The sequence below is a fragment of the Lathyrus oleraceus genome, chromosome 4 (assembly GCF_024323335.1).
Source record: "Lathyrus oleraceus cultivar Zhongwan6 chromosome 4, CAAS_Psat_ZW6_1.0, whole genome shotgun sequence".
In the NCBI taxonomy this organism is placed as follows: Eukaryota; Viridiplantae; Streptophyta; class Magnoliopsida; order Fabales; family Fabaceae; genus Lathyrus; species Lathyrus oleraceus.
In genome coordinates, this window is record NC_066582.1 from 122,100,812 (window position 1) to 122,172,900 (window position 72,089).

The following is a 72,089-nucleotide window of genomic DNA, read 5'->3' on the forward strand; positions in this document are numbered from 1 at the left end:
AATATGAGAAAAAAGTCACATAAAAACAAACAATGGTTTTGAAATGACAATATTATCCATGTTTTCTAAAATATTATATATAAATATATTGGTTGTTAGAACAAATAACCACAAGTTAGTAATATATATATATATATATATATATATATATATATATATATATAATATATATATATATATATATATATATATATATAATATATATATATATATATATATATATAATATATATATATATATATATATATATATATATATAATATATATATATATATTATATATATATATATATAATATATATATATATCGATATAGATATATATATATCTATATATATATATATTATATATATATCTATATAATATATATAGAGATAGAGAGAGAGGAGAGAGAGAGAGAGAGAGAGAGGAGAGAGAGAGAGAGAGAGAGAGAGAGAGAAGAGAGAGAGAGAGAGAGAGAGAGAAGAGAGAAGAGAGAGAAGAGAGAGAGAGAGAGAGAGAGAGAGAGAGAGAGAGAGAGAGAGAGAGAGAGAGAGAGAGAGAGGAGAGAGAGAGAGAGAGAGCGAGAGAGAGAGAGAGAGAGAGAGAGAGAGCGAGAGAGAGAGAGAGAGAGCGAGAGCAAGAGAGAGAGAGGAGAGAGAGAGAGAGCGAGAGAGAGTACTTGCATACACCAGGGTGCACTCAAAACACTTATATACATGTTATAAAATAATCAGAATGCAATTTAACCAAGTACAGTAGCTGAAAAGTCAAAAACTCGGACTTGTAACCGATTTCACCAAAACGTGTAACCGATTACACCTGACACTAAATGTAAAACAAATTAATTCAACTTCAGTGGTAATCGGTTACCCCTTCGAAAACTTCAATTTTCTACTACTAGAAAGCATATCAGCATCAGCTGTAACTAATTACACACCCGTGGTAACCGGTTACATCACTTGAGTTACTTCACAAACTTCAACACACCATCTTAGTTCAAGTGTTGCAAGTCTACCATGCTCATGCTCATCTTCAACCTCTTGAATACATCATTTGTGATCCCTGAGTCAGTAAATCAGCAACTTGCTCCTCACTCCTGCAATATCGTAACCTTTCATCACTAACAAGTACCCTAAAATAATGGAATCTTATCTCAATGTGCTTGCTCCTCCCATGTGCAATTCGGTTCTTTGCAAGATTAATCGTGGAAACATTGTCAACTAAGAGTGTGACAACCTCACCCTCACTATTGCCCAACTTCTCCAATAGATTCATAAGCCATACGATTTGGCATGCGCATAACAAAGCGATAATGTACTCAGCCTCACAAGATGAGAGTGTAACAACCATTTCCTTCTTTACACACCAATAGATTGGTGTGGCAAAGAACATAAAGATGTATCCAGCTGTAGACTTTTGATCATCTTTATCTTTGCACCAGTTAGAATCGGTAAAACCGAGCAAATCGCATTTTCTGTCCGTATCAGCTACGAGAAAGAGCATTCTGCAGCCAACAGACCCTTTGACATAGCGTGAGATCCTTTTGACTGCTGCCTATGCGACACCTTCAGTCTCTCCATCAATTTACTCATAATACCAACACTAAACGCTAAGTCTGGTCACGTATTCCACAAGTAACGCAAAGATCCAATCAACCTCCTATATTGAGTTGGATCAACATCACTTCATCCTCATTCTTAGACAATTGCAACCTTAGTTCAACTGGAGAAATGGAAACATTGCAATTCTCCATTTCACACTTTTTCAATATCTCAAGAGCATATCTCCTTTGACGCATGAGCAGTCCCATTTTCGACTGGTGGAACTGAATGCCAAGAAAATAAGTAATGAGACCAAGGTACATGATCTCAAATTCATGCATAATTTCACTCTTGAACTTTGAAATGAACTCACCATTGCTGCTCGTGATCAATAAATCATTCACATATTGACAAAGGATGATTACTCATTCACTAGCATCCGTCTTCACATATACTCCATGCTCTGGTACACATTCTTGAAGCCAATGTGAAAATTCTGGTACGCAAATATCATATGTGGTATGCGATGTCACAACACTAATATCAGGACTTCATACAACAATAATAGTAAGCAGATAATAGATATCGTATACAATGTCACGACACCAGGATCAAGACATGTCACACTAGAAATAATTATATAGATAATAGATGTTGTATACGATATCACGATACCGGGTTCAGGACATGTCACACCAGAAACAACTATGCGGATAACAGATGTTGTATACGATGTCACGACACCAGGTTCAAGACATGTCACACCAGAAACAATAACAGAGTAAAAAGCAAGAAAAAAGTAACACATGTCAATTGTTAACCTAGTTCGGTGCAACGTCACCTACATCTGGAGGCATCCAAGCCACGAAGAAAATCCACTATAACAATATTAGTTTGAATTTCTAAACAACCTCTGGTTTTACAAACTTCTCACCTAATCACTACCCGTGGAATTTTTATCTAAGACTCTCCTAGATATGAGACTTTTCTCACTTCCCTTCAATCACACAAAAATGATAATAACTGAAACACAATCAAAGAACAGAAGACACACTTCCAATGAAACATAATGAACTCTTGCTTAAAAGCTCATGAGCGATTCACAATTACAACTCAATAAACTCAGTCCAATTCAAGTATCAAAGAGATACTAGAATGGCTCACAAATAACAATGACAACTAAACCCTAACAATAACAATTTCCAGCACATCTCTCTCTTCTGTACATTAGGTTTAGTAACGTTCTCTTTAAATAGCCTATGGTAAGCATGAGCTTAGCATAAAAAATAAACAGATCCAAAACAAAACAAATCAAATCAAATCTGATCAAATCAAATATGATATCTCCTTAAATGTTTTGACATCTGTCTACAGAATCAATTCAAATGTTTCCTTAAATGTTTTGACATCCATTCTGCATAATCAAATAAAATTTGATCTAATGTTTCCTTAAGATGTCTCAACATCCCTTTTTATGAAACAATTATGCAGCTGTAAACGAAACAAGTGTTCCTGAAATAAACCTTCTTGGACAATCAGATATGATAGCTGAATATTCAGAGAATCTTCAGATATCTCATAATAAAATAAGTCTTCCAAGAAACTGAAACAACAGCAGGCCGCGATGTCGTACAAGCATGTCAAGACATCATGTTCAACATCTTGCTATTTCACTTGTTTTAACAAAATGCTATCAATCACAAAACACAAAACTACCAATCTCCCCCTTTGGAAATTTTTGGATAAAACAACCTTTGCATCATATAGCTGGAGAAAAGATAAAACAACAACAATAATCACTAGCACAAAAACCAAAGAACCAAACACTTGGTATAACACCAAGACATACCAGAGGCACACGCAACATAAATAAGTAGAAGAAACCCAGCCTAACAAAAAACACATAGAGAGAAATAAACTCTCACACTCCAAGCCTCATTTAGAAACAAAATTTTAAGATATTATGTCTGACATCATAGCAAGCACACAACAGCCTAAGCACAAACATAATTCTTTGGAACAAAATGTCAAGACATTCTGTCTGACATCACAACAAGTACACAACAGCCTAAGCACAAACATAATTCTCTGAAACAAAATGTCAAGACATTCTGTATAACATACAACAAGTACACAACAGACTAAGCATAGACATATCAAACTCTCCATGAATGTCATGATCACCAACATAGAAATAACTCCCCCTGTCGCACAGAAAACATACTCCCCCTCAAAGAAACAATCTTCACATAGAGAATATAAAAAAATCATGAGCACAACTAGACATCTCTAGACTATCTACTCCCCCTTTTAGCCAGAATATGACAAACCAATCAAACCTTCATCAATGGAAACAAAAAATATCTCTTTAAGATTCAGATGTCCAAGCTTTTGGTACCACAACTTGACTTCATCTTCCTTCGAAATTAGGTATATGGAAAAATAAGTAGTTTCATGTGGAACAACCTTAGGTTTCTAAACCTTTCTAGTTTTAATCATTACATGATTAGCCCTAGGATGTGTTGGATGTTTTTGGATAACCATGCAGTCTATAGCATAAAGGCTTTATATGTCCATATTTACCATAATAATGACATTTCCAAGGCAAAAACTTGACTTTAGTTTGAGTTTCCTGATGTCTGGCGGGATGTTGTAACATTTGGTCGGACATCATGGGCTCATACTTCCTTTTTGGAGGAATATATTTTATCACATGGGTTTTTCCTTGTTTATTTTGATATTGATAATTAAAACCTATACCTTTTAAGTTTCCAGCCTCTTTTCAAACTTGAAGAATTATATCTAGCATATCAGACCCATTTTTCAAATTTTTTATGGATTTGGTCATGTTTTCAAGTTTATAAGACAATAGAGTTACCTCATTTTCAAGATCAGTTACAATAGATAAAAGTTTCTCTTTTTCAGCTTGTAGTTGAGTTATGATTTTATTATGCTCTTTTCATGTCTTACACACCTCTTCACTTATGACACAAAGCTCTTTATAGGAAGGAACCAATTATTCATAAGAGACATCCTCATCACAAGAATTTTCATCAGATTCATATCTACCAATGAAAGTTGTAACATGCTTAGCAGTTTCATCATCAATTTCACCTTTAGAATCATCAGACGAAGAAACTGACAAGCCCTTATTTTGTTTCTTGAGATACGTGGGACACTCTGATCTAATGTGACCAAAAGCCTCACATTCATGACACTGAATACCTTTCCCTTGATTGGGATTTTCATTTGTTCTTTCTTTTTTATGGGAATCACTATTCTTGCTGATGTCAGATGAGACGTTCTTGACATTTGGTCTCGAATTCCTACCCATTCCCTTCAGCACCTTGTTGAATTGTCTCTTAATCAGTAAATAGAACTATACATTCCCTCATCAGTATCTAAGTCACATTGGTCCTCTTCATCTTCAGTGTATGATACAAAAGTTATGCTTTTGTTCTTCTTTTCAGATCTGTCACTAATACCCAATTCAAAAGTTTGGAGTGACCCAACAAATTTATCTACTCTCATGTTGCTGATGTCTTGGGCTTTTCTTCTGACATCTTCTCTTCCAAGGCACTAGATGAATTTTCAATTTCAAGAATATTAATGTGAAAATCATAAACACTCTCATCATCTTTCATCTTTAGATTCTCAAATCTAGTAGTGAGAAGCTGAAGTCTAGACATCTTCACTTTAGATGTGCCTTCATGGGTGGTTCTGAGAATTTCCCATGCATCTTTGGCCACAGTACAAGTGTTTATTAACCCGAATATGTCTTTGTCAGCTCCATTTAATAGAGCATTGAAAGCTTTGGAGTTTCCAAAAGCCAGTTCATATTCTTCCTTAGACCAATCCTCTTCTCGCTTCAAGTTAGTAGTAGCCTTCCCATCTTTGACCTTCATAACAGGATGTTCCCAACCCTTGATGACAGCTTTCTAAGTCTTACTATCCATAGATTTTAGGAATCCCACCATACGTTCCTTCCAATAGTCAAAGTTGGTGCCATCTAAGATGGGTGACCTGTTAACAAATCTTCTTTCCATGGTACCAGAAAGTATCTTCCCTGGATCTCACCCAGAAACAGAGCAGGATGCCTGCTCTGATACCAATTGAAAATTCTGGTACACAAATATCAGATGTCGTATGCGATGTCACGACACTAATATCAGGACTTCACATAACAATAATAGTAAGTAGATGACAAATATCGTATACGATGTCACGACACCAGGATCAAGACATGCCACACCAGAAATAATTATGCAGATAACATATGTTGTATACGATGTCACGACACCAGGTTCAGGACATGTCACACCATAAGCAATAACAAAGTAAAATGTAGGAAGAAAATAACACATGCCAATTGTTAACCCAGTTCAGTGCAATGTCACCTACATCTGAGGGCATCCAATTCAGGAAGAAAATCCACTATAACAATATTAGTTTGAAGTTCCAAACAACCTCTGGTTTTACAAACTTCTAACCTAATCACTACCCGTGGAATTTCTATCTTAGACTCTCCTAGATATGAGACCCTTCTCACTTCCCTTCAATCACACAATAATGATAACAATTGAAAAACAACCAAAGAACAGAAGACACACTTCCAATGAAACAAAATGAACTCTTGCTTAAAATCTCATGAGTGATTCGCAATTATAACTTAATAAACTCAGTCCAATTCAAGTATCAAAGAGATACTAGAATGGCTCACAAATAACAATGACAACTAAACCCTAACAATAACAATTTCCAACGCAACTATCTCTTCTGTACATTAGGTTTAGTAACATCCTTTTTAAATAGCCTTTGGTAAGCATGGGCTTAGGCATAAAAAATCAGCAGATCCAAAACAAATAAAATCAAATCAAATCTTATGTCTCCTTAAATGTTTTGACATCTGTCTGCAGAATCAAATCAAATATTTCTTTAAATGTTTCGACATCCATTTTGTATAATCTTTTGCATAATTAAATCAAATCTGATCTAATGTTTCCTTAATATGTCTCAACATCCCTTTTATGAAACAAGTGCGCAGTTGGAAACGAAACAAGAGTTCCTAAAGTAAACCTTCTTGGGCAGTCAAATATGATAGCTAAATATCCAAAGAGTATTCAGATATCTCATAATAAAATAAGTCTTCCAAGAAACTGAAACAACAGCAAACCGCAATGTCGTACAAGCATGTCAAGACATCGTGTCCAACATCTTTTTATTTCACTTGTTTTAACAAAATATTGTCAATCACAAAACACAGAACTAACACAATGTCCTTTAGGAAACCATCAATTCTTTTATTCCAAGCTCTTGGAGCTTGCTTCAAACCATATAGCGCTTTCCTCAACTTGTAGAATTTCATCTCTTGGTATTTCACAATAAAATAAGGGGGTTGTCATACATATACCTCCTCTTCAAGTGGTCCATTCAAAAACGCGGATTTGACATCCATTTGGTAAATAGGTGAATTATGGTTATTTGCGATACCAACAATAAGCCTAATGGTTTCAATCCTAGCAACCGGTGTAAGTACCTCCTCAAAGTTTATACCTTCTCTTTGCAAAAATCCCTTAGCCACTAATCGAGCCTTATGCTTGATTATCTCACCCTTGAAATTTGCCTTCACTTTGAACACCCACTTCACACCAATTACCTTATTCCCTTTTTGTAGTTCAACTAGCTCCCTAGTACTATTTTTCTCAATGGATTCCAGCTCCGCTTTCATAGCCAAATCCACTTTAGATCACTTAAGGCCTCTTCCGTATTAACGGGTTCAGATTCGGCGATAAGTGAAAAGTGAACGAAATCACCATCATCATTGACCTTGTTGTCACAAAACAGTTCACAATATTAGAGTCTCTAAGGCAAACCTCTTTGCCTTGTTGACCTCCTGACATTTACTTCATTTCGGGCTTCGACGACAGGTTGTTCTGTACTTCCCGTTACCTCAAAATCAGAAAATTTCGTGCCCCTAACCGGTTACAAGATTCTGGTAACCGGTTACAACTAGCTGATCACCGGTTACAGACTGCTGGTAACCGGTTATGCCCTGATGCAGCTGCTTCAATTCATTGATTACAACATCCCGACGGATCACAATCCTCACGTCAACAACATCAAACAGTTTGTAACCACTGGTAGAGTGATATGCAACAAGAATCCTCACCTTTCCCTTATCATCCAACTTCTTTCTAAGTTGACCCGGAACATGTCGGTATGTAATGGAACCGAAAACTTTCAAGTGATTCAGATTTGGTTTGAATCCCGACCATGCTTCCTCCGGTGTTACATTTTCCAACTTCTTTGTAGGGAACCTATTCAACAAATAGACACCTAGGGATACTGCTTCTCCCCATAGCTCCTTTGTTAAGCTCGTCCCCTTCAACATGTTTCTTCCCATGTTCATAATCGATTGATTCTTATTTTCGGCTACACCATTTTGTTGTGGTGTATAGGATGGTACTACCTCACGTATAATCCCTTCTTGATCATAAAAATTCCCCAAGTCATTTGAGACATATTCGCCTCCACCATCCGTTTTGAGCACTTTGAGCTTGTGACTACTTTGCCTATCCACCATGAACTTGAACTTGTTGAACACTTCAAATACCTCATTCTTTCTCTTGATTAGGTATATCCATAGCTTCCTACTATAATCGTCGATAAAAGTGACAAAATCCTTCGACTCCTCAATCGCCATAACTATGTTGTCAAGTCTTAGTGTTAAAAAACGCAAGATCTTAGCAACAACATACTGCTCCATAATGGTTTCTCCACACGCCTTCACTTGGTTCACCAACCGAGTGATTCTTGTTGCAAAATCGTTTATTGTCTCCTTTTCCTCCATTTGAATCAATTAGAGTTGTCGTTTGTGAGTTTGTAACCTCACCACCTTTGCTTTGTCATCCCCTGCATAAGCTTTCTCTAAGATCTCCCAAGCTTGCTTCGACGGATCGCAATCACCAACCTTTTCAAAATTTCCGCCATCAACATATTGATGAATCAAGAACATCGCTTTGTAATCATTCTTCTTCTCTTTTTTATGCGTTGCTTGCTGCGCTTCAGTAGCATTCTGAACAAGAGGAGTAAAACCATTTTTGATCACCTCAAGAACATTTTGGTAGCCAAACAACACCTTCATTTTCTTGCGCCACTTGTCGTAGCTCTTCGCATCAAGAATGAGTAAATTTGCAGGGATTATTTCACTGTAAACTGAATTTATGTTGCACACGAGGTGTTTATGGATCTGAACTAGACTCTTGATGTCAAATGTTAGAACAAGCAACTAAAGAGTTGGTGAAACAATGGTGGAGTAATTTTGATGTGTGTGTGTGTGAGAGAGAGAGAGAGAGAGAAAGAGAGAGAGAGAGATGGAGAGAGAGAGAGGAGAGAGAGGAGAGAGAGAGAGAGAGAGAATTGAGGGTGAGAATGAATACTTGCATACACCAGAGTGAGAGTGCACCATAAACACCTATATACATGTTACAAAATGATTGGAATGCAATTTGACCAAACACAATAGCAAAAAAATAAAAAACATAGACTTATTTACACCAAGACGTGTAACCAGTTACATCTCACTCTAAAACTAAAACATATTAATTTAATTTCAGGTGTAATCCATTACACCAATTCTGATAACCGATTACTCTTTCGAAAACTTCAATTTTCTACTACTAAAAAAACATATCAGTATCAATTATAACCGATTACACACTTGTAATTAGGGCTGGACAACGGGCCGGGTTGGGCGGTTTCGGGCCCAAAAGCCTCACCCATCCCAACCCGCGGTTAAGCCATATAAGCCCATTTTCGCCCATTTTTGTAATCGGTTTGGACGGGCTGGGTTAGGACGGGTTGCGGGTTATGCAATCGGTTTATTCGGTTTTATTGGGTTGATATTATTTTGAGCCCAATAATACATTTTGATAATATTTTGAGCTACAAATTACTACAATTTAGATTCAAAATAAATTCAAAGTATCAAAAACTTCAATCCAAAATAACAACTGTTATGCTACTTCCACACAGACCTTAAAAAGAAATTAGTAAATTACAACCACTGTATCATATACAAAAACTCAAAATACATGAGAAACAAGAGAACTTTTGAAAGTATATCAAACAGTTGACTGTCCATATTACATCTGCACATGGTTGGTTCATTCAGATGTCTCATTGTAAACTTTTGAAACCGGTAATAACCCTTCAACTGAATCAGAGTTTGAAACCTGAGTTTCAGTTTCTGAAGGCAGCAGCTGAGTCTGGTCTTCTCCATTAGAAAGCAACATATTTCCACTCACAAGTAAGACAATTCTTGTTGAGTTTAAGATAATAGTCATGCGTTCAACTAGTTATGCTTTTGTAACGGATTTGTAACGACTTACAGCTTCCATAAGTTGCTTCACTTCAGTCTCGGACAGTCTTGATCCAATTCAAGCCAAACCTGTCTTCAATTCTTCATAGGTGATGGTGCCACTACCATCAGTGTCCATGTTTGCAAACATTTCCTTGAGACCTTTAATCTCTTCTTCTGATAGATTTTCAACCATAACCTAGAGAAATTTCCACTAAATTGGTAATGGAGAAATACCCCAAAAAGATAAGCCAGAACATGTATTATTCATTAGAGGCTGTAAAGCTTTGACGATGATGCTCATATTTGGTCGAGACTCGGCTTCATATTGAACACAGAGTGCAGCAACAGCAGCCATCTTTTACAAAAAATACAACAAGTGAAACATATTAATGAAAACTACATAATATGAAGTTAATTACATTAAATAGCAACAATGTAAAGATTTTTACGGTGACATTATGGCATTAACAGAAAGAGAGAGAAAATGATAGCATACCCATGTCACAAGGCTTTACTGTCCTCGGGGCAGTGTATGATCAACAGGTTTACGCCCGGTTAAGAGTTCCAACAGTATGACTCCAAAACTGTAAACATCACTCTTTGAAGAGAGGTTTCCGGTCATTGCATATCTGTCATACAAAAAAATCAAGTCATTGTTAGTCCTTAAAAACCAACTTGGAGTCAAATTTATACTCATTGAGAAAAACAAACAAATTAGTTAGGCATTCAGAAATAACTTACTCTGGAGCATGATAACCAAAGGTTCCAAGAACACAGGTAGAATGAAGACGCGTTGCTGCATCAGGGGCTTGATTCGACAGATCGAAATCAGCAATCTTTGCAACGTCATCCAGAATGACAGCAGTATGAGTAAACAAATGTGCAGCAACCAAAAGAGAATTAAGCACCCTTCAACAGCATTAAGAACAAAAAAAAAGATTTGGCGTGAATGACTAAGCGAACCTGTAATGTGAATGGTTTTATTAAGTTATGTTTCCTTAGCTTTCTGAACTGCAATTTCTTCCCTTAGCTTAGCCATTCTTTCTCTTTTTCTCACCTGCGTTTTTTTCAATATTATGAATATTCTCTTCACAAGAAGAATAAGATCTTAATTAAGTACTTTCAAAAACCAAAACAACAATTTTTTACCTGATCTGTTATTTCCATTCCCATATAGTTTACTCCAATTGTTTCTCCTGTTTTGCTAAACACAGGTTCTACATATATCAAAAATGTCTTAGCTCCAAATTGTTCCTGCATGGCCTCAAAATGTTCTATTGACACAATTAGCAATACTTCATATAACTAATGGACAACCAACCATGACATTACCAACTTCAATTCATAATTAATTAGTAGTAAATCCAACTAAAAAACCATATAGATAATTAATACAATAATATATTGATGCATACCAAAATTTGGCTAGCTTGAATATCTCCAAAATCCATAGGACAAAATATATATTATTTGACCATTGAGTAGTCACAAAATATAAGTCACATATGACTTCAAAAAACATAGTTGAACTGCAAAATTAAACAAGAAAAATATTAAGCTTTAAAAAGGAATAAAGTAATAAATAAATCAAATTAATAAAGTAAATATACCTCCATATTTTTCAAGCACAACCAGAAGGTTGTGGCTGAGACGGTAAAGATCCTCTTCTTGCTGTAGAAGAAATTTCTTCAAATTCTAAAATAATGAAATAAACATTTTTTTAGAAATATATAACAATTATGAAATAAAGATATAACATTTTTAAAAATAATTTTACCTGCTATAATATCTTCGGAAAGCTCAAAATCTTCCATGAGGTTCAAGTCTTTGAAATAGGTAAAAGACGGCTTTAACCAATTTTGGGTGCAAATTAATGCCTCTGTCATTTCAGGTTTTAGGGAGCTCCTATAAGTTTCTAAGACTCTCCCTCCCGTACTAAAGGCACTTTCTGATGCAACCGTAGACACTGGTGTGGCAAAAATATCTTTAGCTATTGTAGATAAAATAGGATATTGTGTTGAATTGTGTTTCCACCACACAAGAAGGTCAAATTTAGGATCCCTTTTGACACACTTACTAGAGTAAAAACCCTCAAGCTCATTTTGTTGATCAATCGAGTCTTGTTCTTCTAAATGTTGCTCAAAAGCATCGGCTCTAGCCATTAGTGAAGGACGGCCAGCTGTTGTTTCATCATTGGAAACATTGTTTTCACCATTACCAAGAGGTTGTCTATTATGATTTTGGTCATAAGATTGCTTATACCAATCATACAATTTTTGTAAGCTCTCTTTTATAGATTTGATCAACCCGGTAGCAAACACAGATCCGACTCCATACATATCCTTAAAAGTCCACTCAATATAACTCAACTTGTATCTTGGATCCAAAATGATTCCAAAATAAATCAACTTGTTCATCTTAGTAGCACACCCCCAATATCTATTATACTTTTCCATCATGTCCCCACCCACACTTGCAAAAACACCATTCAAGTTCATAGTAGCTTGCTTCAGCTCACAATAGATCGCAGACACTTGGTGAAAAGCACTATGCAAACTCACACTTTGAGAGGTGGAAAAAACATTAGTTGCTTCATAGAATAACTTTAAAAAAGAGATGAAAGCTCTAACAATGTCCCAATCATCACTACTAGGAGGACTACCTTTTCCAAAGAACTCCCTATAGCTCGACTCTTCATACTCAAGCTTATCAAAAGCAGCTTGAAACTTCTCTGCAACCTCAAGCATTAAATATGTCGCGTTCCAACGAGTTGAAACATCGAGACATACTAGTTTTTTACAAGTTATTCCAGCAAATTCAATGCACTCTTTAAACTTGGCTGCCCTATGAGGTGAGGACTTGACAAATCTAACAGCATCCCTAACACTAGTAATAGACAAATGCTTATCTTTCAAACCCTCATTTACCACCAAATTCAATATGTGAGCAGCGCACCTCATATGAAAACATTTTCCATCCCCCATCATCCCATTCATAGTTGATATTTTTCTATGCAAATATGCTACAGCTACATCATTTGAAGTTGCATTATCAACAGTTATGGTAGACACATTCCTAATTCCCCAATCCCTTAACACCTCTTCAATCTTCCTGCCTACCGTATCACCCTTGTGGTTTGGAATAACTGTGAAGCTTATAATTCTCTTTTGATAGTTCCATTCGTTATCCACAAAGTGTGCCATAAGGGTTAAGTAGTTTTGATTTTGGATAGAAGTCCAACAATCAGTAGTAAGTGCTACTCTATTGCAGTCAGACTTAAAGAAGGCTTTTAGTTTTTGTTTCTCATCCAAGTGTAGCTGAAAACAGTCTCTAGCTACTGTACGCCTAGATGGGAGAGTAAACTGGGGCTGCATTACTTTAGAATAGTACTTAAAACCTTCCCCCTCAACTGCACTAAATGGTTGTTCATCTAGAACCACAAAAATTGACAAAGCTTTTCTACAAGCTTGCTTGTCAAATTTGGAGCTAACATGACCCAAACTAGATCCTTCTGCAGAGGGGTATGTCAGAATAGTTTGGGTGGGATCAATGGTTCTAGGCTTCTTTGCACATTTTAGAATGTGATGGTTCATGTTGGTGGTGCCATGAGTCCTAGGGTCACATAGGTATTTTTTGTGGCAGTGTTTACAAGCTGCAGTTGGTGTATCAACTAAGTCATCTGGTAATCTAATAAAGTGCTCCCAACAAGCAGATGATTGCCTAGAACCACTTGCACTAACTTTCCTCTTCTTTGTAGGTTGGGTATTAACTAATTCTGCTCCAACAACTTCAGTTGTTGCTGTTGAACCAACTTCATTCATGACAGATTGAGTAGGTATAGTTTGATTAGGCTGACCCATCACTGAAAAATGACGGAGCCATAATCAACATAATTGAAGGAAAAGCAGGTTGCAAAATTTAAAATAGAAATCAAGTAAAAATTGGCTATTTGAAAAAAGTCATTAACAGATAAAATACCATGAAAATAGATGATAACTATTTGAGTTGAAAATGAAATGCACTGAATTTCTACAATGACTTAAGAATGTTTGGATAACTTACTTCAGCTTATTAACCAACATAATTTACTTTTAATTATAAGTTCAACAAGATAATTTGTAAAAACAATTTGAAAGGTCCTAAGAAAAGCACTTAAAGTATGAAAAAAAGCAATAAATGGTGCAAGCTCTTACTTGTTTTCTGCTTTAGACAAGTCATAATCAGAAACAACACCAACCTGCAGAGAATAAAGAACAATTCAGAGATACTTACTCAAGAGATACTTACGTAATGTTCCACCTAATAAAAGTTCAGTTACTATAACCATCACAGGTTCTTTGCAGGCCCCGATAAACTGACATCAAACAATGAGACATTTTTTTCCATTAATCACTACCAGCATGATTAGAGTAATTGTTATTAACATTAGTCTCTTGTCAATTCTAATTAAAGGAAAAAATCTACTTAGATTTCCAAGGGTGAAAAAATACCCTGACTAAATTTTTGTGTTGAACTTTCGATAGCATTGCAACCTCTCTACCAAACCGAGCCTCTCTCCTTGAAATCTCTTCTGGTGTTTCTCCCTTGTTGATAATTTTAACTGCAATATTTTGATTTTTATATCTGCAATCAGCAAATCCAACAAATAACTCAGCAAACAATCCTATCCGACAGATGCATAATGTGCATTTCTCCAAACAAATTAAGTCACCTAAGTGCTTGTGTGTAGCCATTTCTATAACTAAACATAAAATAAGTAAAACGGTTTTCATATAAGTTATAAGTTTCTTTTAAAAGCTATACTAAAGAGCTTATGCAAATAAGCCAAAAATAACTTATTATGAAAATAAGCTAAAATTTCAGCTTATGGACATGTTAGAAGCTATTTTCATAAACTCTCCAAAAAGTCTCACAAGTGCTTATGTAAAAAAAAAGAAGCTTAAATAAGTCAATCCACACATGCTCTAAGTACAAACCATGAATACTAAATTGGATATAAATTTAGAAAAAAAGGAAAGCATATAAATTTAGACTTGGAAATCAAATCAAAACAAACTTTGCACCAAAACTCATTCTTTTTCAAATAACAACAATCTACATGATAAAAAGAACTCAAAACCCAAAATTGACTAAAAAAAGAGAAAACTAAAACCACAAGTTTGACTTACTTTCCTTCATAAACTTTAGCATGAGCACCTTCTCCAATCTTAGGACCAACAAACAATTGTTTAGGATCTATAATCCACTTAGCATCTAAACTAAACTCACCAACAGAATGAACTTCATTACCAGATCCCATTTTTCAATTTCTCTCTCAGACAATATATCAAACACCTAGCACTCAACAACACTCAACAAAAAAAGAAAAAACCAACCATACCCTTTTCAAAAAAACCTTCAACAAATTGAATAATAGTTACGTTTAAAACTCCAAAAATCAATCAACCACATGAAATTCATAGGTACGTTACGGTGCGTTTCCGAGCATCATCCGAAAAACCTCATACTCCACCGTATATAAAAACCTAGGCTGGTGAACGGTGATTGAATACATACCGGAACGGAATTAGCGGTGAGTGTGTTGGCGGAAAAGAGCGGCGAGCCACGAAGCGTTGGAAGATGAGCTGAGGTGTGGAAGCAGCGGAAACCGAAAGCGGCGCGTGGATTGAAAATTGGACGGTGAGTGGTGAGAGTTGAAGGTGGTGGGTGGTGAATGATGGTGGTGGAACGATGTTGAGAATTGAAGCTAGAATATTTTCATGGAGGTGCGGCTGTGAGTGAGAGAACAAAAAATGCTTACTGGTATTGGGTGTGAGTGAGAGAACAGAATGAACTTTGGCTGCTGGAAAACCCTAGGAGGGTATCTCAATTGGGCGGGTTAGGGTATCCGACGGTTCAGAATTTTGAACCCGACCCGCCCATATAAACCCAATTGAAACTGCTATATTTTAATCACTGACCCGGTAGACCGTTTGAACCCGTCCATTTCGGTTTTCTTTTTCGGTTACCGGCGGATTTGGCCGGATGAACGGTTCTTGTCCACCCCTACTTGTAATAACTGGTTACAACACTTGAGTTACTTCACCAACTTCAACATTTATGTCATTCATTGTATATCTAGCCATCTTACCTCTTACTTTCCTTCGACTTTTACTTTTATCAAACATCTAAAAATTCATTTTCCTTTCCAGTCACTCTCATTCATCAAACTATCAATCCTTCCACTTTCTTTCCTTTAGCTTTCTATTCCAACCCAAACAAAGCATAAGAGTCTATAACTAGTTCTATACATAATTTGACTTGGAAAGAAACAAGAGGACAAATAAAAGTGAAAGAAGGCATGACAGGAGAGATAAACCCCGGTGATGATAAGTTGTATTCATGAGACTAACGTTTACCTCCTGAATGCATGCCAAATTAACTTGATTAGCAGAAAATCAGACTAGAGTCAAGCTTTTTCAGAGTCTCGAATATTTTTGGAATACACAACGGAAATTGACACATCACATGTGCACGTATACTTGTCTGTAAATACTATTAAAACAATATAGACTTCTTTGTCTCTCGTGCTCATATATAAGTAATTTAATTAATGGGAAGATTGACACAAGATATAAGTACTTTATTTATAAGCACCACCACCTGTAGTAGATAATATACGCGAAAGATACAAGTCCCTGCAGAGGACCCATCGTAGTTTTTTCATAGGTCCACGAGGTCATAAAGAATTTCGTGAGAGGTTTATATATATAGAGAGAGGACCCCTCCCTTCGGTCCTCAGAATCACATGGCTCGTCCTTTTCTTGTAACCTTACCTTGCCCTGCAAATATTTTACCTACTCCTTGCTTCTTTTCTACGTCTTACTGCTGCAGAGTGAACGAGATTGATGTGTTTGATGGATTCTCAAAATTATATTTACTATTGCATTCATCAGAAAAACAACAAGTTCAGAATGCCATACTCACTTTTTCCTGACCCACGACACTATATTTTTAAGGTATAAAATAATATTAATCTAATTAATAAACTAATTAATACAGGGAGATTTTGTTTATTAAATATTACAAGAAAGAATACGTGCAGGGGAAGGTTTTAGCTGACATAGAGGTTGAGGTAAAACTTTGAAGAAAGTAAGTAGTAAATGGGAAAAACTAAATTACAAGGAATATTCTTTGGAGGGAGCAAAAAGTATTTCCTCCTAACTTTGAAAGAAATTCACTCTAATTATTTTTTCATAATTTTCATAAATGTCCTTCCTATTAACATGCTTTTGTATATACTCATAGCTAGAATTGTTTTTAAATATATTAGTAGTGTATTTTATATCTATAGCTAACCTTACACCGATAGAATTATCTACACTAAGCTTGTTATATATATATATATATATATATATATAGATATATATATATATATATATATATATATATATATATATATATATAGATATATATATTATATATATATATATATATATATATATATATATATATATATCGATAGAATTATCTACACTAAGCTTGTTTTATATATATATATATATATATATATATATATATATATATATATATATATATATATATATATATATATATATATATATATATATACTTATTCATTAATAAAATTTAATAGTATTTGACATTTAAATATCTTTTAAAATTAAAAATATTACTCCCTCCGTTTTTTTAGTATAAGTCGTTTTTGACTTTTCACACGTATTACAAAATGTAATAATTATGGTATGAAAAAGAAAAATTATAAATGCTTTTACAAAATTGTCCTTTATTAATTATATTGGAAATATAAATTGATATAATTGAAAGGAGAGAGGATAATAATTACTTAAGGGTATAATAGAAAAAATAACATTAATGATTTTTATTGATATTATAAAACGACTTATATTGTGATATGAAATATTTTTCCAAAACGACTTATAATAAAAAACAGAGGTAGTATACTTTAATTTAATATCCTTATCTTAATCGATCAAGTGTGTCTACCGAACAATCAACCTTGACTGGAGTGGTTGATCTGACTAGAGTTTTCAATATGGAGTGTTTAGTTTTAAATGTAGGCTTTGAGAAGCCTTATAACTTTGTTAGTTAGTCGTTCTTGGACTATATTTATATGAGGTTGATAATCTCTTGAAAATAAAGGCTTGCATATGGGCTTAAAGTTAACTTCTCTAAGAGTTATATTATATAGTGAATGTGTGTGTGTGTGTGGGGGGGGGAGTATTAGGACATTGTTGAGGGCTTTTTACATTGTAAATATGGTTGTTTCCTTTTTAAGTACTCTGGGCTCCCGTTGGTGTGAACCATAAGAAGGAAGGGACTTGAGATCCCTTGGTAAATGTTGTGTCTAATAGGCTATATTCTTGGAGGAATAGGTTTGCGAGTCAGGGAGGGTGATTGTGTTGAATCTTGTCTTGTAAATGTGGTTGTTTCCTTTTTGTTGATGATGTTAGTTAAAGTTTGGAAGAAGAAAGACGGGTTGTAAAGGAGGTTCCTTTTGTTGACTTAAAAAGAGGGTCTAAGGTAGCCATGATGTAGTGGGAAGATGTGTGTAAACCTTAGAAGAAAACGTGTCCCATGGGTTAAGAATTCTGGGTTAGTGAAGTTGTCTCTATTAAGTAGGTGGAGGTGGAAGATTCTTGGGTACACTTAGTCCTTGTGGAACAATATATTCTCTTCATACTATATAGCTTATGTGTGTGTTACCTCGATGGGTTGTCGTATGAATGGTTTAAAGAAGGCTTCCTATTGGTGGAAATGGGTCTCTCTTTAGGGTTCCACTTCTGATCAACATGTAGACTGTTTAGTTCTTCTTGTTTTAAGGCGGTAGGTGATGGGATGTAAACTAGGTTTTTCCACGATGTTTGAGTTTGGAAGATTCTTTTATGTGTTTCTTTTGAGAGGTTATTCCTCATCTCAAAGCAAAAGCCTCACTTGCTTCATTTAATGGAAAATTGGGTAGGTGATGTTTAAGGTTAGGAATTTTGTGGAAGTGTCCTCTCCCTGTTTGGGAGGAAGAGAATGTGGAACCATGTTTTGCACGTTAGTAATAAAAGAAGCTTTCTTAAAAATGAACATGCTTTTGATGATGACAACTAGTCTTTGAAAATAACAACTAGTCTTTGAAAATAACAATTAAAGTCAAGCATAAAATGACTAAAGATGCAAGCAGACTCAATAGGGTTTGATGAGTTTGATCCTCTGATGATGGAACCTAAATGGAACATAATTCAAGCCTCATGAGCAAGTAAAGCTCAAGCAATTGTATATAAGATTGAAGTATCTAAAAAGTTTTGAAGTGTGTCAAAGCTCGCCCTAATATGTCTGAGTGACAATATATTGTAAAAGAATGAGGTCTTTCTAATAAATTTATACGGCTAATCACACACACACACACACATGATGACTTCTCGGCAAGTGTACCAATAGTGTCGAAGTAATAATTAAGATCGAATCCATATTGATTGCTTTTAACAAGACAAATTTCGTGCAATGTGTAGAAAATAGTAAAAGGGGGGTTTTCTAGTTTGAAATACGAAAAGTAATTAAGTGTTTAAAGAAAATTACAAAAGCGGCCAGGATATGGTTATAACCCTCTATTTATATATTGTTGATGTTTGATGCCTCACATGAATGGTCTCATCACTATAATCCCACAGTGAATTAACCAAACCGCTATAACTGATCCCTCGCGAAATAACTCAATAATCGCTACTCGGAGCTTCCTATCCCTAGTCCATCAACTTAAGCAGGATTAGGCGATGAGCAACACATTAAATACCTATTCCCCTACCCGAGGTATTCTATTCCTATTCAACCAGCATAAGTAGAATAATTGCGCTAGGTCTAACACATAGACTAATGGTCAGTATTTCCTATATTCCCAAAATCCACTTAAAAGAGTATCTCACATAAAAAGAATTAAGAATAATAAGAAATTGAATATGAATATAGATAAAAGGATTCATACAAACTCAAATCAACATATTACCCAACAATATTGAAAAAGATTCATCATACACAACCTAACCTATAGGAGTTTAGCTTCTTATAATTCATGTTATAATACCAAATGAATAAATAAGAATAACATATGATTTTTCTTGAAGAGTTGGCCTCCAAAGGCTTCAAATGCTCTCCAAATCACCCTTGATGTTGTAAAAATTGTACTTGCAATGCCAATTTTTGTAACCCTTGCAAAAGTGCATACTTTCCCCTTAAAAAGAGCTCAGAATGGATCAGGCGCGTCAGAAAAATCCCATAAGAAAAAGCCATCACATGCGTGATGACTTATATCGCGTGTGCGATGCAGTCTTTATGTCAATATCTTGCACGCGATGCTACGCATGGTTATTCCAGTGAATGCATGCTTTTGCTCCCGTTTTTACCTGAATTTTCACAAAGTCCAATTTCTTCACACTTAGATATTTTTTCCTCATTATATGGTCTTTATTCTTCATTTTAACTCATCTTTCACTTGTTTTGATCTGATTCTTCGACTAAACTCATGCAATGACGGACTGTCATCACAACCCCAAACTTGAATTGTTGCTTGTCCTCAAGTAACTCGCCTTTAACTGCACATTTCAACAGAAAAAAAGTCGCACAATAACAATTGAACATCACCATATAATTTTTTTTCGTTACCTGACCATCATTCTAGCTTCCAACTTCCATTCGGAAAATTCAGAAAACATCCTCAAACATTGTCGAGTACTCAATCTATCTCTTAGTCACTTTGACTCACTCAATGGATAGGGTTATCTCTCAATCAACATGCACAATAAATTATGCTTATCTTAATCATGTTCTAATATTATCATCATAGAAATGACAACACACACGTTTGAGGTCTTTTTAGGTTGTATCTTGACTTATGTTTGGATATGATATTTTTAGGAAAGTAGGTTTAAACCTTTGGAGTTAGGTGCCTAGTTCTCCTTCTATCATCATACCTCTTTGTTACTTCTTGACAATACTAGAGATTTTGTCCTTATTATGCACTTTTATATTCTTTTATTCTTTTTTTGAAGAAGAAGGGTCTTTTTTCACTTCTTATTTTCTCAAAATATTTGGATTTTGACCAATTTTTTCTAGTACCACAACCCCAAACTTAAACTTTGCTCACTTCCAAGAGCAACCCCAAACTTAATCTTTTTCATATGCTTTATGAAATATATTTATACCTAACTCCAAAGAGAGGGTGGAAAGAAAAGATCTTTCAAGTCATATGGCTAAGAATTTTAGGCTACGTCACCGAAAGAAAGGCTAAGCTTTGGTTAACAATGGATATACCTATTACTACATGGTGGTTTTAAAAAGACTCAAAGTTATAAAAAAAGAACTACCTTAGTATGTGTTAGTCAAACCGGATGAACTTAATCAAAAATAGATCAAACCAGATAAAGTAATAATGCATGGATACACTCAAAAAGAAAGAACAGTTAACACTGGAATTTATTTGGCGTAAACCTTTCTAGATGAGGTATTTGAAGGTTGAGTACAAGTCCTTTGATTCTCTCATCATTTGCCTTCAAGTTGAAATTTGCTATTTTGATTATCAAGTTCTTTTTGATTCATTTGTTCAAAGCTATACTGTTAAAAACTTGCAAGTCTGAAAAAAAAAACACCGCTACAAACTTGTTCATTAAAAATAACATATATAGTCATGGAAGGGGCATGCTCGAGTAGTTAATTCCTATCTTGGAAGATCTCGAATAACATATGTAAATGCTATAAAAAAATAGTTATAAACGATGGGTTGTCTCTCATCCAGCGCTTCTTTTCCGTCATTAACTTAACCTTTTGATTTTTGTGTTAGGGCGGAATATATGACACGGAAAACACATCGTCCTTCTTCTTTCTTTTGTTTGATAGGAATTCCATCACTTTCAAGAATTGAAGGTTTTTCTTCCATATTCTCTTTAGCTTGATAGTATCGAATAAGGAATAAATCTCATTCAATACTTCATTTATTTCTCCTCTTTTACCAGGCTTGTTGCTAGGTGTAGAACTATTATTTTGTTGAAGATATTGTAGTTGGACATATATGTCTAAATGAATTATAGAATTTGGAGCTTCACTTAAAACTATATATTCTTCTATTATTGTTTCTATTTCTTTATCAGATGGTGTGCACTTTTCTTCTTCTTTCTCTTTTTCAACTCCTCCTTCATCAACCACCTCACATTACTATTTGAATTCTCTTGAATTTCCTTATCTTTGGGACTATCTAAAATTTCTCCATCGAACTCCCCACTAGAGCTTAATTTTAATGCTAATTGGCTAGATACTAGACCAAGTTGCATAGCTAAGTTCTCGAAAGATGCTTTCATGTCCTTTTGTAAGGTTTCTTTCTGCCTGTTGATTTTCTGGAAATTTATTTGAGTAATATTTATAAACTGAGTCAAGGTTTCTTCAAATCCTCTTTCATTGAATACCTCACATTCCTGTTTGACTTCTCTTTCAAATTCCGCATCTCTAGAACTATCTAATATATTTTCATAAAAATACCCACTAGATCTCAGTTTTAATGCTATTTGGCTAGATACTTGACCAAGTTGCATCTCTAAATTCTCTAAGGATGTTTCCACGTTGCTTCACATGGTTTCTTGATGCCTGTTGAGTTTCTCAAAATTGATTTGAGTCATCTTTATAAACTGAGTCAGGGTTTCTTTAAGTTGAGATGATGAATCCTCTTCCCATGAATGATCAGTATTGATGTATGGTTTTGGCTCTGAATAATTTCCCGCAATATTTTGAATTAGTGTTTATGCTCCATGTTAATTTGTATAACCTACGAGAACAACCGCAATTTGATTCGAGTTCAGCCCGTGTTAAAAGCTCACCAATGTTCGAGAACATCCCCTATAAATCTCGATTTAAATCTTGAAGACTAATTCATTTTAATTCGTTGTTTGGAAGGAATACTCACCGCCTCTCTCCTAGGTTGCTGTTTGGTTGAAAGTTATCCATAAACATCATTTTCCTTATATAAGGTGGTTCGAGAGTTCAACCTACTAAAAGCTCTTAAGTTTTATTGGATACTCACAAGATCAAATTTTGGAGACAGGACTAAGTCTTCTTGACTGAATATGTATAATTATGGTGTCTTCTCTCTTCCCTTACCTTTTACTTATCGAAATTTGAATTTATGCTGCTTAATTATAAAACGTTATAAACAAGTTTTTAAACTCTAAAAAGTGATCCTAAATGTTTTTCAAACAATGTTTTTCTGAAACACATAATTCACACCCCTCTTGCGTGTGGAGTCATATGTCCAACAAGTTGTATCAGACCCTAACTCTAGTTTAAGGACTAATTGTCTTAGGAGGAAGATGACTTCCAACACATATTTAAATAAGAGATATTTCCTAAACACACCTCCACCGTTTAATGGTGCTATGTTTGAAATATGAAAAGCTATATTTAGAATCTTTATTCAAAGTATTAGTTTTGAATTATGGGAAACTATAATCAATAGTTCATTTATCCATACTCACCAAATTGATGGAGAAGTAGTAGATAAACCCAATTCTCTTTGGACTCTAGAAAAAAAAGCAAAAATACAAAATTGATTTCAATCCCAATTTTTTTTTGTAATGACTTTAGATGATAGTAAACTTCTTTATATATATAAAATTGTAAGACCACCAAGGGAATATGTGATACTCTTGATATGATATATGGAGTTTCTCCAAGTATCGAACAAGAGGATATGAACATACGAGGCGAAGAAGATGAATATATTATTCATCAATGATTTTTAAAGTTTAAAATCGATAGGAACTATATTGGAATGTTTTTCACTAATAAATATCTAAGAATTAAGAATCATAATCGCAATTCCAATCCTTAAATAAAAAGATAGGACTGGAATGTTTGTAAATTTTAGGAAAAATCCAAGGAGTATACTCAGTAGTTAAATATGAAGGTATAAGCTCAAGAGCCAAAGAATCATCAACTTCATCAAAGTCCTATCAAAAACCTCACATGGCTTCCTTCAAAGGAATATACTCAGTAGTTGAGCGATCTTCAGAAAATTCAACATCAAATGAAGGAACCTCATGTGTAAGAAGTTATAAAGAAGAGGTACTATCCAATAGAATCTAAAAAAGAAGAAGAGACAAAGCATTCACAAGAAAATAAGAGTCCACCCTAGGGAGAATCATAGAAAGATCATCTTCAAACGAAGGAGATGAAGTTTGCTTAAAGGCGTCATAGAGGAAGATGATTATAAGGTAACTAAACCTTTCTACAAGAAATTATTTTAAATTAGTACTAAGTTGGTTGAAGAAAAGGATAAGATTAAAAAATTCAACTTAGACCTTAAATAATATTTAGGGTTTCTTGAAGAAAATAGTAAATCGCTTAACTTAGAAATAACCAATATTAGAAACTCAACAGAAGTTTGTGAGACTTGTGTTTTGCTGAAAAAGTAAGTGAATAGATTGCATGAAATCCTAAGTAAATTTACGAAGGGAAAATTAAATATTGACTTGATCTTATCAAGTCAAAGGCCTTCCTTAAATGAAAATGGAATAGGATTCAAAACAAATAGAACACCTAGTAAAGGCTTAAATCATAAGAAAAGGAATCGCCCAGTTTATAAATGTACATGTTGTAAAAGATTTGGACGTTTAGAGTATTTCTATTTTTACAAATTGAAAAGGTCTAAAGTTAATAACTATATACCTTGTGGAAGAACTAACGCACCTGAACCCATGAAAATCGGGGTACCAAATGTGAAACCTTAATGTTTTGCATGTATGCTTTGTAGCTCAATATCTTAGCTAATATTTAATGAAGTTGTTCAAAGAAAAAAGGTATACTCTTAAGTATACAATGGTTTAATTCTATGATCCAAGAATTTACGATGATGGCAAATATCAACGATAGTGAACAAAACAAGTGTTTTTGAGGATATCTCAACATTTATGATCCTTAGTAATCAGTTAACCACATAGTATGTTGCGTAGATATGTTTGTGATGGACTTACTCATCTCGTTGTTTGAACTAACTCTCGCATACAAAAATACATAGAGAACGACACACCATAGTATATTGATGTTCCCTTTAAGGGAAGTTTTATCAAGGTCTCTTGATAATAGAGGTAGTACACTATTTTAAATTCAAAATGATCGGAAAAATCTAATTAATCCTTTAAAATAGTGTATTTAATTTTTATCATCTCGATAAATTATGTTTGCAAACCAAAAAGATGAGTTTCTAAGTACTTTATAGAAAGAAGGTGCAAATTAAGCTGAATAGGGGTGTAGAAAAGAAATAAATTCCAGTATAAGGCCAAAAATGCACCAATGAGGCTAAGTGACTAATCGCAATCAGTTGGCTAATTGAGGAAATAAATTAGAGAAGCTTGGAGCTCATATTTTTAGATCATATCTCAACTAAGCGTGTGCTCTAAGGAAATCAAAACCCAATATTAATGATGGACGCTTAATATCCTGAAAGATCGAATTTTCTAATCGATTGGAGCCCATATCCAATCGATTGGAACACCTATTTTGGAATAATTTTGGATCTGATTTTTTATGAGTGCAATTTCCATTTATTATTTTCCATAAATACACAGTCAAATCATCAAGAAGCACACTATAAATAAGTATACCCCTATCACTCTTTTGCATTACATAGTTTTTCTCAAATTATGTGAGTGTGAGATTACTCTCTCAAAATCATCATGGCTAATTGAGATTCATTCAAGAGTTTTCCGACTGAGCTCTTAGAAGAATTCACACCCTGAATTCAAATGCTTTTAAAGAATGTGAAATATTTAAAACTTTTGAAGAGCTAAACTTGTCCACCTTCCCCTACAACACCTCAAAAAGAGTATACCTACGATTACTGAAGGTGTTCTTCTCAAATCTTTACTTCGCTAATGGAATAGTCAAATTTGAAGTAAAAAAGGCATATGATATCTTTGTCATTGAAAGAGTTTAGAAACATTCTAAATCTTCCCCATGAAGATACCATCTTAGAATCCGGAGACAAAGGATACAACTAGAATTACAAGATTTTTACCTCCTCACTTACGAAGTATCCAACACCCTTCATACCAAATCGATTTCACTGTTGGATATATTCACCCTGATAGTCGTATGATCCATTATACGATCAATCACATAACTTTTTCAAGTAAGAGAAACTTTGGTCTCGTAACCCAAGTCGATGTTGAAGCCATATATGTAATAGTGACCAAAATCAAAGTAAATTGGGAAAATCAAGTAATCAAATACATGATAGTGAAAAAGAAAGAATAAAAATGTCTACCGTATAAAAACCTGATTACAAAGCTCCTCGAACACGCTGGATTCAATTTTGGAGAATAAAATTACATAAAAGATGTGACAAAAATAGGAAAATCAATATTGGCAGCAATGAAATATGAGATCATCGATGAAAAAGTGACTGAAAAGCCCTAAAATGAGAAGAAGAGAAAGTTAAATAATCAAGAAGCACCTATAGACTTAAATGATTTTGATTACTCTATTCCACATATTCCCCAAACTGAAGATCTACTCAAAGTCTTGATTGGAAAGATTGACGTAATTAATGACAAAATAGACTTCATAACCCAACACTTTATCCTAGACCCAACATAACTACCACGAGATCTCAGGGGGGCATAATATACTTCCTACTTAATTCAGGGGGAAGTTAATTACTCCAAACAAATATATGTTGTTTACTTTACCACCTCTCTGAGAGATGCATTTTCATCATCAAAAATGGGGAGAATATTGAACCATGTTTTATAGGTTAATAATCAAAGAAGATCTCTTAAATATGAACATGCTTTTAATGATGACAAATAATGTTTGATGATAACAACTAAAGTTAAACATAAAGCAGCTAAAGACGCGAGCAGACTAAATAAAGTTTAATGAGTTCAATCCTCTTATGATTGTACCTAAATAGGAGGGGACTTGAGGGTGTAGAGACCAATTGGAATTTTATGGTTATATCTAAACTAACGTGAGGGGACTTGAGGATACAGAGAAAAATATAAGAATTTGGGAAAGCAGTCGATCGTGGAATTGGGGTTTTGTAACAGAGGTTTGGGAGTGATCGCGAGGAACATGAAGAAATTTGTCAAAGCTTCAAATTTTAAGGTAAATAAGGGAGTTGTTTTATATAAATAAAGTATGTATGTTTTGTTGGTATAATATCCTAAAATGTGATTTTATCTTTTATAATTAAGAATTATGGTTTAGGGTGTTACATGGTAGCATCAGATCAGGTCGGTCCGTTTGTCCAAGTTTTGTGATTTTTATTTGTTTCCTAGTATGCGACAAATGTGTGAAAATTGTGGGTGCACATTTTGTTTTCTAACCACTTGCTAGCAGAAGCGAAATTGAAACAATTGGGAGAGAAGTTTCTGCTTCTCTGATTTGTTTCAAATGTGGAGGGTTGGTTCGGCGTGCCGCTGACTGCAAGAGTGTAGATGTTGTTGAGATTGTGTTGTTTCCTGAATTCGAAGAGAGCATAGATTCAAGATTTATATCTACTAGTCAAGTGAAAGAATTCTTAAAAGACGAAGCTCAAGTGTTTACCATGTTTTCTTCTTTGCAAGTTGGAAGTAAGGCATCAATGGTTGACCTACCCATGATATGTGAATTTCTAGAAGTATTTCCATATGATATTACTGATCTACCGCCAGAGAGAGAAGTTGAGTTCACCATAGATTCAGTACCCGATACTAGACCTGTGTCGATGGCACCTTATAGAATGTCTCCAATAGAATTGGGTGAACTGAAGAAACAATTATAAGTTTTGCTTGAGAATAAATTTGTTAGACCAAGTGTATCACTGTGGGGAGCTCCATTGTTATTAGTGAAAAAGAAATACGATAATATGAGGTTGTATGTTGATTATCGCCAGCTGAACAAGGTTACTATCAATAACAAATATCCTCTTCCTATAATTGACGACCTTATGGATCAGTTGGTAGGAGCTTGTGTATTAAGAAAAATTTATTTGAGATCAGACTATCATTAGATTCGATTGAAGGATGAAGGTATTCCAAAGACTACTTTTAGAACTCGATAAGGTTAATATGAGTACTCAGTAATTTCGTTCGGTGTGTCTAATTCCATGGTGTGGTAATGGGGTATATGAATAGGACCTTTCATACTTACTTGGATAAATCTGTTGTGGTTTTCATAGATGATATTCTGATGTATTTTAAATCAGATGAAGATCATGCAGAACATATTCGTATTGGACTTCAGGTTTTGAAAGAGAAGAAATTTTATGACAAGTTATCCAAATGTGAGTTCTGGTTGTAGAAATTAAGTTTTCTTGGTAATGTAATTTCTAGTGGTGGCATAATAGTGGATCTATCCAAGGTAGACGTAATGCTACTATGGGAGGCTCATAAGTTAGTTACAGAGATCAAAAGTTTTATGGGGTTGGTCAGTTACTACAAAAGATTTATTGAATGTTTTTCGAAGTTAGCTCTACCTTTCATTTAGTTGACTCAAAAAGGGTCAAGCTCTTTTGTGTGGGATATCCAGTGTGAAGATTTTTTTTTAGAAATGAAGAAGAAGTGGACAATAGCACCACTTTTGATATTACCAGACCTCACATAACCGTTTGTAGTGTATTGTGATGCATCCAAGATGGGTTTAGATGGAGTACTTATGCAACATGGACATGTGGTAGCTTATGCTTCACGACAACTGAAGATGCATGAGAGGAACTACCCTACCTATGATTTAGAGTTGGCAGCTATAGTATTTGTGCTGAAGATATCGAGACAATATTTGTATGGTTATAGATTTCTAAGCATTTATTGATCATAAGAGTTTGAGATATATGTTTGATTATAACGAGCTAAATATGAGATAAAGGAGTTGGTTATAGTTTTTGAAGGACTATGACTTTGGTTTGAATTACCATCCTGGTAAAGCTAATGTTATAGCAGATGCTTTGAGTCGGAAGTTCTTGCATGTGTCAGCATTGATGGCTAGAGAGTTGGATTTGGTCGATCAATTCAGAGACTTGAGCTTGGTGGGCGAGGTGACTACTAATAGTGTGAGATTAGGCATGTTGAAGTTGACTAGTTATTTTCTTAATGAGATCAGAGTGAGTCAAAAGTTGGATGTAGTTTTGGTTGATCGGTTGTCATCAATTAAATAAAGTGAAGATGAAGACTTCCGAGTTGACGAGAATGGGATCTTAAAGTTTTGGAATATAGTTTGTGTACATGATGTGCCAGAACTTATGATAGGTTTGTCAAATAATCATAGAGGGAGTGATGCAATTTGGGTGATTGTGGATAGACTGACTAAATCAGCGCATTTCATCCCGTTTAAGACCAAATTCTCATTGCAGGAGCTTGCTGAGATCTATATTAGTATGATTGTGAAGTTGCATGATACTCCGTCGAGTATTATTTCTGACAGAGATCCGAGATTCACGTTCAGATTTTTTAGAGAGTTTGCAAGAGGCTTTGGGTACTAGAATGCGGTTGAGTTCTACATATCATTTGAAGATAGATGGTCAGACTGAGAGGACTATCCAGTCTCTGGAGAACTTCTTGAGAGCTTGTGTCTTAGTGCAAAAAGGTGCTTGGGATGATTATCTTCCATTGATTGAATTTACGTATAATAACAACTATCATTCTAGTATTAGAATGGCACCATTTGAGGCTTTGTATGGTAGTAGGTGTAAGACTCCTCTGTGTTGGTATGAGTATGGAGAGAGTGTTGTACTTGGACCAAAGATTGTTTAGCAGACTACTAAGAAGGTGAAGATGATCCAAAAGAAGATGAAGGCATCGTAGAATAGGAAAAAAAGTTACCATGATAAGCGGAGGAAGGCTCTTGAATTCCGAGAAAATGATCATGTATTTCTGAGAGTCACTCTTGTTACTGGTGTTAGATGTACACTGAAGTCTAAGAAGCTTACTCCTCGTTTCATTGGTTTGTATCAGATTACCCAACGAGTTGGATTTGTTTCCTACAGAGTGGCCCTGCCACCATCTCTTTCGAATCTGCATGGTGTTTTTTATGTATCCCAACTTAGGAAGTATATTACTAATCCATCACATATAATCCAAATGGATGATTGATGCGTTGTTAAACTTGGTGTTCGCAAGTGTACGAACGCGTCAGAGTAATATAAAAGATTATCGAACCACAAAGACCAAGTGTCAATCTATCGTTATCTGTTGTTATGGTGTTTATCAAAGGCAGTCGAAATAGGTGTTTTTATAGTGTGCAATGAAAAGTAAAGTATTGAAAATAGAATATAATTTATAAAGACAGGGTCGAATGTAATTCACGTAATCAATTGATAATCCAAGTACTTGCTAATAGAACTACTTATGGGCAATGTTTCCTACTTTGAAAAGAACTAATTTAACAGGAACTGTCGCTTTCGCGTATTCAGAACCGAGTTGTACTCCCTAATCAAACCCTCTTATTGTCACTTATAAAAAGGTGCGCATTGCGTTAGAGTAGTAAACCTATTTTTAGGAAATATAGTATCTTAACTAAGTTGAAAAGTATTATAACCTGGATTTCTTAACCAAAAGAGGTTCTTACGAACCAGACTCTAAACTTATAAACGCGTCCGAAAATAGTTTTAAAATCTCTTTTCTCCTTGATGTTAAAAACTCCTAATGAACTAGACGAAGCGCTTTCGCTGTTTTTGAAATAGTTAAAAGCAATTAAGTTTATAAAGACGTTGGACGGATTTCGATCTTACCCAACGAAATTGAAGTGCGGGAAAACTTAAGTTGAAAGTTAAAATAGCCCTTAGGTGTTTCTACGAACAATTGTACGGATTGTCGGTTCAATTACGAACCTTACATTCTAACCTTTTAGATTTAGCTAGACATGGTAAAATAAAAGTGCATTAATTTAAATAAAAGTAGTGCGAGTGCGAAAAGTAAATAAAAGTCGTGCGAGTGTGGAAAGTAAATAATTTAAAGCGAGTGCGGAAAGTAAATAATTTAAAGCGAGTGCGAGGAAATAAATAATTTAAAGCGAGTGCGAGGAAATAAATAAAGTAAAAGCGAGTGCGGGAAATAAATAAAGTAAAAGCGAGTGCGGGAAATAAATAAAGTAAAGGCGAGTGCGGGAAATAAATAAAGTAAAGCGAGTGCGGGAAATAAATAAAGTAAAGGCGAGTAATGAAAACCTGCTCCAATCGGAGGGCTGAGTAAATTGCAATGCGGAAAAGAAAATGACGGCAGGATTAACTTCCTTCCAAAGTGCTCCAAACTCGATTACAGACTCTATCACAGACTTGATGACACAATTGTGGTAACACTCCAATGCGAAGCGACTACCACTATAAAATACTGAGTATATGCCTAAGTGAAACAAATTTGCTTCTGAGCTTGCCTCTGTTCTAAGTTTGGATGGTTGTAAAACTGAATTCGCGTTTAGATTTATAGGAAAATAAAAAATGTGGAATTGACTTGGATGCCCTTCAACTTGAAAATAGAGGAAACTGTTTCCTTCTTGTGGCGCCCGCCACAAGGCTATGATGCCCGCCACAAGCACAAAGTGGGGCGCCTTAGTGGATGAAGTGGGGAAACGTGGGAGTTGAGGAAGTTGGACTTGGACACGTCATGGCTTGGTCTGTGGCGCCCGCCATGGGGTAAGCCATAAGGACAAAATGCTGAATTTTAAGGTTTTTAGCCCTTTTTCACTCCTTTTCTCGATCGGGGCTCCGATTAAAGTAAAAACCTGAAAACAAAGGAAAACACAGTAATAACACAACAAAATGACAATAAAATAACTAGAATGCATGTGAAATCGGAGTCGAAAATACGTAAATTTTAGTGTGATCAATGATGTACAAGTTAGGGATAATCAAACTGTCGAAGCATCACCTATGAGAATTGAGGATCGAGAAGTGAAGCAGCTCAGAGGCAAAAAGATTTCCCTAGTGAAGGTTGTCCGGGAAGGACCTACTGGTGGGAGCATGGCGTGGGAGCTAGAGAGCTAGATGAAGGAATCTTATCTGAATATGTTTTTGCTAAATAATTTTCGAGGGAGAAAATATTTTTAAGTGAGGGAGAGTTGTAACACCCCAACTTTAAATTATTAATCTTATTTAATTATTTGAGTGTTTTATGTGTGTTGCTTGATTTATTTAAATTTATAATGAATTATTTTAGTTATTTTGGGATTTTATGGGATTTAGGGGTATTTTAGTAATTTAATAATTACTAAGAATATAGGTTATTTGAGGGCGGAAAAATAAAATTGAATTATTAAAATTATTAGAGATATTTGAAATAATTAACTAGATAAAATAAAAAGGATTATTTTATAAATATTAAGTAAATTAGATTTTTATTAAATAATTATTTAGTGAAATTTTTATTTAATAGAATAAACGTGTTACATTATTAAAAATAGAAATATATAATTAAAATAATTATATAAATTATTTTATTAACTATTGGAATTATTAGTGATATTATTGTTGAGAAGCATTTAGATTTAATTTCTTAAAGGAAGGTGTGAATGAGAGGGTATAAAGACTAGGGGAGCCAAAATGGATGTATTGGATGAATATAAAAATCAATTTTATATATTTCAAAAAATTCAATTTTTATTTATTCTTGGAGAAAAAATATTTTTTAAATATTCGAAACAATCATTTATTTATGAAAAAAAAATCATTTTTTTGTATTTTTGAAAATAAATCAATTTTTTTTTGTGTTTTAGAAAAAAAATTATTTGGTGTATTTTTGAAAAGAATCCATTTATATTTTTTCGGGAAAAAGTAGGTTTTATATAATTTCGGGAAAAAATTTATTTTTTATTTTTTGAAAATAAAATGTTTTTTTTTGTATCTTAAAAAAATTGTTTTAGTATTTTAGAAAAAAATCAATTATTATATTTTTTGAAAAAAATGATTTTTTTGGAAAAACAAATTTTTTTGTAGTTTTGAAAAAAATTGATTTTTTGTAATTTAGATATAAGCAGTTTTTTTTCGAAAATAAATCGTTTTTTTTTGCTTTTTCAAAAAAAAGTAGATCTTTTGTATTTTTTTTAAAAACTATTTTTTTTCGGAAAAAAAAATCAATTTTTTGTATTTTGCAAAATATTAGTTTTTTTATTTACAGAAAAAAAATCAATTATTTTTAATGAAAAATCTATTTTTTTAATTATATTTTTAAAAATAGATCTAATGGAGATAAAAATAACGCATTGGATCATTAAAATATGTTGGATGGATTTGATCAAATCATGCATATGAATGGATGAGTTTAGTTCAACCGATTAATCTACTCAATAATTGATTGATGGATTGAATAGAATTTTAGTAGATGAATTTGATGGATTTTGTCTTAATGGATCTAATTATCACCCCTTAATGTGAGGGGGCTTCATGGTATGGAGAAAAAAAAATCAGAATTTGGGAAAGCGTCTGATCATCGAATTGATGTTTTGGAATAGAGCTTTAGGAGCAACCGTGAGGAACGTGAAGAAGTTTGTCAAAGCTTCAAATTTCGAGGTATTTCTCCATATGGGTGGCCTTAAGCAGTCAGGATAGAGAGAGGTCCTTACCCTCATATCTTTGTATTTCGTATTATACTTCATTTGACCTTATTGGTGACCCAAGAGTTTGACCAAAACCCCTAAGGTCATTGATTAGTGTTTTACTATATAATTTTATTGTTATAATGGAATTACGTATGAATATGTGATTGTTGTGATACCCTTTTGGGATTTTCTGATAACTTGTGAGTTGTATGATTTCTGTGATATTGCTGTTATGATTTCTGAAGTTTTGGGATTTCTATAAATTTGGGAATTGTATTGCACTGTGTGTTTTGGTGCAACTTGTTATTTTCGTCTGTTTCCCAATGCGTAGAAACTAAGTATTTTAAAAAATGTCGATAAACAGAATTGTCTTAAATTGAATTTTTTAATGAAAAATTGAAAAAATTGAGTATGAGGTTGTACGGCTATACGACAAGGCTGTATGACAAGGCTGCACGATTAGGGTTGTACGGGAGGACTCTGGGAAGCAGGCGACGGTTTCAGCCATTTTCGAGTTTGAAGGTTGGTTTGGGAAAATTCAAGAAGTTTTGTTGTCAGTAACCTTTTTTATAAGTTCAGATAAAATTATTATTTTAGAGTTAACTTTATTATTATTTGAGTCAAACCACCAGCACCTAAGGAGTCCAGTAGAGTACCACTCATGAAAGTTGTTAGTGGGGCGCTTTCTAGTACTTTGAGTACTCAAGGGTCACCCTAGAGTTTTTAAGTTTTATTGGCGAGTTATTCATAGTTTCTCTGTGGAATTATTTAAGTTGATCAAAGGGTGGGTGAGAGGATACAAGAAACATTGGAAAAGAGCGGGAGAAGTTGACTTAGGAGTTGTGGGAGAGAGTGACTTAGAAGAAACTTGAGAGGGTGCATCAAGAGGAGCATGAGAGGTTGATCTATGAGGAGCATGAGAGGGTGTATCAGGAGGAGTGTGAGAGGTTGATTGGGGAGGAGTGGAAGAAGTCGATCGAGGATATGTGGGTGAAGTGTATCTGAGATGTGATGAGGTAAATATATGTTTGGTTTAAAAAACATTTGTTACATGTTGTTGTTGTTTGTGTATTTAAATTTATGTATTGTGTTGTTATTGTGTTTTGCTCCCACAACATAATATGGATACCATAATACCTTACTCAGATAACTTGCTAAGACTGTCAAGGGTGGTAGAGGAGATGGTAAACACCTTCGTGATGATATTAAAACATGAACCAAGTCAATTTTATATACTTGGAATGAGTTATATTTTGGATATTTTAAAGGGAGATAATTGGTTGGACATAACCGTGCTACGATTATGATGAACATAAGTACATATTTTATGGTGATTTCAACTTATATTCATTATTCTCAAATACGTTTAATGTCAAGACTCACATCAAGATTTGACTTTTGCGTTAAATTTTAGCTACATGTATGAGATGTGTGTTGAAAGAGACTTAAAAAGTATTGTTTCTTAGACCCATTAAATATTAAGTTTAATTTACAGGGACCAAATGCTTTCTATACGTATATGTCATACCATAAAATTTACCATTCCTTTTTATTTCTTTTATAATTCCACATTTGCATGCATCAAATCATATCATGCATGACCATTGCATTTGGTCATGGAATCCCAAGCATGGCCACCTTATGTATTGTATCTTAACCCTAGGGCTTCACTTTGTTTTACTTATAAACTAACCCTAACTTCATGAAGAGATGGTACTTGTTTGCTTTTAGGAGGTGATCATGTTTCAAATCAAAGCAAAGTCAAGGTCTTTGATCAGAGGAAATACAAGTTGATCATGTTGATTCAAAAGTAGCTCATGTGTGTTTGTCCATGCCACAACCCTCAATCTTCAAGCCATGTTCCATATAATTTATGACCTAATCAATATTTCATCAAGATATGCTCAATCCATCATCATCATGGCTTAAAATTCAAGGAAATATCAAGTTTGCACAAAGGGGCACAAAGTGGTTTGACCTAATTTGCAAGTGTGTCATACCTTTGGTCTAAACTCCATAACTCCTTTAATTTTTATCCAAATGCCAAGATTATTTGATCCAAATGTGTCTTTTGGGATCCTCTACAACTTTAATTAAAGGTTCAAACATTAACTCATCCATTTAGGACCTCATTTGCGCCAATGACCAAGTGGCCAAAATAGGCCAAAACCTTATCATGACTCTTACTTTCGACCCTTTCCATTTTCAGCTCAAGAACTATTTTGATCCCATTATTTTTGCATTGTGTTAAGCTTATGTCAAAGATAATTTGGCCTAAGTTTGACTCAAAATTCACAAGGGAATCAAAAGTTATGGCATTATGAACATATGACCTCAAAATGACCAAGCATGACGCAAAATGCTTGACCAATTGCACAACCTAATTTTAGAGGTCACGACCTCAACTTCAGATGCCTAAAAATTTCACCTAAATATCCTTTTGGATTGATTTTCTTGCATCTTATTCTACTCTATGAAGTGATCCTTTGGCTCAAAGAAAATTGGAAAATGAACGAGGGGATTGGATTTGGCCTAAGCTTGAACATGGTGACCTAAATTCTGTTTGTTCCATGACCTATAATGTTGAAACTTGCATAAATCAACTTGGGACCACTTCTCATGCGTGAAAACCAATTACCCATAACCAAACGCATTTTAGGATCACTTGAAACGACTTGAGAAGCTCCAAAATCACGAGTTTGGCACCAAAATTTCACACGATCGGGATCTGAAATTTTCTAACTCAATTCACACGAATTCAAGCCTATTTCACACGTATTTGAACCCCAACACATTCTCTACAAATAGAGGAAGTTGTTGCCTTCATTTGCAAGCTTGGAAAGCTAAAGAAACCCTGCCACCATTGAAGCCCGATACCTCAAACAACCAATCAAGCTCTTTTTTGATTCAAGCTCTTTTCCTTCCATTTCTTTGCCCAAAATCATTCATCGACATCCTCTGAAGGTGTTTGAAGAATTGCCTTGGTCTGAATCCTTTTGCATCCTAGCTCTTAGATCCACCACTGTTGATTTCTGAAGCTTCATTCGAACAGGTAGATACGAGTTACAACCTTGAGCAAACAAGTTACCACACTCTTCTCCTTGTTCCACTGATCAAAAGCACTCTCTTACTAGTAATTTATTTTCAGTATCCACCATTTAATTTTACTTTGAAGAACTAGGATTCTTCGAGTTTTTGAGCAAATTCTCCCTACTCAAAGCAAACCAATTGCTCTGATGTAGGAAAATATGAATGGTGATATATTTTGTAGCTGAATCCATGTTTGATTCATGTTAACAACACGAGTTCATGATGTTGCAAAATTGGAATTCCAAAGGTTGAAGATGAACGTGTGCGCGTGCAATGGAGCCAATTTCAAATCCTTCCTCCAATCGGAATATGCCACCTAGTTAGCCGTTGGATTCAAATTGTTTTTAATTTCTTTTTTATTTCATTTTTTTCTTTTCTTCCAAAATTAATTTTAAATAACTCCCTTCATAGTTTTTAATTTAATATTTTTCCATAATTTCATAAAATTGTTTTCTACCTCATACCATTTTTTTTGCATTTTTTTTCAAAAATCATTTTTACATTTAATGCATATTTTCTTTTATTTTCCATTTAATTTTCTTTTTGCATTTTTATTTTAATAATTTTTAAATATTTTCAACCCCAACTTTTAAGGTCCATTCACTCTGAATTTTGTTAACCTTCCACATTTTTGTTTGACTTTTGTTTGATACTTTGACCCCTCTTTGATATTTTCTCTTTTATTTTCTTTATTTAATCAATATTAAATCATTATTAATTAATTATTATTTTTAGTTGATGATCATTTGATGTTTTGAATTGAGTTTATCTGCTTGGTTGATGAATTCTTACTCATCTTATATCATTGATAGATGGACTTGAGGTTGATCAACCTTCTTTTATCCAAAACTGTTGATAGATGTTTGTGAATCATCTTCAATACTTTTCATCAATGATAGGTTAGCCCTCAGTGTCCCATATTTTGAGTCCTTTGATGTGTGGATATAATGATCCCTATGTGATTGACTTGATTCCCTTTTTCACTCTCTATACTTCCATCTTTTTATTTTGTCTTAACTATTATGTTGCATGTTGTATGAGATTAACTTTGTGTTAATTCTCTAACATGTCTGGTACATTGTCATTGACCAGCCTAAGATAGGTATGGATTCTATATAAGCTTACTTACGATTGCTTAACATAACACTAAATTGTTCCAACATAATTGACTAATCATTAACTCGTAACATTAATCTATTGCTCTTTACATTATTTCCATTTATTTCCCGCTATTTAATTCAAGTTATTTAAGTCTATTTCATTTAATTTTATGTCATTTACTTAATGCACTTTTATTTTATGTCACATTATTCATCATATCATTCCATACTCTATCCTTTTATACTCATCTATTACTCTTATCTTGTTTGACTGTTGGCTTATTAAAGTTTAATGAACCAAAACATGATAAAGTAACTTGGATCAAATATTAGTCCTATGTTTGATCTGGAGTATTGAAGACCTTTTGGACTCGGAACTTTGACTTAGGATTTAGGCACATTTTCTTGACTTGGAGTGACATTGACCCTGAGACCATGTGGACGCTCTGACTTTCCCTTGTCCCTATTGGACTTTTGAGCTTGTGTTTTGTTTCATCTTGGCCTCTTACATTCATCGGATTAGGTTTAACAAACTATTACACACACATGGATTTCTATTGGACTACCTAACAATGAGACATAGGTCAGTACACTTTGCACCCACATGGCTTTCTCTTGGGCTACCTAACAATGAGACCCTAGACTAGGTTTGTATGATCATGCATCTTTGTTTGTTCATCAATCCTTTCCTTTGATTTGGCTTGATCCAATTCATATTGGATCTACTGAATCCCGTTATCTGTTACATCTTCTCCTTGTGTTTGCCAAGTGACTATAAGTCCCTTGGTCACTTCATGGGACTAGCCTTTGTCACTTTGGAGATTCAACCTCCCCACAAGTCCAAGACCCTTAGTGGAATACATCTTTCCTTAGCAGTCAATCATATGACTCATCCCCACAAGCATCTTTGGGAACCCGTTTTAACAACTTATCAAACATTAACTAAGTTTTGCATGCCATGATCCTTAAGCAATCGAGAATGATGATAGGGGATCTTCCCTACACTTTTCTAGAATATCTCTGGGTACGGGAAGAATGACCCAGTTGCTCAGAGTATTTGTCTCTATTCCTAGACTTTAGTGCAATTCCAGCCAATTTATTGTCCAGTCCGCACCTAGCCTCTGTGGCTCCTCTCTTCAGATCCTTTTGGTTTAAACACCATTGCAATCATTTTCTTTTAGGACACACCTACATGGTTAACCCACTCTCTTGGTTTTTAGACCACTTTTATTTTCGCTCTTGGTTTTGACACCATTTTTATTTCAGTTCTTGGTTATGAAACCACAATTTAGGGACACACCTCCATGGTTAAGCCCCTCTCTTGGTTTTGACACCACTTTTATTTCAGTTCTTGGTTATGTAACCACAATTCAGGGACACACCTACATGGTTAACCCCCTCTCTTGGTTTTGACACCATTTTTATTTCAGTTCTTGGTTATGACACCACAATTCAGGAATGCACCTACATGATTAACCCCCTCTCTTGGCTTTGACACTGTTTTTATTTCAAATTTTGGTTATTATACCACAATTCAGGGACACACCTACATGGTTAACCCCCTCTCTAGATTTTTACACCACTTTTATTTCATTTCTTGGTTATGACACCATAATTCAGGGACACACCTACATGGTTAACCCCATCTCTTGGTTTTGACACCACTTTCATTTCAGTTCTTAGTTATGACACCACAATTCAGGGTCACACCTACATGGTTAACCTCTCTTTTGGTTTTGACACCACCTTTAAATTTCTGTTCTTGGTTATGACACCACTTTATTTTTGTGACACACCTCTTTGGTTCTTCCTCATTTCTTGGTTTTAACACCACTTTTACCCTTTTCTTTTCAGTTTAAATACCACCCATAATCTTATCTTTTTCTCAGTCCTTGTCCTTCGAACTATAGAGCTCGGACTTCCTTATTGCCCTATACAGATACGCAGACACATGGATGCGAATCCTTTACGAGCACCTTCTTTTCTTTTCTTTGTCCTCCCCGATTCCATGAACTACGTGGCTCTGATTTTTTCATTGCACTATGAGAATACGTAGGCATGAGGTGTTGGTGTAAGCCCTAGAGACCAATACTTTTGATACTTGTATCGAATTATTTATTAATAATAAAAGGCTTTTTCTTTATTATGTTTGTTTGATAGAGTCCCTAAAATAGCTAGTCCGTTTAATGTATCAAGTGTGACTTAATAATGAGATCCCATTAAACATAAGTACATTATTCTTAAAGTATCCGTAGTCGATCTTTGTTGGGAAGTGGGATAACATTAAAGATTTAAGACTATTATGTATATAGACTGATGATCACATCTCATGGATCATGAATAAGGAGTTATCAAGTCTTAAACATAGGTATGAATATTAGGAGTAATATTTATACTGGATTGACCCGCTATGAGAATACTACATAGAATGTTATGCAAAGTGTTATAAGTTATTCTCATGGTGATAGTGGTGTGTTTTACCCTTCGACCTGAAACCACTATGGACCTTAGATGTAGAGTCGAGTGCTTTATTGTTGATCAAACATTGTCCATAACTGGATGACCATAAAGACAATTGATGGGTACTCCACGAAGCATGCTGAGGGACACGAGTGACCTAGATGGAATTTTCCCATCCTGCGTAACAGGATAAATTTCTAAGGGCCCAATATTGAATTGGACAAGGATGACACAGTCTATGCCTTGTGTTCAATATAGACATAAGGGCAAAAGGGTAATTGTACAAACAAGTATTATCACAAAAGGATTTGTCAGATCACATGACATTTTCATGTCTTGGGTAGTAGTGATGTGTTGCTAGATACCGCTCACTATTTATTATGTTAAATACGTTATTTAATATAATTGTCAATGTCGCGAAAACCTACAGGGTCACACACAAAATGATGGACTGATGAGAGATAGAGTAACTAAGGAACATTGTAAGGTACGATGCACTTAAGTAGAATACGAAATATGGTAAGGTACCACGCACTTAAGTGATTTTTTGGTATACCATAAGATATGGGCCACATACACTTAAGTGGGATTTTTAGCTTGCAGCCCACACAAGTGGTTCTATAAATAGAACCCTTGTGCAGAAGCATTTGATTAGATGAAATTTTGTTTCTTTCTCTCTCTCTCCCTCTCTCTCTCTCTCTCTCACTCAAAGCCTTCATTCGTAGTAGCTAGCACTGAGACTGAAGGAATTTGTTCGTGTGGACTGAGTAGAGGCATTGTCATCATTCAACATTCGTGATCACTCCTTAGATCTACATCGAAGGTTTCAATCGCCACAAGAGGTAATGATTTCTATCACTCATCATTCCCATTCACAAGGATCACTAAAGGAGAAAATTTTAATTTCCGCTGTGTTTTGGATCGCAATTCTCCGTCAGTGGTATTAGAGCCACTTACGAAACCATGCATCTGATAACTGTTTATTTTTTGTATTTTCTGTATTAATATGATTAAAAGACACAATGAATTAAATAATAAACAAGCAATTAAATTTGGCATCATGGGTGTGTACGATTTGGATGATTGATGTTGACTATGCTTCGGAATCCGACGTTAGTATGGTGAAGCAGCGATACATCGATCGTCCATAGGTTACACAAATGAGATCGATCAATTGATATATATGATATAAGTAATTTTGATGCAAAAATATGGTATATATGATATACTGTTTCCGTTTCGTTCATTCAAACACTTAATGACTGTTTTCCTTTGAGCGATCAATGGGCATTTGCTTAAGAATCCGACATTAGTATGGTGAAGCAATGACGTGTTGATCAATCATACTGAATTAACAATCATGGTGTGTTTAATGGTATGAAATTGCTGCATTAGGGTTCATGACGGTACAAGGGTTGTGCTGTCAAAGAGTTATGCGATTAGGGTTGTGACTGCATAAGAGTTTTGCTTTAAAGTATCAAGTGTTGATGCGAAAATCGACGTCGGTTTCAAATGAATTATTCTTTAAAATTTAAATTTGGTTTATTTAATTAACATAATTTAAATTAATAATAATAATAATGTGTTTATTATTATTGTCTTGTGGTGATCGGTTATGACCTTAGTTTTCCTTTATTTTGTTTTTGGGATTTTATAATACGACCTGCTTGTCGTCCTTATATTTTAATCTCTTAATGTAACACCTTTTCTCATCTCACTCTCTTGTATGTAAAACGATTTTCTTTTTATGTAATTTAATGTTATGAAGAAATAGAAGAATGCAATATCAAAGAAGGACAACCTTGAAGATCTTGCTTGGAGAAGCTTAGATCGTTATTAGGTTAGCTTAGGTTCTCTCATTGGCTTGGGAGAACAATTGCGCTAGGGGTCATAACTGTTTCATTTTGTATGTATGTTGATGCATGTGAGAGATGATTTATATGATAAATAAGCCGGTGAGATTAGAATAATTGCAAATTCCCTCAAATTAAATTTTAAGTTTATGCTTTCCAAGTTTTAGCACTCATCAAGACTAGTATCGAATAATGTAGGTTTCGCCTATGCGAGGTGCATGTTCTATATTAGTAAGGTATGATGGAATAATTGTAATATCCAATTGCTAAAACAATGGGTCAAACTTAACTAAACAAATTATAATAAGATTATATACGTTTATAAGCAAGAGTTGGAAATGATCCATGTGATGGATTGGAATAAGGAGTTATTCACCCAACTAAAATATTCGAGAGTTGTATTAGATACAATTGGAAGGAGTTCCTACCTAAATAACCTAGTTTTGTGTAATCCGCCTACGCGGACTTAAAAACAAAGTGAAATGTGGATCTTGATCCACTAGAAAATCTTCCAACGGGATTTCCCGAATCAAATGATGAGGGTCATTTGTTTTGAGTAAAATAGTGGGAGCATATTTAATTAAAGGCCTAATTAAATATGTTATTTTTTAATGATACTTATATTTTCATATTTTTCATGTAGATTACCATGATAGCAAACACATCTAACAACAATTTGTGATCAATCCTTGATAAGGAAAAGTTGTCTGGGACAAATTTTCTGGATTGGCACCGAAATCTGAGGATTATCCTCAAGCATGATAGAAAGTTGTATGTCTTGGAGAAACCTGTTGCCGAAGAGGAACCTCCTAGTTCTGCACCTAAGGCAGAAAGAGATGCTTATAAGAAGCATGTCGATGATGCCAATGAAACTGCTTGCCTTATGCTAGCTGCCATGAACTCGGAGTTGCAAAAGCAACTTGAGAACATGGTAGCGTTCAATATGATCAGACACCTGAAGATGCTCTATCAAGAGCAGGCAAGGCATGAAAGGTTTGAAGTTCAAAATCCATTTTTCAAGGAAAGTTAGATGAGGGAGACCCTGTAGGTCCCCATGTGCTCAAGATGATTGGGTATGTGGAGAATCTTGAGAGGTTGGGTTTTCCCCTCGGAAAGGAACTTGCGACTGATTTGATCTTGCAATCGTTGCCAGATAGCTTCAGTCAATTTGTCCTTAATTTCAACATGAATGATGTAGACAAAAATCTTTATGAACTGCTAGGCATGTTAAGAATTGGTGAGAAGAATCTGAAGTCAAAAGGGAAGTCCATTCTGATGATCGAAAATGGAAAGAGACGGAACAAAAGGCCCATCAAGCAGGGTGGTAAAGGGAAAGGCAAGGAAGTTGCCAAACCCATTGCTCCTTCTTTGAAGCCTAGTCGAGGCATATCAAAGGATATCACTTGCTTCCATTGCGGTAAGACTGGACACTAGAAGAGAAACTGCCCAAAGTACCTGGAAGATAAGAAGAATGGAGTAGAGACTTCAACTTAAGGTATTTTTGTTATTGAAATTAATCTATCTATTTCTGCATCATGGGTATTAGATACTGGATGCAGTTCTCACATTTGTACCAATGTGCAGGGGCTAAAAAGGAGTAGAGATTTGGAAAAAGGTGAAGTTGACCTACGAGTTGGAAATGGAGCAAAGGTTGCTGCTTTAGCCATAGAAACTCTGTATTGACTTTACCTAGTGGTTTAATAATTCAGTTAGAGAGTTGTTATTATGTACCTGCAATTAGCAGGAATATTATTTATGTTTCTTGTTTGGACAAGTTTGGTTTTTCATTTATAATAAAGAATAATTGTTTGTTGCTCCATTTATTTGAATGATATATTCTATGCTACTGCACAAATGAACAATGGACTATATGTCCTTGATCTTGAAATGCCTATTTATAACATTAATACTAAAAGGATGAAACCTAATGAGTTAAATCCAACTTACCTTTGGCATTGTCGATTAGACCACATAAATGAGAAACACATTTCCAAACTCCATAAAGATGGACTCTTGGACTCTTTTGATTTTGAATCATATGAGACATGAATATCTTGTTTAATTGGAAAGATGACAAAGTCTCCATTCACAGGAAAAGGTGAAAGAGCTAATGATCTTTTGGCCCTCATACATACTGATGTATGTGGACCATTGAACATACCATCCAGGGGAGGTTTTTAGTACTTCATCACATTTACTGATGATTTTAGTAGATATGGTTATGTGTATTTAATGAAACACAAGTCAGAATCCTTTGAAAAGTTCAAGGATTTCAAGAATGAAGTACAAAACCAACTAGGTAAGAATATTAATACTCTTCGATCAGATCGAGGTGGTGAGTATTTAAGCATAGATTTTGATGACCATCTGAAAGAGTGTGGGATTCTATCCCAACTTACTCCTCTTGGAACATCCTAATGGAATAGTGTATCTGAGATAAGAAATCGAACCTTGTTAGACATGGTCCGATCCATGATGAGTAACGCCGATCTTCCAAACTCATTTTAGGGGACATGCACTATTGACAGCAGCTTACACACTTAACCGTGTTCCATCCAAAAAGGTTGAGAAGACACATATTCCATGTACACATATGTCTTACATGAAGATTTGGAGTTGTGAAGTTCATGTGAAACGATAAATTTCAACTAAGCTTGAGCCCAAATATGAAAAAATGCTTATTTGCGGGATATCCTAAAGAAACAAGAGGGTATTACTTCTACAATCCTTCTGAGGGCAAAATGTTTGTCGCTCGAACTGGAGTTTTCCTAGAAAAGGATTTTATTTCCAAAGGAATCAGTGGGAGGAAAGTAGAGCTTGAAGAAATTCAAGAACCACAAAGCATTGATACACCTATGGAGGAATTAGAGCAGGAAACAAAAGTAGTTGTGGAAGAGCAACCTGCTCAAGTAGAACAAGACCACCATAGGTCAAGCAGGATACATCGCCTACTTGGGAGATATGGATATCTCATAATTGATCAAGATGATATATTACTCATGGATCAAGATGAGCCTGTGACCTACCAAGATGACATAACTGGTCCCGAGTTTGAGAAGTGGCTAGAAGCCATGAAATCTGAAATGGATTCCATGTACACAAACCAGGTTTGGACCTTGGTAGAGCCTCCTATAGGAGTTAACCCTATAGGATGCAAATGGGTCTTCAAAACGAAGACTGACATGGATGGTAAGGTACATACCTATAAGGCAAGACTGGTTGCAAAAGGATATAAACAAATTCATGGGGTTGATTATGATGAAACCTTTTCACCAGTTGCAATGCTTAAATTTGTTCGAATTTTACTTGCCATCGCTGCATATCATGATTATGAAATATGACAGATGGATGTCAAAACTGCTTTCCTTAATGGGAATTTTCTTGAGGATGTGTACATGACACAGTCGGAAGGATTTGACATACCAGAAGAAGCCCAAAAGATATGTAAGTTACAAAGATCAATCTATGGATTGAAGCAAGCTTCCAAAAGCTGGAATCTTCATTTTGATGAAACAGTAAAATAATATGGATTCATCAAGAATGAAGATGAGCCTTGTGTCTATAAGAAGGTTAGTGGGAGCATGACCGTCTTCCTGGTATTATATATAGATGACATATTACTCATTAGAAACGATGTCCCTACCCTGCAACAAGTAAAGTCTTGGTTGGGAAAATGCTTTTCTATGAAGGACCTAGGTGAAGCAACCTATATATTAGGAATCAGGATCTATAGAGATAGATCATAAAAACTGCTTAGCCTAAGTCAGAGTACATACATAGACAAAGTGCTAAGACACTTTAATATGGATGATTTCAAGAAAGGATTCAAACCTATGCAACATGGCCTATGTCTATCAAAAACACAATCCCCTTCAACTAAGGAAGAAAGGGATCGCATGAATAAGATTCCATATGCATCTGTAATAGGATCTATCATGTATGCCATGTTATGTACTCGACCAGATATCTCGTATGCTTTAAGTGCAACGAGTAGGTACCAATCTGATCTCGATGATGCTCATTGAGTAACTGTCAAGAATATCCTTAACTATTTGAGAATGACTAAGGACTCATTCTTGGCATATGGAGGTCAAGAAGAGCTTGCTGTAATTGGATACATCGATGCTAGCTTCCAGACAAATAAGGATGACTTTAGACCGCAATCTAGTTATGTGTTCTGCTTAAACGGTGGCGCTGTGAGCTGGAAAAGTTTAAAGCAAGATACAGTTGTTAATTCTACAACTGAGGTCGAGTATATTGCTGCCTCAAGTGCAACAAAGGAAGTTGTTTCGATCAAAATGTTCATTAGTGAACTTGGCATAGTTCCTAGCATTGTGGACCCCATTGATATCTATTGTGATATCAATGGTGCTATTTCACAAGCTAAGGAGCCTAGATCTCACCAGCGATTCAAACACATAATTAGGCGTTATCACCTCATTCAAGAGATAATAGATAGAAGAGATGTGAAAATATGCAGAGTACATACATTTGACAATATTGCTGACCCACTGGCAAAGCCTCTTGCGTAGCAGAAGCATGACGGTCATACTAGATCTATGTGTAACAACCCAATTTTAGTATTTATTTCTTATATTATTATTATTTTATTTTATTTTATTTATTTGGAGTGTTAATTAATTAATTGGTTGTTAGGTAGTATAATAATTGATTATATTAATTAATTTGGTGTGTTAATCAATTATTTAGTTGATATGAGATATAATTGAATAATTATACTAATTACCTTGGTGTGTATACTGTGTTGGTTTAATTTATTTGAATTAAATAGAGATATTATAATACTATGTCTTATTGGGCCTATTATTTAAATTAGAGGTATCATTCTTTAAGCCCAAATATAATAATATAAATGTAAGAGGTGAAGAGAGTGAGAAGTAGGATTCATTTGCTCATTGACGGCAACAGAGAAAGAAAAGAGGAAAAGTAAGGAGAAGAGGGGAAGAACAAGAGAGAAGCTAAGGTTCCAGAAAATTGAAGAGGTAAGGGGGAGAATCCTTATTATTATGGGTTAGTATGATTGGATCAATGGGTAGAAATATGTTTACGTTGAAATCCCTAAATTTCATGGTTTTTGGAATTGTTAGGTTTTGATGAGTATTCTCGATTGGTGGTGATTTAATTGTGTTAAAACTGTAAATTAACTTTATATACTTAGAGTATTGTACGAGTTATAATTTTCTGAGCGTTTGGCTTTTTACAGAATCGAAACCGGATGTCCGAAAGGCCTCCAACGCTGAAAAACACAGAAAATTCTGCATTCTATTTTGTGTTAACCGGTTAACCAAAAGCGTTAACCGGTTACTTGTTAAAATCTGCGCAAAAAGTCCATTCTGTTTTGCGTTAACCGGTTAACCAAAACCGTTAACCGGTTAACACTGTTGAAAATCTGCCAGGAAGTGCATTCTGTTTCGCGTTAACCGGTTACCTGAAAGCGTTAACCGGTTAACACTGTTGAAAAATGAAAAATGGAGACTTTAAAACCTGTATTCAATTTGAAATGAAATCTAAGTGTGCGTATTTGATAATTAGCCTATATTTGTGAATGATATATTGTTATGAATGTGTATATGTAACATTGGTGGATAATTCATAGAGTTGAATTATGGTGATATGTGGGATGTTAAGATGGTAGAGATGATCTTAATTGCATATGTGTTGGTATTTGTACATTCATTCATGGCATAGTCGGCTTCATGGTGGAAGTGGTGAAACTGTGGGTTCACATGGTAATAGACGTTGATCCTTGAGTGGAAATAGGCGTAGCAGACGTTGATCCTTAATTGGAAATAGACGTAGTGACTTTGATCTTGTCCGGATCGGAAGCTTGGCTTAGATTCTAGATATTGAATCAGAAAGCGGTAAAATGTTGGGTTCACATTACGGTACCACATGCATAGAGTCACATGTCTTGCATTGAGTCACATTAGAGTTATGTGATAATTGAGTGTATGCATTGATGTGATTGTGATGTGTGTATGAGATATGGTAATTGAATTTGGTGATGTTTGGATACATAACTTGGCAAAATATGTGATTATGTGATAATTGTAGTTATGTGTATATTTGGGAATAGAGTATTGGATTTTAATATTGTACTCCTTGAGTTGTGATGGGTGTTTGAAACATGTGAAATAAATGTTGGTTAATATTATTGACATGGTTATACAAGGTGTGATGAGTTCCGTTAATTGTTGATTTAATCATTGTGCCTTATTATACTTCTTCATAATGATTTGAATTCTCACCCTTCTGTTTGAATGTTGCCTTTACATGGGCATCATGCAGATATTCAAGAGTAGTATTGCTGAAGTGAGTGGACGGTAGCTCACTCGAGATTAGCCGGAGAGTTTCCGTATTTTAGTTTGAAGACTAGGTAATGAGTCAATGCTCTGGTCATGTAACACGGGGTATATTAGTAGTATTGAACTCATATCTTATTTGGATACGTATTATGTTATTACTTGTGAACATGTTTGATTTCAATTGCTGTTTGAGATGCCATAGTGCCAAATAGCCTGGATATGGTTTTATCTTATCTTGAAGAGATTATTGAGAGATGATCATGGTATGGGACATGAATCATTTTATGAAATGCATGAATATTCATTATTTTCCGCTGCGAACGCATATTCCTGAATATTCATGATAATTGAATTGTGTTATTTTAAATGACCAGGTGTATTCTACATCGATGATGAATGATGCTGGTTTTTGAAAGCTTTTAGTTTTTGAAAACGTCGATGTGACGCCCTTTTGTGTATATGCATGCTTATTTACTTTGATTATATGTTAAGTATTTTGGGGTAGAAAAAGGGGTGTTACATTAGTGGTATCAGAGCCTAGTTGACCAGTTAGTCAATAGTCGTTAATGTTTTCAATCCTGTTGTATTTGATTTGTGTATCTGACACGATCGATACTGTTTGTCTGGTTGTTCGGGCTGTTCAGGACGATGGTTGCAGGCAGGAATGATGATGCCATTGCTGAGGCGCTGAGGATATTGGCTGTCTCCATTGGTCAGATCCCTCAAGCGAATGCTGGTAACCGAAATGGAGATGATGATGAGTTTCGTGATCTGGGGAGATTCCAGAGGAACAAACCTCCTGTCTTTGAGGGTGAGCATGAACCTGATAAAGCTCAAGCTTGGCTGAAGGCAATTGAGAAGATCTTCAGAGTCATAAACTGTACTGATGCTGAGAAAGTGCAGTTTGGTACTCATATGCTTGAGAAGGAAGCTAAAGATTGGTGGAATAACACTCTTCATAGGTTTGAAGAAGACAACATTGAGGTTACTTGGGCTCTTTTCCGTGATGTCTTCTTGGAGAACTATTTTCCAGAAGATTGTCGTGGGAAGAAAGAGGTGGAGTTCCTTGAATTGAAGCAAGGAAATGGGACTGTTGTTGAATATGCTGCTAGATTTCAGGAGCTTATCAAGTATTGTCCTCATTACAATACTGCTAATGCTGAGAGATCTAAATGCTTGAAGTTTGTGAATGGCTTGAGACATGATATCAAGAAGGCCATTGGTTACCAACAGATTACTCATTTTGCGGAGTTGGTTAACAAGAGTCGGATTTATGATGAGGATAGTAGGGAAAGTGCTTCTTTCTACAAGAGTTTGAAGGGGAAAAACCAGGATCGTGGGAAACCGTATGATGACAAGAGGAGACAATCTGGTTTTGGCAAGAAGCCAAGTGAGGGAGGATCTTCTACTCCACTTAAGTGTTTCAAATGTGGCGTTGAAGGTCATCGTGTTGTTGATTGTAGTAAGGATTCTGTGACGTGTTTCAAGTGTGGCAAGAGTGGTCACAAAGCAAACCAGTGTGGAGTTGGTTCGAGTTTGACTTGTTACAATTGTGGTGAGAAAGGTCACATTAGTACCAAATGTGATAAACCGAAGAAGGAGCAAGCGAAGGGAAAGATGTTTGCATTGTCCGGTGCGGAGGCCACTACCGATGATAGGCTAATCCAAGGTACATGCTTTATTAATGGTACACCTTTGACTGCTATTATTGATACCGGTGCAACACATTCTTTCATTTCTTTGGATTGTGCTAAGAGACTGAATCTTATATTATCTGATATGCGTAGAAGTATGGTTATTGATACACCTGCTATGGGTTCTATTTCTACTTCCTATGTGTGTCTGAATTGTCCGTTGAGTATCTTTGGTAGGGATTCTGGAATTGATTTAGTTTGTCTTCCTTTAGAGCAACTTGATGTGATTTTAAGTATGAATTGGTTAGAATTTAATCGGGTGTATATCAACAGTTTCGAGAAGACGGTTATTTTTCCTGAGGTTGGTGCTAAGGAAGATTGGTTTGTGTCTGCTAAGCAAGTTGATGAATCGGTGCAAGATGGTGCCGAGTTGTTTATGTTGTTGGCAACCTTGGATATTCGTGAGAAGAGGACGATTGAAGAATTGCCAATAGTTTGTGAGTTTGCGGAGGTATTTCCGGAAGATATAAGTGATTTACCGCCGGAACGTGAGGTTGAGTTTTCGATTGATTTAGTTCCTGGAACTAGTCCTGTATCGATGGCTACCTATAGAATGTCTGCTTCTGAGTTGAAAGAGTTGAAGAGTCAACTTGAAGACTTGCTTGAGAAAAGGTTTATTCGTCCTAGTGTGTCACCGTGGGGTGCACCTGTTCTGTTGGTCAAGAAGAAAGAAGGTTCTATGAGATTATGTGTTGATTATAGACAACTGAATAAAGTGACGATTAAGAACAAATATCCATTTCTGAGGATTGACGATCTGATGGATCAGCTGGTTGGAGCTTGTGTGTTTAGCAAAATTGATTTGAGGTCTGGGTATCATCAGATTCGTGTAAAGGCTGAGGATGTTCAAAAGACTGCTTTTCGAACAAGGTACGGTCACTACGAGTACTCCGTGATGCCTTTTGGTGTGACTAATGCACCTGATGTATTTATGGAGTATATGAATAGAATTTTTCATGATTATCTGGATAAGTTTGTTGTTGTGTTCATCGATGATATATTGATTTATTCTAAGAGTGAAGAGGATCATGCCGAGCATTTGAAGGTTGTGTTATCGGTGTTGAAAAAGAAGAAGTTGTTTGCTAAACTCTCTAAATATGAGTTTTGGTTGAGTGAAGTAAGTTTTCTTGGACATGTGATTTCGAGTGGAGGTATTTCTGTGGATCCTACGAAGATTGAAGTTGTATCTCAATGGAAAGCTCCTAAGTCTGTTGCTGAGATTAGAAGTTTCCTTGGTTTGGCTGGTTATTATAGGAAGTTCATTGAAGGATTTTCTAAGTTGTCGTTACCATTGACGCAGTTGACTAGGAAAGGTCAAGCTTTCATTTGGACTTCGCAGTGTGAAGCGAATTTTCAAGAGCTTAAGAGAAGATTTACTACGGCTCCTATTTTGATTTTACCGGATCCGTTAGAAACTTTCGTTGTGTATTGTGATACTTCTTTGTTGGGTTTGGGAGGTGTTTTGATGCAAAAAGGGCAAGTGGTAGCTTATACTTCGAGGCAACTTAAAGTTCATGAGAGGAATTATCCGACGCATGATTTAGAGTTGGCCGCCGTTGTGTTTGTGTTGAAGCTTTGGAGACATTATTTGTTTGGATCGAGATTTGATGTGTTTAGTGATCACAAGAGTTTGAAGTACTTGTTCGATCAGAAGGAATTGAATATGAGGCAAAGGAGATGGTTGGAATTCTTGAAAGATTATGATTTTGGTTTGAATTATCATCCTGGAAAGGAGAATGTTGTAGCCGATGCATTGAGTAGGAAGTCATTGCACATGTCTATGTTGATGATTCGAGAGTTTGAATTGTTGGAGCAATTTAGAGATTTGAGTTTGGTTTGTGAAGCGACGCCTTCGTTCGTTAAGCTTGGTATGTTGAAGCTTACGTGTGACATTATTGACGAGATTAGAGAAGGTCAGAAGTCAGATTTGAAGTTAGTCGATGTTATGACATTGATTAATCAAGACAAAGGTGGTGACTTTCGGATTGATGAGAATGGTATCATGAGGTGTCGTGATCGAGTTTGTGTTCCGGATGTTGCAGATTTGAGAAAGAGGATTCTTGAGGAAGGGCATAGAAATGGTCTGAGTATTCATCCTGGTGCTACTAAAATGTATCAAGACTTGAGGAAGATGTTTTAGTGGCAAGGTATGAACAAGGATGTAGAGGAATTTGTGTATTCATGTTTGACTTGTCAAAAGTCAAAGATTGAACATCAAAAGCCGTATGGTTTGATGCAACCGTTATCTATTTCCGAGTGGAAGTGGGATAGTATCTCTATGGATTTTGTTTCGGGCTTGCCGAGAACATTGAGTAATTGTGAGGCGATTTGGGTCGTTGTGGACAGGTTGACGAAATGTGCTCATTTTATTCCAATGAGGATGGATTATTCGATGGAGAAACTTGCTAAGTTGTACATCAAAAGGATTGTGTGTTTGCATGGTATTCCGTCGAGCATTATTTCGGATAGAGATCCAAGGTTCACTTTGAGATTTTGGGAGGGTTTGCAAAGTGCTTTGGGTACGAAGTTGCGTTTGAGTTCGGCATATCATCCACAAACTGATGGTCAAACGGAGAGGACTATTCAGTCACTTAAAGATCTTTTGAGGTCGTGTGTTTTGGAACAAGGAGGAAATTGGGATAGTTTCTTGCCTTTAATCGACTTTACGTATAACAACAGTTTCCATTCGAGTATTGGAATGACACCTTTTGAGGCTCTTTATGGTAGAAGGTGTAGAACTCCTTTATGTTGGTACGAATCGGGAGAGAGTGCTGTGGTTGGACCCGAGTTGATTCAAGAGACTACGGATAAGATTAAGATGATTCAAGAGAAGATGAAGGCTTCTCAGAGTCGTCAAAAGAGTTATCATGATAAGAGGAGGAAAGCTCTTGAGTTTGAGAAAGATGAGCATGTGTTTCTTCGAGTTACGCCAATAACGGGTGTTGGTAGAGCTTTGAAGTCGTGTAAGTTGACGCCGCGTTTCATTGGTCCTTATCAGATTTCCGTGAGGGTAGGTGAAATGGCATATCGGGTTGCATTACCACCGTCACTTTCTAATCTTCATGATGTGTTCCATGTGTCTCAATTGAGGAAGTATATTGCGGATCCATCGCATGTTGTTCCAGTAGATGATGTTCAAGTGAGGGATAATTTGACGGTTGATACATCACTTATGCGAATCAAAGATCGAAAAGTGAAGAAGCTTCGTGGTAAGGAAATTGCTTTGGTGAAAGTGATATGGGGCGGAGCCGCCAATGGCAATATTACTTGGGAAATCGAGGATAAGATGAAGGAATCGTATCCGGAGTTGTTCGTTTGAGGTAAATTTTCGAGGCCGAAAATCATTTAAGTGGAGGAGAGTTGTAACAACCCAATTTTAGTATTTATTTCTTATATTATTGTTATTATATTTTATTTTATTTATTTGGAGTGTTAATTAATTAATTGGTTGTTAGGTAGTATAAAAATTGATTATATTAATTAATTTGGTGTGTTAATCAATTATTTAGTTGATATGAGATATAATTGAATAATTATATTAATTACCTTGGTGTGTATACTGTGTTGGTTTAATTTATTTGAATTAAATAGAGATATTATAATACTATGTCTCATTGGGCCTATTAATTAAATTAGAGGTATCATTCTTTAAGCCCAAATATAATAATATAAATAGTAAGAGGTGAGGAGAGCGAGAAGTAGGATTCATTTGCTCATTGACAGCAACAGAGAAAGAAAAGAGGAAAAGTAAGGAGAAGAGGGGAAGAACAAGAGAGAAGCTAAGGTTCCAGAAAATTGAAGAGGTAAGGGGGAGAATCCTTATTAGTATGGGTTAGTATGATTGGGTCAATAGGTAGAAATATGTTTACGTTGAAATCCCTAAATTTCATGGTTTTTGGAATTGTTAGGTTTTGATGAGTATTCTCGATTGGTGGTGATTTAATTGTGTTAAAACTGTAAATTAACTTTATATACTTAGAGTATTGTACGAGTTATAATTTTCTGAGCGTTTGGCTTTTTACAGAATCGAAACCGGATGTCCGAAAGGCCTCCAACGCTGAAAAACACAGAAAATTCTGCATTCTATTTTGTGTTAACCGGTTAACCAAAAGCGTTAACCGGTTACTTGTTAAAATCTGCGCAAAAAGTCCATTCTGTTTTGCGTTAACCGGTTAACAAAAACCGTTAACCGGTTAACACTGTTGAAAATCTGCCAGGAAGTGCATTCTGTTTCGCGTTAACCGGTTACCTGAAAGCGTTAACCGGTTAACACTGTTGAAAAATGAAAAATGGAGACTTTAAAACCTGTATTCAATTTGAAATGAAATCTAAGTGTGCGTATTTGATAATTAGCCTATATTTGTGAATGATATATTGTTATGAATGTGTATATGTAACATTGGTGGATAATTCATAGAGTTGAATTATGGTGATATGTGGGATGTTAAGATGGTAGAGATGATCTTAATTGCATATGTGTTGGTATTTGTACATTCATTCATGGCATAGTCGGCTTCATGGTGGAAGTGGTGAAACTGTGGGTTCACATGGTAATAGACGTTGATCCTTGAGTGGAAATAGGCGTAGCAGACGTTGATCCTTAATTGGAAATAGACGTAGTGGCTTTGATCTTGTCCGGATCGGAAGGGTGGCTTGGATTCTAGATATTGAATCGGAAAGCGGTGAAACGTTGGGTTTACATTGCGGTACCACATGCATAGAGTCACATGTCTTGCATTGAGTCACATTAGAGTTATGTGATAATTGAGTGTATGCATTGATGTGATTGTGACGTGTGTATGAGATATGGTAATTGAATTTGGTGATGTTTGGATACATAACTTGGCAAAATATGTGATTATGTGATAATTGTAGTTATGTGTATATTTGGGAATAGAGTATTGGATTTTAATATTGTACTCCTATGGATGTTTGAAACATGTGAAATAAATGTTGGTTAATATTATTGACATGGTTATACAAGGTGTGATGAATTCCGTCAATTGTTGATTTAATCATTGTGCCTTATTATACTTCTTCATAATGATTTGAATTCTCACCCTTCTGTTTGAATGTTGCCTTTACATGGGCATCATGCAGATATTCAAGAGTAGTATTGCTGAAGTGAGTGGACGGTAGCTCACTCGAGATTAGCCGGAGAGTTTCCGTATTTTAGTTTGAAGACTAGGTAATGAGTCAATGCTCTGGTCATGTAACACGAGGTAGATTAGTAGTATTGAACTCATATCTTATTTGGATACGTATTATGTTATTACTTGTGAACATGTTTGATTTCAATTGCTGTTTGAGATGCCATAGTGCCAAATAGCCTGGATATGGTTTTATCTTAACTTGAAGAGATTATTAAGAGATGATCATGGTATGGGACATGAATCATTTTATGAAATGCATGAATATTCATTATTTTCCGCTGCGAACGCATATTCCTGAATATTCATGATAATTGAATTGTGTTATTTTAAATGACCAGGTGTATTGTACATCGATGATGAATGATGTTGGTTTTTAAAAGCTTTTAGTTTTTGAAAACGTCGATGTGATGCCCTTTTGTGTATATGCGTGCTTATTTACTCTGATTATATGTTAAGTATTTTGGGGTAGAAAAAGGGGTGTTACACTATGGGCATTAAGGGTATGCCTGATTGACTCTAGTTCCAGTGGGATATTGTTGGTGTAAGCTTTAGAGGCCAATACTTTTGGTACTTGTATCGAATTATTTATTAATAATAAAAGGCTTTTTCTTTATTATGTTTGTTTGATAAAGTCCCTAGAATAGCTAATCCATTTAATGTATCAAGTGTGACTTAATCATGAGATCTCATTAAACATTTGAACACTATTCTTTAAGTATCCGTAGTCGAGCTTTGTTATGAAGTGGGATAATATTACAACTTTAAGACTATTATGTATATAGACTGATGATCACATCTCAAGGATCATGGATAAGGAGTTATCAAGTCTTACACATATGTATGAATATTAGGAGTAATATTTATATTGGATTGACCCGCTATAAGAATACTACATAGAATATTATGGAAAGTGTCATAAGTTATTCTCATGGTGATAGTACACCACCCTTCGACCTGAAACCACTATGGACCCTAGATATAGAGTCGAGTGCTTTATTGCTGATCAAACATTGTCCGTAACTGGATGACCATAAAGACAATTGATGGGTACTCCACGAAGCATGCCGAGGGACATGAGTGACCTAGATGGAATTTGCCCATCCCGCATAACAGGATAAATGTCTAAGGGCCCAATATTGAACTGGACAAGGATGACACAGTCTATGCATTGTGTTCAATATAGACATAAGGGCAAAAGAGTAATTATACACATAAGTATTATCACAAAAGGATTTATCAGATCACATGAAATTTTCGTGTCTTGGGTAGCAGTGATGTATTGCTAGATACCGCTCACTATTTATTATGTTAAATACGTGATTTAATATAATTGTCAATGTCGCGAAAACCTATAGGGTCACACACAAAAGGACGAATTGATGAGAGATAAAGTAACTAAGGAACACCGTAAGGTATGGTGCACTTAAGTGAATTGTGGAACAACGTAAGGTACAATGCACTTAAGTAGAATACGAAATGTGGTAAGGTACCACGCGCTTAATTTATTTTTGGTATATCATAAGATGAAATTTCGTAAGGTACCTTGTGCAGAAGCATTTGATTAGATGAAATTTCATTTCTCTCTCTCTCTCTCTCTCTCACTCACTCAAAGCCTTCATTCATAGCAGCTAGCACTGAGACTGAAGGAACTCATTCGTGTGGACTGAGTAGAGGCGTTGTCACCATTCAACGTTCATGATCACTCCTTAGATCTACATCAAATATTTCAACCGCCACAAGAGGTAACAATTTCTATCACTGATCATGCCCATTCGTAAGGATCACTAAAGGAGAAAATTTTAATTTTTGTTGCATTTTGGATCGCAATTCTCCTTCATGAGGGTCATAATCCTCCTCGAGCACTCACTTTTCTTAAACCCCTTTCTTTTTTGCAGGTACATGAAGATTATAATATCCATTAAAGCAAGAATATTCAAAATGGTTCTCATGGAGTACCATGGATGTGAGAGGAGCTAATACATTTCCCTTACATAACTGATTCCCTTAAATGTTTCTCTGTTTCTTTTCCCTTCTCTCTTTTGGGATAAATAAAGTTCGGTGTCGCTCTGTTGTACCTTCAAGCGTGCGATGCGTTCGGTGGACATATTTCAGCTAGCTTCAGTATATACAAAATTAGTTGATTCATGAGAAAAAAGAATGTTAGATAGGATTGTTTTACCATACGTAAGTATATATAAATTTTTGTTTTCTTTTATAAATCAATTTTATATACTTTGTTAACTATTCTAGATATTTATGTAGTACGCATTAGCAACTAATAAATATATGTCCTGACCAAAATAATGTAATTATGATATGCTCGTTACACTGTGATCTTAATTCAGTGATGAAAGACATTTTAAACGTGTAAGTGGTATTATTTGTAATACTCAAAATTTATATTTAGTTTTGAATAATTTTTATTCATGTTAAACTTTTATCAATATGTAGAGCTATGGAGTAATACAATTTAATGTCTCGTAAAATAGGAGGTAAAAAGCCAAAGTTTTTTTTTGCCAAAAGTAACTATGACTTGTGCTTTTTGACATTATTTAATTTTTTTCTAATGTATTAATTGTGCTTTGTGTGTATTAATAACAATATTAAATTATTTGTAGACGAAGAAACAACCCAATGAATATTCATGTGGATACCATGTTATGAAATATATGAGTTAAGATATTAACTCTATCCATATGCATGTAATTTATTTATGCTAGTTGTTAAGTTAATGTTGTTGTTAGCTTATAAAAGGTTTATGTTGTTATTTTTGTGGAGATTGAATCTTTAATGTTGCTTTTGGGTTATCCTAATTTAATTTTGTTCAAATTATAGGGGTTTAACGATCCAACAACATTTCCATAAGAAGATATATTTGACATTCGATCACGTTGGACTGATTGCTTCCTATCTTTTTATGAACATGAACAACACTAGTTTTTCTTGGTTGTTGTAAACATTGTGTATAGATTTCACTACTACTGCAAATATTACATTTTACGATAACACTTTCACCTCACCCAATAAAAAACCAAGGTAAAATTCCTAGACGCGCTACAATATTAAAAAAAAAAAAACCATATATTCCCTTAGTTATAGAACATAACCGAGAGGTAAAATAATTTAGGGTACATGCTTCGAATTCCAGCAGCTGTAATTTTTGTTTTTATTTCTTTAAAAGTCGTGTCTTTATTTTTATTTTTATTTAATTATTAAATAATCTATTCCATCGATTCCTCTAATAATCGAAGGGTGTGATATCCAGATTTAACTATACAAGGATTCGTTCACTAGTTTTACTCTAAGCTTAACTCATATATAAAACCGTTTAATACTCGTAAACATCATTCTTTGTGATGGAGTGCAAGACAAAAAGAAATTGGTTATGTGTTATTGTTCTTCTAATACGAATCTTTAACAAATTATTTTTCTGTTTTTGTAATTAAACAATGTTGAATGGTAAAACAATGAATGTTTTTGTTATTATTGTTTCCACATCTTACCAATGTTGAATGGTAAAACAAAACGTCGTTATATTTTGTAATAAATTTTCAATGTTGTTAGTCAAAGAAAATATTCATTAACATATTGCTTTCTACGGTTGATAACATTCAAAAATTTATTTCTAATCATACTGCAATGTTGTTGTTTCACAAAACAAGATCATTAAAAAATTGTTCAAAATATAGTCATTTGTTTGATTATTATAACACACAACGAAATTGATGAATCGTAAAAAATGAAAAATGAAATAATACATGTAATTTTCAATTTTTTTTCCATTCACCATTTTTATTACAATAGAATTAATCCATTACCTCAGTAGATTTAGAAATCGAGGAGAAAAGTCTCAATTTTATTATATTTTCTATTTAAAAAAGAATAAATCTTTTACCTTGGTTTTTGTCAGAACTAAAGGTAAAAATAAGCAAATTTATTGAGTTTCTTTGTCCGCCATAAACAAATCTTTGTCGTTCATTTACTGAGTATTAATGCTCAAGACAATGCAGACACATTAATCCGTAAGAAACATTAGTGATATACGTGAAATCGTCACAACAACCATTTAAAATGCTAACGCCATACTATATATCTGAATCACAAATATTTTGAATATCAAACATTGATAATGAAAACACTAGGATTGAAAAAAGTGAAACTTAAAGAAAAGTGGAAACCATTGAATGAGAAGCCATTGAGAATATACTCAATATACAGATATGCCATAACTTCTATTATTTGATCTTCACCAAGATTCACAATGATGATGATGAAGATGCCTCATGATTCTTCTTCAAAATTTTACTTGTATATTTAAACAAAAATAATGTAAAATTATGAAAATATAACCGATAGGTACAATTGTGTGTTTTTCTATAAAATACAAAATTGCAGTTGTTGGGGTTCGAACTCATGTACAATGCACTTTATCCCCTGGTTCTACAAATAATCGAGGATTAAAGTGGAAAAGTTTTATGACACCCATCGCTACTCCTCCTTTGAAACCGAGGTAAAAACACCTTTTTCAATCGAGGTAAAAAAAGTTTTTTGTTGTAGTATTTTCTATTTCACATATATTTGATTTTGTCATTATGGTTCTATTTTCAAATATGTATATAAGTTATTTTATTGTATCATTTTGGATTTGTGTATATTAAGTTCAGTTTTGTAAACAATGTAATTTGATATTCTGTTTATATTTGGTTCTATTCTGTTATAAAATATTTTTTTTCTTCTGATTTTGTCACAAAATTTTGAATATAGGTTCCTTTTAAAAAAATACAGGTCAAATAAAAATTTAAAACAAATTATAATTGAGAGAAATATGTTTTACCCCTCCGTTATTATTTCAAACCGAGCTAAATACTTACTTTTTCCATCGGATAATAACAGAAACCGAGAGGTATGTGACACACGCTTTCTAGTTTTGAAAATACAAAATTATTGTTCTGAATATTGAACCAATGACGAATACAATTTTCTCTTTGGAGGAACTTCAACAAAGAAGAAAAGTGACAAGTTTTCATCACGCCCTTCGTCAGCTTTTATGTGAAACTGAAATAAAACTCATTTTTCAATCGAGACAAAAGTTTTTTTTTAGTAGTGAACATGCAATAGTCTAAATTATTTGGAAGATGCCTAATAAAATTACTTTTTGTTGGGAAATAAGGACGATTAATTATTGGATGACTTCGATTATTGATTTGGCTCGAAAGTAAGTTTATATTTATACTCTAGTTGCAACATTTTCTTTATTTTATTGGGATCCAGACTCGCAATAGTGCCTCCATTTTGATGGTGTGCTATGTGACCAACTATCCACTTCAGTTTTTTTAATTGGTTGTGCTTAGCTCCCTTCAACCGAGTCTTTCGATAAGTGAGGTGTTAATTTAATGTCTTAATGTAATCTTGGGTTGTTTTTTCTTTGCTGTGGTTTTGTTTTGAAGACCTCCCTTTGGTTGGACTTCTATTTTGCCGGCTTTTGTTTTTAGTGCCTAGTATTCTTGATTGTATCTCTAACTCTTCTATTTTCATTAATATATTTTGGTCTGCAGTGCTATTAAAAAAACATTGCTTTGACATATCTTTAAATCTTAATGATGTACATGAGAAATGTTTAAGTTGTGTTGCAATAAGAGAAACAAAATTTTTAAAACATTTTTCAGAACATTAATTTGAATTTTTCACCACTGTTATCATACTCATGGAGTATCATAATATTGAACTAACACATGTCAGATAAAGCGATAAGCCTAATCTTATCTTATAGTGTTGAGAAAATAAGGGTGATGAATTGGAGGAGTACATATGGACGTGACTCTATCAACAGAGGATTGCTTGTGTAATTTATCCTCATACATAACAAAACCCATATTCTTTTGTGTGTACTGTTGGAAGAGGTAGGTTCTGCCTTTTTATTAACGTGAACTCTGATTGTTACATCTACGGTGTTTGTGCTTTGACAAGTAGTAAAGTCTCTGACAAACAGAATTGCCTTTCAACATTTTCTTCTTTATACTTGTTCTGATATTATATTGCAAACACACATGAATACTATTTATGATTGAAGAAGAAAGCCAAATAAAAAATAAAGAACATTATTGAGTGATTTGACGTGGGAGATAAGTTCAGAGAAAAAAAAGGAAAAAGAGAGAAACAACACTAGCTATAGAATCATAAGAGAGTAGACATCTTCACTAAAAACTTGAAGAAAAAATTAAGATATAATTTTCTCTTTTATAAATTTAACCTTTTATTTATTTAAAATTGATCTTAAAGATTAACTTTAACATTTAATTCACCATTCTTTCACATGAATTTTGTATCTGGGTTACACATCTACCTCTATTGATTAATCTCAAATTAATGATATAAATAACGATTTTAATTTATGTTTGGAATTCTTGCGATTGCGGTTGATATGATTGTTGCGATGAGTCTACTGTGATGTGAATCCTTTTATATATATATATATATATATATATATATATATATATATATATATATATATATATATATATATATAAAATTAAAGTTAAGATTATTCGTTATAGTAAAAGAAAACTGTGATTTGTGATTTTAAATTTTTATTTTTGAATAGAAGAAGTGAAAAAATATGAATGAAATTGTTTGACGTGATTTTTAATGTGGTCTGATACAGTAATTTTAATTCACACCACAATAACGGTTTTATGTTGTTGAAGAGACGACCACATCAATAATGTTGTGGACACAATTACGTTTGTTATTAATCCTAAGAGATTGGCCGGTTGGTGAAACTTGGTTCCTTAAAGTGTGTATCTTACCGGGTCTCAAATTTGAATTCGGCTAGATATTAACAATTTTTGTATTGAGACATTCTATATTGAATTTCGCTCTATCTTTAAATAGACTCTATTTAGTGGACAATAGGATTGATCGTTTTAAATTAGATGAATTACCGAACTTTAAAAATAATTAATCTCTGTAAATTAGTTGTTCGCAAGGTCGAATATCAAGCTTTTATTTGTATTACAATTTAAAACCTAGGTAGATTATAGACTAGGTGTGAGTTAATAGTCTCTAATATATTTCAAAATTTAAAGGGAGGATTCAATGACCCAATTCTTAAAAAATACAAAGAGACTGAAATGATTTATCCAAGAACCAATTTCAAATTCACTAATCACTCAATATTTACCAATTATGAGAGAAAATAACACCTTTTTGCAATTTTCAGAAATTCAGATTACTAAAGTGAAATGTGGGGGGCCGTCTCTTCTTTTGAACGAAGAAAGGCTTCAATTCACTGTTACTTTTTCCAGGAACTGATCAGACTGACCATGTAAAAAAAACCCTAATCCTATCCCTATTCTCACTCTGATTAAGAAATATTTTTTAACCCTGCAACTTGTGTGTGACTCTGACTTTACCAGGGTTTGTTTAGAATTTCATCTGTTACTGCAAACATGTTTGTCCCAAATACCAAAAACTCAAAAGTCAATTCAATGAAAAGATGTTAACTCATACTAATATGGTTTTTGAGTTCTGTTTGCATAGACAAATAATAAAATAATTGATAATATATTTCACACACAATCATTAATTCTTGTACATGCATGCAAGCTGTGTTCTATGTAGTGCTACAGTCTTAAGAGAGAGGGTCATAGTCCTACTATTTGCACTGTATTGGCTAAAGAATGAGTGTTGGTGGTTGAAGATAACAACAGTTTTGGGAAGGGCAAGCTAGGGTAGTACATATTGAAAGACTAGATAAACCCTAACGTTGAACAACTGTCTAATTTATGTGTTGATTGAGTTGAGGAATCCAACAAGGATACAAACTGTGGCTCACTATTTCAGAGATATTTTATTTTATGATTAAAGAAATGTGGGGATGAAGATCAGCCTCAGTATTCTCATCACAAGATAATGTTAAACACATACATTCAATTTCCCAACTTTTCTCTGTACATGATGAAAACTATCACAAACTTGAGTTCAAAAATACACTCCTTGAATTTTTTTTCTTATAATTATATCTGGAAGTGATTTTCGTTTTAGTTTGAATACTATCTTATATACGCGCAGCTGTAGAAACTAATGTTTTAAGTTGATGAATACAAATAGTTCAATATATATTTTTCATAAAATATAGCAATATTATATGTTGTTCGATTATGATAAGGAATTAACACTGACTTTTTTTTGAACTGCAGCTTAACACTGTGAGTGACATTATTGAAGTCATGAGGGAAAAACGGGTAATTAGAGATTGAAAAAACACATAAAATGAAAGTAAAAGGATGGTGACTGGTGGGGGTCCACATAAAAGAACAAGAGGTAGGAATATGCAGGTTAGGTCTAAAGTAAGCCATAGGTTCAGGCTTTACAAGGAGTAAAGTAATGTAATATATCGTTCCTTCATTCTTAATCATAGACAATGACCGACAAATTTGTCAACTTAACAATCTGCTTTTCACATTGCAGATGCATAGATTTTGCACTGAATGAATACACGATATGAGGTCTATATTAGTAGCCATATGTTAACTACTATGCATGCTCCTCATACCAGCTTATTTAGTCTCTTCCTTAAGAGTACACAAGTATGATTATAAAAAGCGAAAATGGCCCGACAAAATAGTATCGGCGTATCAGCATATGCTGATACATGCTGACACCGATACCAGTATCGGCGGACCAGTATCGGCGTATCGGCATATGCTGATACATGCTGACACCGATACCGTTATCACCATTTTATGTTTGATAACAAATTATGATTAATTCACACCATAACAACTGCGATGAGTGCTGGTTAATTCACACCATAACAACTGCATTCAGTGTTTTACGTGACTGCACGCAAACCAACCGCAACTGTTTTTTAAGACACTGCGCAAGAGTATCAGAAACAACAATGACTCATTGTTCTAAAATCATAGTACTAAACTAATACAAATTCTGTGTAGTCCAGTTATATGAGTTCAAATACATATGAATATTATTTATTTAGCTTTTAGAAATGAAAATCGGTTTTAAGAGATACTATGTCAAAATTTATTTAAAGACGACCCTGCTACTGATGGTAACAATGATCTCTTCCCTTAACTAGCATTTGGCAAGAAAAGACAATACAATATTTTAATATAGAAAAGAGAAGCCATCAAATAAGCTTTATTAAATCACACAGTAGACCGACCTTCAATCACGTAGATAAAAGAGTCCAATAATTAAGGCTACATATTCATAGCCAAAGTCCAGAATAGATGCATATATAATATCATCACGCCATAAGAATATTGCAGGCAATGTCTCAAAAAGTATAAACCCTAGATGGGTTAATACTCAACTTATTAGTTCACAAATGATTTCCTCCTCCACCACCCTCACTCATGTCCTCTGATGAAGTATCAGTCCAAGGAAGAGAATAAGGAAAAGAAGAATAAACACCTCCACTAAACTGTCTTTGCGGCATTTGTTGAACTGACACCATTCCGGGCGGCACAGAAAGAGACGACGGTGGAGGTGGAGGGATATCAGTGAGTGAATAACGAAGAAGATCAGTGTTAGCAGCATCAAGCTCCTTTTGGAGCCTCTGAACTTGTCTTTGAAGAAAAGAGATAGCACCTACACAGCCATAAACAGGGTCCCTCACCCGTGCTTCGGCTTCGTAGGCAAGTGAGTTCACTGCATCCTCTCTTTGGTGTGGGAGGAGTTCGTTGAGAAGCTTTGTCACATTGCTGGCACCGAATATTTTGTGCACGTTTGCAAATTTTTGTGGCTCTTCTGGTGGAAAGTATGGTGCAAAAATGCATCCTGGCATGCATTTTCTCCTCAAAAATTTGCAGGCGGCACAAGGTGAATTGTATGAGCTGGATGATGATGCCATTTTTCTTAACCTATATTCCCTGGGCGTTACAAATAATCTATTTTCATATATATTATAGAGATTATACCCTTTCATATATATTATAAAGATTATTTCTATTATGCAGAAATAGATCTCATGATAAACTGAGATTAATGTTCAGACTTATCATAGGCTGAATTTGAATAATATTTCTATATTCATCCTTAATCTTTAACATACATACGTACAAGATTTTACTTCAAAAATTGCAAAAACGGCTGCCACAAAATGGTATCTCAAAGTGTCTATACAATACCATTAACTACTTATATGAAGAAAAAGAAGTTATAGTTGATTCACACCATCACTACTACTACTGTAATCAGTATTACAACACCAATATAAACCAAAATCAAAGCTTTTATGCGAGCGCGATTGTTATATATATATTATATATATATATATATATATATATATATATATATATATATATATATATATATGCAAAGAGAATATGCTGGCTCACATAACTTTGAGAAATAATTTGTACTAATATATTTAATCGTTTCTTTCTTATTTACTTTTCATAAAATTTTAAAATTGTACAAGATGTGATAGGTTAAAAAGTAAGAGTTAACATTTTTGCTCCCTAGTATTTTTATTTAATAATATTATTTTTCTTAATTTTCTTAAAATAATATTTCTGAAAAATATAGTTTTTTCTATCCTCTTTCCCTTTACCATTTTAGATTCATTACCTAGAGAAAATCAAATAAAAGAATCCTTAATTAGTCTCAACTTTCAAACATGAAAGTCTTTGCAAAGTATTTTTGATCTGAATTTGTCCTCAATTATAAGGTTTTTTTTTTCATCTTCATTGATTCCAAATTAGGAAACATATATATACACTACCCTACATATATAATTAACAACACTTTGCATTCCCTCTGCTGGTAATATTCAGTTGCATGATAAAAAAGTACCAATCTATAATAATTACCTTCTGAAATTTAATCAGTTTGAGTCAGGGATCTGGCTAATTATAGTTCATCTGTTACAACACAAAACTTAAAAATGGAAAAGCCCTAAAAAGTGTTGTCAATTATCATCTAGTATACTTTATTTGATTGAAACAAAAACAGAAAGAAAAAAAAAAGAACTATACATGCATAAGGAAAAGGAGAAAAAAAGAAGGAAGACACATGAACATGATTTTACCTGTTTGTGATGTAGGTTCTTTGATCAAATAAACTAAAAGGAAAGTAACTTTATCCTTCAGAAGCTCTTTTTTTCTCTCCAAGTGAGAAAGTAGTCTAAGCTAAGAGAAGAAACCCTAATTGAAAGAGAGGAAGTTGAGATGAGTGATAGTGAGAGGCATAGAGAGAGATTGAGATGTGAAAGGTGATATAAGTTAGTGGAAAAAGGTGATAGCTAGTAGAAGGGAAAACAGAAACAGCATTGAGTGGATGGAGAAGGAAAGGATGCAAAAGACAAAGGTAATAAATGGAGGTATATAGACTAGAGAATAACCTATGATGTTGTTGTATATAGACTAATAATAATATCAAGAATGTGAGGATGTCTTGCATTCTCAATCTTTCTCTAACTATGTAATCAATCAGATCCTACATCCATTTTTAGGCAAAACATCAAATTAATCTTACTTTTTTAGTTAATCGGTTTTGTTTAGCATGAAATCATGCTATATAGCTAATTAGTTGATTAGGTTAACTATTAAATTTTGTTGTTGATCTTAGTTTTCTTAGTTATGACACTACCTATAAGGATGGTTGCTTTTGCTGTTCAAAATCTTCTAGTCTTTTCTGCCAATAGAAAAATCTTTTAACTATCCAATTTTGTTATTCTAACAACTAAATAATTACATAGGAATGATTAGCCTCACACCAATAATTGATGAGGATTTTAAAAACACTGAGAGAATCTATACAAGTGAAATTTTTTAGTGTTAAACCTGTGAAGAATGATAAATATAATTAATACCATCCTTCTAAAGAGCTAATACTTGCATAAATTTCTTGATAATTTTTTTATTCCTTTTAAGGTTAATTTTGTTCATAACAATAATTTTAAAGGAGGCATGGATTTTTTAGAGAATCTTTGTTTACTAACTAGGCAGTTTGCTCTTTTATATATATATATATATATATATATATATATATATATATATATATTATATATATATATATATATATATATATATATATATATATAATATTAAAAAAATTATTTAAATTTCTTAAGTACTAAAGTATTGTACATAGAATTACATTTTATTACTATTAATATTATTGCCAACTCTTTTGTGTAAGCAACCTCCATACGTTTTTTTATTACTAAAGATAAATGTAGTGTTATATTTACAAAAAGTCTTGTCTAGGGAGATACCTTGGAAACATCTTAAGAGAAGATGACATCATGAGGTATTGACCTTTTCTGAGGTAACCCTAGGTCCTAAAGCCTTTTTAAATACACTATCCCCTCAAGGGGATAAGGGGAGATTCTCAAGTCATACATATTTACTACTACTCAGAGAGCACTATGCTCCGAATAGCCTTAACACACCATCAACCTAACCATCTGCCTGCAACCCAGCAACGCCAACCACCAACATGACCTCTCTCCTCATGTGAGTTAGTCCCTTAAACAGACTCAAAAACCACCATACATGACTTCTCTCCGTCGTTAGCAAGTCCTCGCTACCCAAATTGTAATACACCTACAAAGACATCTGAGTCCCCCTACATTTGTAGAGGGAACACAGACCATGTACTTTTTGAGTTAGTACAAGATTGATAAAAAGTAAACGGGCTACTAAACCTTTATAAATAAAGGAGACAAACAATTAGGAGTTTGAAAAGCAAAGATTCATATTAAGATGATAAGCTTCCCAATTACAAACAAGATGCGTTTTATTCTTTCCTACCCACCAATCCCAAGCCATAAATTTGACATTCTCAAATAAGTTATGAACTCCTACAACTCCATCATTGAACAATATATTGTTCCTACAAGACCAAAGTGACTAACACAGTGCTTGTCAGAGAAATGCTGAGGAATTGAACTTCCTTTTTGTCAAGAAACAGAACTGGAGAAAATGTGCAGGAATTGATTCTTGCTAAGTCAATGAGTCAGAACGGATCCACCTAGCTATGCAAAGCCATACTAAATTACTTATTGGGCAAGACAAAAACAAGTGAGTAACATATTCGCCTACTAGCCAACAGAGCGGGCACAACAGATTATACGGTCCAAACACGATTCCCTTCTTTGCCAAGTCCATTTTAGTAGGCAGTCTCGAATGTATCAACCTCTAACCAAAGAGGTGATCTTGCTAGGGACTCTAGCTCTCCATAATTTACTCATACTTTTCACCATATCGTTATAAATATGGTTCTGCACACACACAAGAGGGAGGTGAATTGCGTGTTTCAAAAAAACTTGAGTTTGAACAACTTTTAGGATTAATTTCAGAGTTTAAAAATATTTTTGAATTTTTTTAGAATTAAGCAATGGGAAATAAAATGCAGAAATTAAAGAGTTAAGGGATAAAGAGATAACACCAGAAGTTATAGAGAGGTTCAGTAAAAAATAAAAGACATAATAGCTTTTAGTATCCTAAGATTTATTCTTGAGTATCCAATAAACTTAATAGATTTTAGTAGGTTGAACTCTCGAACGCCCTTATACAACGAAAATGAAGTTTATGGCTAACTTCCAACCAAACAATGAACAATGAGAGAAACGACGAGTCTTCCTTCAAAACGATGGATTGAAACACTTAGTCTTCTTTCCAAACATAAACGTGGAATGATTAGTCTTCAAGCTTAATATCGTGATTTGGCACAGGCTAATATCAAACCTGAGTGAGCTTTTAATCCTGACTGAGCTCAAAAACCAAACCAGGGTTTTGACGGGCTGACCACGAACCTAGGAGATTTTATACCGGACGTATCTCCAACCTTAGCAAGCTTTTAACTGTGTCGAGTTTATGAAACGAACTAGGGTTTTACATAGTATATGAATCAACTTGAGATTTTAATACCGAGCTAATCTCGAACTGTTGAAGGATTTTTTAACAGGACGAGTCGTCGAACCGAACCGATGACTTTATAGCGAAATCCCTAAAACAAAGCCTTTAGAGGGTTTAGCTTAGAACCCAAAAAAATCCCCAATTGGATCAATTATTCAACCAAGGTAGAAACAAATGTTCCTTGGTATATTTACAATATTACCTTTCCAATATTATACAAATGCCTCACTTGCAAAAGAAATTTCTCGAAAGCACTAGACTAAATTTAAGTGAGAGAAAGTAAAGAAAAATATTTTTAGAGAGAGTAGGGAGTGAGGTATGAGAGCTCAAGTTTCTGGATGTGAAAATATGAGGGAAAAGACCTTTATTCATAGGCTAGAGGTTGTCGCTACCGGGATTTCACGATAACGAAACCGGGACTAAAGAGATGCCAAAGGGAGGCAAAGTCAGAAGAGTCGCCACCGAATTTTATTTAGTTTACCTCTATCGGAGAGGAGAGGGGAAATAGTCGATAAAACCCTCGGAAAAGAGACGCGCACGGGAAACACTAAAAGAGAATAAGAAATCGGTCTTGCCACCGAGATTTGGGTTCGAAAGTCGGTTACGTAAGGGGAAGGTGTTAGCACCCCTTACGTCCATGGTACTCCATGGGAACCATTTGGGTTGTTTTACATACATGGGATTTATCTATTATTGTTTTATTTTCAAAAGAATGTGTGAAAAAGAAGGGGGTATTTTTATTATTATAGTGCTCGCCAAGGATTGGGGCCCTTGTGCCTACGTATCACTCATTCGGGGATGAGGAATCAGAGCTCCGTAGTTTGGAGTAGAAAATGTTTATGTGTTGGTTGATTTTACCTTTGAAAAAAGGGTTTTCGGGATGATGCCCTAAGGCACAAAAATGAGTTTGATGAGTTGTATTATTTTTACCTTGAATATGAGTTTTATGAAAGAGTGTTTGTGATTATATTGTACTAAAGTCTATGGGCGGAGGTGATTATTCTAGACAACAAGTCAAGCGTCTTGCGTCCAAAATAATCAGAGTAAGGATATGAATGCTCCATTCTCACTCATTCTCCACCACTTAAGGCTCATGGCACACAATAATAATCGTAATTATTAAGTATTTTTGAGTTTGGCTAAGAAAATGCCACTTGACGTTGAATCAAGGGTTTATTTTATTTTGATTATGAAATTTGGCTTATGCAACATGAACGCAAAGTAACCAACAAGAAATTAAAGAGTCTCATTGTAAGGTAGCCCAAGAGAAAGCCTTTTGTGTGCAAAAGTGACCTAAGCTAAATAAAGGATAATGGTCTTACAAACATGTCCCCCTAAGGTGGTGTCATGATGCCATTCTTACATCATGAATGTAAGTTACAAATAAAATCTAACATTTACAAAGTATCACAAAGATAAGGGAAAAACCTCCAAGCAAGGGTCCTAAAATGAAATCCTCTAAGTCCAAGATGATTAAGAGTTGAATGAATATTTTTGTCTTATCATTTTATCATGTTTTTGTTGTTTTTAATGTTTGATGATAATAAAATAAATAACAAGTAAATAAACATGCATGATGAATTTGTACAATGATGATGATGATGAGTACTTTAATGTAAAAAAACAATATCACAATTATAAAGTATCACATAAAAGTAAATTACAATATAAAGAAACAATATCACAATAATAATGGTTAGTGAATATAAATGATACAAATATAAGTCAATAATACCAAAATCACAATAACAAAGGTTAATGATAAACAAAATTAATGAAGTATAATTAGTGGTTAGTAACATGTACAAAAATGAATATTTTTTAAGACTATTTTCTTAGGTCAAAAAGACTTAAAATATGACACATTAAGAGATAGCTTATCATTGATGCAAAATATTGAAGATGATTAAAAAATCAACTAACAATAGATTTGTAACAAAGAAAGTTATGCAACCTTAAGTCCATCTATTAATATTTAAAAAAAAAGTGATTTGTTCTCTTTCTTTTGTTTTTATTCCTCTTTTATTTGACAAGATAATAAGGTAGTAAATAAATTAGCATAATTTAAATGATATAGTTAGATAACAATAAACATAAACATAAAATACTTGAAATAAAGTGCACAATAAAATAAATTGCAAAGAAATAAAGTGCAATAATATAAATGTTAGAAGTTAGTAGTTAGTGAACATAAACATAAAGTAAATGAAATAAAATGAACAATAAAATAAATTGCAAAAAAAATAAAGTGCAATAATATAAATGTTAGGAGTTAGTAACAATAAGCAAATGGATTAGCAAGTTAATGTAAAGACATGGTTTCATCTATGCATCAAATGACCCAAATATGGTTAAAATAGAGGCAATCTATCAATGCCTCAAAGTATCATGAATGATCTATTGATCAACCATAGATAGGTTTGAAACATTGAAGATTTAATCAACTCTAAGCAATCATGGTCATGATCTACTAGACCTCATCAACCAAACAAATACAACAACAAATCCATAATAAAAGAAAATGATAACACACACAAAACAACCACAAAAAGGTGAAAAAAGATAGTAAAAATAAAAAATCTTTAAAAAATGTGAGTAAACCAAAGTCAATCATTTTTTGCAATCTTGAATCTAAACCATCTCAAAAGACCAACCAAGAACAAGCAACCATTTTTAATCAAAAAAAGAAACAAAAAGTTAAAAAGTTTAAGTTAAAATCATTACCCACAAAATGTGAAAAAAGCTAGGTAGAAATGGTGTTGAGCTTGAATATGAAGCAAGGAGTTTGGGATGAAAATATTTGTGGTGAAAGCCTAGTAAAGGGGTTGGATTATGAGTGTTAGAGAGTGAGAAATTTTGAGGGAAAAAAATTTGAAATGGGAAAAAAATGGTGGTGGTGACTTTTGGGAGAGAAAGGTTTTTTGGTTTTGATTTAGGTTTGGAGAAGAGAGGTTGAATGATATTTTTTCAGAATTTTTGGGGGCTAGAAAGTATGAGAAATGAAGGGGAATAGTGCGTCTATAACTATATATAAAGGGGATACAAGTTTTTGGAGTGACCTATTTTTGTTCCAAAATTACCCTTTAT

General features: G+C 34.3%; 3 protein-coding genes across 3 annotated transcripts; 1 reads left to right on the forward strand and 2 right to left on the reverse strand.

Annotated features, from left to right (window-relative positions):
• Positions 1-9,584: 9,584 nt before the first annotated feature.
• LOC127073961 (zinc finger BED domain-containing protein RICESLEEPER 2-like) lies at positions 9,585-16,162 on the reverse strand. The gene is made up of 11 exons (XM_051015211.1): positions 15,441-16,162; positions 14,375-14,507; positions 14,078-14,121; positions 11,662-13,746; positions 11,495-11,579; positions 11,300-11,413; positions 11,034-11,158; positions 10,848-10,941; positions 10,626-10,720; positions 10,381-10,513; positions 9,585-10,239 (listed from the first exon to the last, which is right to left on the reverse strand). Exons 3-5 carry the CDS (start codon positions 14,100-14,102, stop codon positions 11,506-11,508), a joined length of 2,184 nt encoding a protein of 727 aa, XP_050871168.1. The 5' UTR covers positions 14,103-14,121; positions 14,375-14,507; positions 15,441-16,162; the 3' UTR covers positions 9,585-10,239; positions 10,381-10,513; positions 10,626-10,720; positions 10,848-10,941; positions 11,034-11,158; positions 11,300-11,413; positions 11,495-11,505.
• A 10,843-nt stretch (positions 16,163-27,005) lies between these two features.
• LOC127136323 (uncharacterized) lies at positions 27,006-27,696 on the forward strand. Its single transcript, XM_051062901.1, has 3 exons — positions 27,006-27,038; positions 27,141-27,151; positions 27,270-27,696. Exons 1-3 carry the CDS (start codon positions 27,006-27,008, stop codon positions 27,694-27,696), a joined length of 471 nt encoding a protein of 156 aa, XP_050918858.1.
• A 36,552-nt stretch (positions 27,697-64,248) lies between these two features.
• LOC127073962 (protein LATERAL ORGAN BOUNDARIES) lies at positions 64,249-66,452 on the reverse strand. Its single transcript, XM_051015212.1, has 2 exons — positions 66,170-66,452; positions 64,249-65,009 (listed from the first exon to the last, which is right to left on the reverse strand). Exon 2 carries the CDS (start codon positions 64,988-64,990, stop codon positions 64,460-64,462), a length of 531 nt encoding a protein of 176 aa, XP_050871169.1. The 5' UTR covers positions 64,991-65,009; positions 66,170-66,452; the 3' UTR covers positions 64,249-64,459.
• Positions 66,453-72,089: the final 5,637 nt, after the last annotated feature.

Bases quoted from the DNA above. Each gene is read 5' to 3' on its own strand.
- LOC127073961 (XM_051015211.1), bottom strand. From the start codon at position 14,102: ATGACTTGTCTAAAGCAGAAAACAA. The intron at 13,747-14,077 runs GTAAGAGCTTGC...GTCATTTTTCAG, and splicing joins TTGTCTAAAGCAGAAAACAA to TGATGGGTCAGCCTAATCAA. The intron at 11,580-11,661 runs GTAAAATTATTT...TCATTATTTTAG, and splicing joins TTCCGAAGATATTATAGCAG to AATTTGAAGAAATTTCTTCT.
- LOC127136323 (XM_051062901.1), top strand. From the start codon at position 27,006: ATGAAGAAATTTGTCAAAGCTTCAAATTTTAAG.
- LOC127073962 (XM_051015212.1), bottom strand. From the start codon at position 64,990: ATGGCATCATCATCCAGCTCATACAATTCACCTTGTGCCGCCTGCAAA.